At 43.4% G+C, this 72,089-nt stretch overlaps 1 protein-coding gene across 1 annotated transcript; it reads right to left on the bottom strand.

Annotated features, from left to right (window-relative positions):
- Window positions 1-21,183: 21,183 nt before the first annotated feature.
- On the bottom strand, window positions 21,184-61,484 carry cdh6 (cadherin 6). Its single transcript, XM_070844350.1, has 11 exons — window positions 61,266-61,484; window positions 51,622-51,916; window positions 51,368-51,487; window positions 48,696-48,869; window positions 41,985-42,172; window positions 40,511-40,761; window positions 34,531-34,667; window positions 33,108-33,229; window positions 28,475-28,592; window positions 27,671-27,922; window positions 21,184-21,734 (listed from the first exon to the last, which is right to left on the bottom strand). Exons 1-11 carry the CDS (start codon window positions 61,482-61,484, stop codon window positions 21,187-21,189), a joined length of 2,424 nt encoding a protein of 807 aa, XP_070700451.1. The 3' UTR covers window positions 21,184-21,186.
- Between the last annotated feature and the right edge of the window lie 10,605 nt (window positions 61,485-72,089).

Genomic DNA, 72,089 nt, shown 5'->3' with positions numbered 1-72,089 from the left:
TTCCCGTTATGGACGAGCCACTAACTAAGCATTCACAACCAGGCACATTTGAATCAGACGGGTCAAAAAATCAGCATTCTGAGGGAATCAGTAATAGCTTACAGAAACACTGTGTGCAATAGTCCACCTTCTCCCCCCCTCTTCCTCGCTCTCTCTCTTTATCAAACACACACACACACACACACACACACACACACACACACACACACAAGCAGCTCTATTATCATTACAGGTTTTTCCCCGAAGTACTATTCATAGCTTTTGTTTATGCCACCAGCATAATGAATGAGTGGTTCTGGTCGGCTCTGGTGGTTGATTAATGCAGATTTTTGCAGGTCGGTGTTGTGGATCGGATCACAAAACAGGTCGGGTTGGTGTGGGTACCCATGACTACTAGCATTAGGCTAACAAAGACTATATTAGCTAAAGCTATTGCTAATATTAGCTTTGGGCACATTGGCAGGTGTATGTTAGAGGAATGTTGCTTTAATGTCATTTCAAAAACTCTACATTTCTTTAGTCGAGGCGCTTTGGTGTGACACTCAGGCAGCTGGCCATAGTGAGCCCAGGACAGGAAGTGCCTGCACAAAAAAAACACAACCTGGCTGTGTCTGTATTTCCCTTGAAGATAAGTTGGATAAAGACACGCCATAGGTTCCAATTGGAGCCAGATTAAACCTGCGTCCAGGTAAACTGGCTGCCATATAGTTGCATCCATGGCAAGTCATTACAACACCTCACATCTAGTGTTTTAGATCTGTGCTTAGAATTTCCTCCAATGTGTGGGTGGTCCATACAAATGACATACTTGGAGAACAGAATGTTTTTCATTATGTTTTCTCTAGTGGGTCCACCATCCAAGAATGTTGCTTGTAAGAAACAATTCCAGACTTAATCTCTTCTTTATGTAGCCTAGTAGTACTTCCATGGTAATTTAAGGCTATTTTCTCTTTTACAAGCCACTTAAAGGAAACTGGATAAATTCCACCCACTGCACATTAAAAAGACAGACAGCATATATCTGTTTTCTATTTGTACTATTTGTCAGTGATGATGCAAGGCTGTGATGGGACTGCTTTCCCGATCTAATTATAAAGGTAATGAGTTCACCAAGATTGGGCCAGGTGGGTTGTGGCAAGTGAAAAGGCCCAATCACTCTAAAGTCCACTCTTACTGGTTACTACATTGAAGTATTGTTCTGATTTGCTGTGACTGGTTGCTCTAAATGTTATCTATGTAGGTGTAGTTACTGGTTAGGTTACTGGTTGGGCAGCTTTTTTTAAAGACAGGTTTCAGTTTGTGTCTCAGTGGTGAGTGTTACTAGGTGAGGTACATGGCGGTCTTTGATTTCCATGCTGCATTATTACCACTTCAAGCTCAGCCAAGCCATGACGGAGTTAAACGTGAATCTGTGGCAGACAAGATTATTCATTTTCAGACTTCATTTTTGCTTTTTTTGTGATTATTAGAGTATTCATGGACGTTTCATTTTGGGTCGTAGTTGTGTAATAGTACTAGTCATCGAGTGCAGAGAGGTGATGTGTTGGTTATGCCTCTGGGCTCCAGTAGGGGGGATCATACTCCTCTCCCTCGCTCACAGTGAAGCTGTGTGTTAATCGTTTCATCCCTCTCCCTTTACTATTCCCCCACTTTAAGGGCTCAACAATTCCTTAAATTATAATCCATTCACTATGTCCTCCTAATCTTCCAGGACAGCAAATTTGCATGTATCCACACATACATTAATTTCCCAGTTTGTGGTACAACCTGATATCACAGTCCTGCAGTAAATCCTCCCTACAGTTATAATGTCTGGTTTTTCTCTGTATGTAGTTGCATGCAGAGGGGTGCTGGGCTGTTGCAGTTTGAGATATCAAAAGAAAACGTCAGTAAATATTTCATAAAGTTTTATAAATAAAATTAGGAGAAGCTTGCACCAGCCTCTAGTAAATGCCTCTGACGTGTCAAACAGACACACTAACAAAAACACAAGGTTATGAGTAAAAAAGATTTTACAGATCAGGGCACAGGTCTGAAATAGACAAGTTAAGGCAGTTATTTAATGCGGCTGTGTCGCTCTGAAATGCTGAGTTGTCATGTAGAGAGCCTTTAAGTCCAAAGGTGCAGCTTATGGACAGGTAGATGGATCATGACCAAGACCTTTCAGGCAAACAGCAGTCTGAGATTCATAATGAAAGAGTGCTGAATATAATTCTGATTTTAGAAGAGAACATACAGGTTAATTTAAAATCACTGTGAACAGATGGTGTAATTAAGAGTTGATCAGGGTTCCAAGTCTCTAGTCAGTTTGCTTTTATTTCAAAATCAGTGCACTATTGTTCAAGATAACGCCACCAGAGAATCAAGGGGATTATTGTAGCCTGATAACAGCGTGGTAGGGTGAACTTGTATTTGAAGTACAGGGCCCTGTCTTGAAAGAGACAAACAGCAGAGCACACACAAGAAACAGTGCTGCTGCACAGAAACATGATGGTACACAAGGCATCAAGCAAACGTCTACAAAAGGGCTACAGCAGAGGATGGACTGATTGTCCTGGGCAGCAGAATGTTTCTTCGACTGCTTTGTATGAAGAAGAGTTAAATATATCTTAATTACGCAGAAATGTTCTGAAAATCCCCAAATGAAAAAAATTCCCCTGGCATTTTTTACATGTGCATTATATAAAAAAAATCTCCTACTTGTTGTGTCCTTTGGTGGTTTGAGTTATCGGCGTTTTGAACCGATGCAGCAGAAGGAAAGGCTGAGGTTTGGACTGAGGAGCCTGAAGAGGCACAAACTGCTTCAGGCTGCACAGCCCACACAGGGCTGGAAAAACGGCTTCTGAAAAGTGTGAGTGGGTGGGTTGATGTGCATATTTGGGTGTGCACATGTGTGTCTGTGAGTGTTTGAGTGCGTGTGGACATATGTGTTCTGCTATGCCAATAAGAGTAAGGACTTTGCATCATGTAGTGACTAACAGGGGAGAGAGAGAGAGACACAGAGATAGAGAGAGGGAGGGAGAGGGCAGCATCCTAATCTAGTGTGTTGCTTCTTTTAGAAGCATGAAGAGAGAGTCTTTAAGTGTTAGCGTACTTGTGTGTGTCTGAATCTGTCAGTTTTAGTTTTTGTGTTTTATACTTGGACATGCCCCACAAATGTCAAGTGAGCCATGAAAGATAATGCCACAAATCAATAAAAGCTCAGCTTGGATGGTGACAGACAGCCTCAAGGAGACCTGTGTTTTTGGACACATCTCAACTTCTGAACCTTTTCAGGCCTGGCTGATCAGAGCCAATTTTCTATGTGGCTACACCAGAGCAGCTGTGAACACAGCACATTGGATGTGTGAACGTGTTTAGCCAGTGGATCAGAGAGCAGCAGTCCCAGCCAGACAACAGGCTGTCACAGATCTTAGGGGACCAAGGGCTTGAGGAAAACCTATTCAGTGCCTGCAAACACAAAACAAGCACTTGGGACAAAGACAATTCTCATTTGCCTGTAATGAGCTCAATGCTGACAGACTTTTCTCTTGAAAATGTGCTGCAACAACCATGGCCACAACAAACCTTCAGTGTTCCCTTATTTTGTCCTTGCGTGGCCTAACAAGGCACTGTGTGGTCCTCCTCTTCTGGTATCTTTTAAGATGCAAACAAAGATGGGTAGAATTTGCTCACGTTTGACAGAGCCTCATCACGGAAACCTTTCTTTAGTCACCCAGTGTTAAATATAGGTGATGATACAGAGATACGACAATAACACATTGGGAACACATTGCTCACTTTGCTGATAGTTCTGTTCATTTCAGCTTAAAGATTTTATTTATCATTTACTATGTTTGGTTTGTGTGAACCTTTATATTCAGGTGGGTGGCCCATAAAAGCAATGCGCTCTGTCACTCCTCTGTCTCAGTTGTGTGCGTAACATGGTCTGGTCTTGTGCGAGGCCGGTTCCCTGCTGGAGGCTCTGGAAGCGGTTCTGGATCCGCTCCAACAGCGTTATCTGCCTGTTTTTCTGTTCTGTCACTTAGGCCTTTGAGACTCTCACCCTCCAGTGCTCAGTGATGCTGGGCATGGACAGAGTGGCTTTTATATTACCCCTAAACTGTACTGTGTACATTTACCATAACTTAATAATAGGACATTGTCTCCTTAGAGGCTGTGTATAATTGCCTGGGCAATCATCAGAGCTCCTCGTGGCTCCATGCCACCGATTCTTTTTCTAGGTATTTTGACGTTGAGTAGCAACGCCATAAGCCTGATCTTTTTTATTTGCATCAGTGGGGTTTGTGGGTTTGTTGTTTTGTATTTCAGCTTTGATAACTGGTTTTGTCTGCTCCAACATTGCACAGCACGTCATGGCATGTTTTCATTAACCCCTTTTCTCTGTTGGGACAGGTGCTGTGGGCCTAGAGCAGCAGTCCAGTTCCCCGATGGTGGTGTCCCTTCATAATTCCCTTTTTGTATTGGTGTGCAGTGTCATGGGTGGTTAGTTTATGCTCCAGCCCTGTCCTCGTGTCTGTCCCTGCCCTTAGCTCATTATCCCAAGAAATTAGCAAACAAACTGACAAAATATATACTAATGTACTATAATGCAGACTTTGCCTTCATATTATACATCTGTTTTACATTCACAAAGATCAATTCTACTACTGAACATCATTGAGTGAAGATTTCTATGAAGACAGGGTAAGGTCAGATAAAAGAAAGTGTTAGTTGTTAATCAAAAGAAGTTAGAGGAAATGAGAAACTTGATTGTCAGAGCATCCTTCCATGGCTTTAATGGAACTCAAATTGAATGCAATGCAGATAATGGTTTTATTTTATGCTCCCTTCAGATATAGTTATTTCCAACTGTGTTGTGATGAAATATACAGATTTCAAGGTCACAATTTCCTCTTCTATGAAAAAAGAAACCCTGTGCACATTTCCTCTCCCCATGCCGCAGTACCACTTCTCTCCTCAGCAAATAGCATCACTAGTGTTGATGAGCAAATGTCACTTTACCTCTGTGAGGGCCTGAAATGAACTAGTCAGCCACTCAAATATTTAATCTGCCACTCTGAAATCTATGCAGAAAAATGAATAACATTTAGACCATCAATCTATGTAAGTCTGTGTTTGCTATAATTTACACCAAAAACCTTACATTGTAAAACTAGGAATTTGGTGTGCATAATGTGACATACGAATAATTAGATGTGCTCCTCTGAACCTCAGCTCAGCCGAGCTCTCTGCCAGACAGACAGATGCTTTCCATAAAGAGCTGGTCTAGACCAATCTCTTTACTTAAGAGAAAGACCCAACGATTCAGTAATTCAAGATTAAGGATCCAAGAATCCCTGCATGAGCAGCATCAGGTATTATATTAGGCAACAGTGGCAGGAAGAACTCCCCTTTAACGGGAAGAAACCTTGAACAGAAGCAAGAGATGAACTTGACAAGTGAAGTTGTTGTGGCCGTTTCACCACCCCCTGTTACAGACTGAGATATCTCAACAACTACTGGTTCGATTGCCTTGAAATGTGCTTCAGGTATTCATGTCCCCGCAGGATGAATTGTAATCACTTTGGTGGTCCTCTGACGTCTCTAACACCATCAGCACGTTTTAATTCATCTGATACTTTGGTTTACCAGAACTAATGACTTTACCAATAGCCTCAGCTTTACTTTTTCTTTGGTACTAATTAGCACGACACTAAACTAAGATGGTGAACACAGTGGAGGCCAGATCATTCTGAAAAAAATGGTTTGTACGTTGTGTTGCACAATCATGATGGGAATCTGGTTACCACTCGTAGGTGGACTGAACAGCTTGTCTAGAGGTGGGAAAGATGAGACATTGTTTCAAGATGGGAGGACATTCATAGTGTCGCGCTTGTTTGTTCAGCTGACAGAAATAAATAAAGTTCAGACCCTGTCATGATGTGAAGTGATTAACCTGATCACCACCAGGTACATTTCTATATTTCACAGTGTACTGGAGTTTCTGGCGTCAGTGTTATGCCAAGCAGAACTGGCTGAACCTACAATGCAGACAATGACACTGGCGGGGTAGGTTGGGAGACAGGTAGGTTTATTGCAACAGCGAGCAAAAGGGGAAGGCAGAACCGGAGTGGGGACCAGGGGAAGTAGGCTGGTGGAGCAGGGGAACAGGGAAAAACACAAGGATCCTAACAGTCAGTGGCAACAGTCCACACAGGTACTGATGTGTTTTATATCAACCAGCAATGATTGGTTTACCAGAACTGAAGGGATGAACAAGTGTAGTGAAGGAGTAGGCTACAGCAGCTCAGTGAATGGTGGACAAACCTAAGGGGTGTCCAAGCAAAGTTTCTGATGCTCCAGATAAAAAAGAAACTTGCCGTACGGAGGAAGGATAACGGTCACAAAAAGAAAGCAATCAGCAGTCAGGACCTCTAGATATACCTCTGAGGTATGCATCGACAGTGTTTGTATAATTACCCTCACTTCCAGAAAGGGGAGACAGAACTTCCAGATTGCAGGTTTAAGATACAGACATGAAATACTGTGACACTTCTTATACAACTAACAGCAGGATAAACTATCATCAAGGCAGACAAGAGGGAAGGTCAAAACAAGCAGAAAGCTCATTCACTCACTCACTGAAGAGAGAAATTCTTGAGTGAACGTAAAAGTCAGTGCTGGAGGGTCCAATGTTTAGTCAGACATGCTTAATTTGGGTCACTGAGTGTGATTCGTGCCTCCAAAAGCCACCTCCAAGCAGCCTGTGGCCAGAAGTTTGTCCACTGACTCAAAGAAAACCATGTGGAGTGGCACACATGACTTTACTCAGCCATATGTTTTGGTAAAACTGCTGACACATGGGACGCAGGTCATGAAGAGTAAAGGTGTCAAAGCTCTGTGCTTTATATGCCTAACCATTCTGCCAATGTACTCCACATCTGTGGAAGGAGCTGAAACATGCGGTCTGGAGAAGGCACCCTTCAAACCTGAGACAGCTGGAGCAGTTTGCTCATGAGGAGTGGGCCAAAATACCTGTCGACAGGTGCAGAAGTCTCATTGAGAGTTACAGAAATCGCTTGATTGCAGTGATTGCCTCAAAAGGTTGTGCAACAAAATATTAAGTTAAGGGTACCATCATTTTTGGCCTTCATGGTCGAACTACTGCAAAGAAGAAACTACTGAGGAAGAACAACTAGAAGAGGAGCACTGCTTGGGCCAAGAAACAAAAGGAATTAGACCATATATACAGTTGCACATCATTATTCAACCCCCATTGCAAATTATGTGTATTGGCAAAATGTACAAACTTTCAGCTCTGTTCTCAACTCAACTCAAACACACTCAACTCAACACAACAGGTGGTTTCTTCGAATACAACACAATATGCCACGTCACTGCAGTCTCAAAATTATTCAACCCCTTCTTGACAAGCATCTTGACAGAGCACCCTTTGCTGTTATGACCTGCTGCAAACGTGATGCAGAACCAGATACCAGGTTCTGACAGCCTGAGGAATCCGAGCCCATTCCTCATGAACAATATCCTCCAGCTCTCTCTTGGGTTTGCATGCTGGAACTGCATTCTTCAAATCCCACCAGAGGTTTTCTGTGGGATTCAAATCAGGTGACTGTGACGGCCACTCTAGTATCTTCCAGGACTTTTTCTGAAGTCCTGGTGGACTTTGAGGTATGTTTGGAATCACTGTCTCATTAGAAGGTCCAGTGACAGCCGAGCTTCAGCTTCCTCACAGACAGCATGAGGTTTTCTCCTGGATTTCCTGACACTTCATTGAATCCATCTTGTCCTCCAAATGCTGCAGGTTTCCAGAGCCAGAAGAAGCAAAGCAGCCAGAGAACATCACAGACCCACCACCATGCTTCACTGTAGGCAGGGGGTTCTTTTCAGCATCTGCCTCATTCTTCCTCCTCCAGACATACTGCTGATCCACAGACCTGAAAAGTTCCAGTTTTGTTTCATCGCTCCTCAGAACAGAATCTCAAAACTTCTGTGGCTTACTTACATGGTTTCAAGCATATTGGAGCCGTCATGTCTCCTGCTTTTGGGTCAGTGGTGGTGTACCTCTTGGAGTTCAGTCATGGAGGCCTTCAGTGTTTAGTATGTGTCTTACTGTAGAAACTGAAACCTCAGTGTCTGCTGCCACCAAGTCTTACTGCAGGTCTCTTGAGGGTTTTTGTCCACCTGCCTCCTCAGAAATCTGGTGGCAGCCGTTGATAGCTTCCTCTTTCCGCCATGTGTGTAGCCAGGGTTCCTCATGCTTCCAACAGCATCTCTAGGAACATTTAGTGCCTTTTCTATCAGCAAATAGGAGCCACATTTGGTGCGTATTGGAACCTAATCAAGCTTGAGGTAGACTGACCTATAAGGTGGGCCAGCTAACATAGGCTTTGGTTCATTTAACACTGGCATGAAACTACTGACAAAGATATATCATATGGAGAGCAAAGGGATATTACAGATGTACATAATCAGGCAACAAGCTGTTCATGTTTTATTCTGTACTCTGCCAGTTACACGTAACATACAGCTTTATGTCAAGACACATCCTCTGCTGTCAGGACGCCCAGGCTCCGCCGGAGTCAACGGATAAAGGTGGTATTGATGCACAGATGTGGAGGGAGCTGGAACAGTCAGTGCAGCAGCTCTTATCTATAATTTAACAGTGGCATAGGGAGAGTAAGGAGGTACGAAGTACTCAGAAGTGCAGGAGAAGGGGAAGCCACTTGCCTCAGAGGCCATCTCTGTCTAACTCTCTCTCTCTCTCTCTCACACTCACACACACATCCATGTACAGCAGAGAACAGTGTGTCCTCCGCTGGGGAATCTAAAAGCAGAGACCATTAGTTGTCTCTCAAGTCCAGACGTGGCAGAATCAGTGATTTGTGTTTCTGCTTTAACTTCATGCTTGTAGATTTTGGTCTCTTAAACACCAGTATTTCCCCTCAAAGGTTTTGCACATAAATGCCCCTGTTCTTTAAACACAATGTAAATTTATAGAAAATCTTTACTTTATGTTTTGTTTAAAAGTTTGGCTTTTTAAGGCCAAAATAATAAATATCATTTGATTTTTTTTTACCCTTTTTACTGAGAACGAGTGAGCACAAGGTCAAAGAGCCCCAGTTGTATTGATTTCTCTGATGTACATGGGTTGAATCAAGTCCAGACTGCTCCATAGAGGATGATGGAGTCCAGAAAAATCACCATCATTATTCAAATATTTTTTACAAGTGAAAAAAGGGAGACTTGTACAGGAACATGGAATCAATATATAGAAACACATTTTCTTCAAAGCTTCATTAGTAGTATTATGCTTATTTTTCATAGACACATCACTGAATATATATAGTGGATGTGCTTAGGAGGCATCATGTCTGATATGTAGTAAAAATGCAACACCTTGACAGGCCTCCAAATACAGACTAAGACAAACCGGTGGGGCTGCACTTCAGTCTTACTCCACAGTCATCTGATTTCATGTGTGCCAGCAATCAAATTAAACCCAACAGGTTTAAACGCAACTGTAGTGAAGTTTGAAGGAGCTGCATTGATAAGTCTGTTATTTTGATCAACTTCATTGCTGAAAAACGTTTTATTCCGTCAGAAACACTCTCACAGGCTCTGGAAAATGAAGCACGGGGTGTGGAATAAGAACAGTGGACCTCGAGATCGTTTAACACGTTAAATATTTCAAATTAGTTAGAAAATTAATGTGTTAATTCTGACAGCACTCAAATAAGACCAACATAAATCTGTGATTTCAATTTTGATCATGATGTCAATACATCTAAATTGTGTGTTATTGAGCAACAGAAAGAGCTTTTATTCTCAGCTCTAATGTGTCTGTGTTGTATGTCTGTTTGTCATTATGTACTTGATTATGTTGACAGATGTGCTTTTGATTTTGAATTGAAAGAGAATTGTCAGCGTGGATTCGTGTCAATGTACCTCTGGTGTATCTGGGTTTTAGTCAGATGTGACAAATGCAGGAAATTCACTGTACATCTCAAATCCAGTTTAGCAGCAGTGTGTGAAACATGGAGAGTGTTGTGCTAAATAAAGCAGCACATGTGTTTCAGTGGCTCTTAGGCATAAATAGATCTGATGTCTTATTCCGTTACAAAGCTCAGATCTTGTTTTGCCGTATCAGAATTGGATTGTTGGCTTATGTGTGTGCACAGAAAACAAAGACGATGGATCTGCCTTGCATCATTGGCAGGTCTACATATGCTTTGCATGCACTGTATGTATTTATCTTTCATTTGAACAAAGAGGGCACAGAAACAATCTCATTTAGTAGTCTGCCCTACAGTGGAAAAATCTTTGATGTTGCATGGCTGAAAAGAGAATTACGTCGGTGGACTTGCATCTTACTTTAAGTGGTGTATTGATCAAGTTAGAGTGGCGCCTTTTGGCCAGAAAAAAACAACCTATTTTTAGGTGCAGCAATGCTGTGCCTTTGATGGCCACATGCATTTAGACCACAGACCTGGATCACAGGCTTTGGCTTTTGACCTCTCCTCACAGATTTCTAGTCACTGATTTTGCACTTGATTAATTTTCTCTAAGCAAAGCGACATCACCAGCCATCACTGTCATCACCTCAGTGGCTCTGTTCACTCTGTCACTCCTTTACAAAAGCTCTGTCCTTCTTAGTCTTCAGCTGAGAGTGTGGAACACAAGCCTGACAGAGGAAGACCTGTTAATAAAAATAGTGATCGGTCGCGTCAACGGAGTCACCTTTGCAAAGGACCTTGTGCCCAGAGCATTGGCAGGCAGCGGGAGGTGTAGTGAGGTTTTTGCCAGGCTGCCCCACCTTGTTGGGGCTGAAAGGGGTAAAAAGTACTGAAACATACCACCACTTCCTTTCAATCAATCAATCAATCTTTATTTATAGAGCGCCAATTCACAACAGCATTATCTCCAGACTCTTTCCATAAAGAGCAGGTCTAGACCAAACTCTTTAATTAGAGAGAGACCCAACGATTCAGGAATTCAACATTAAGGATTCAAGAATCCCCACATGAGCAGCATCAGATATTATATTAGGAAACAGTGGAGGAAGAACTCCCCTTTATCAGGAAGAACTCCCCTTTAACAGGAAGAAACCTGAAACAGACCCAGGCTCAATGTGGACGGCTTCTGTCAGGATCCGTGTGGGATGGAGGTTGGACAGAGAGAGAGAGAGAGAACACAAACAGCAACCAACATACTACCAGTGACTATAGCACTAACAATAGGAGTGTGACTAAAAGATTAGCAGTATGATATTATTGAAAAACATGACGAGTGGACGACGATCCGCAGCAGTGATTCATGAAGCAGAGAACCACATCAGCAGGACCAGGACCAGGACCAGGACCAGGATCCACAGGAACCAGAGAGATGAGAAAAGCACAGAAAGGCTCCAGGAAGATACCAAGTTAGTAACAGACATTAAAGAGACATGAAGCATCAGGTTGGAGAGGAAGAGGAGGAGAGAGGAGCCCAGTGCATCATGGGAGTCCCCCGGTAGCCTAATCCTATAGCAGCATAACTAGGGGCTGGTCCAAAGCCTGATCCAGCCCTAAACTATAGGCTTTATCACTAAGGAAGGTTTTTAGTCTACTCTTAAATGTAGAGAGGGTGTCTGCCCCCCAAACCCAAACTGGAAGGAGATTCCACAGGAGAGGAGCCTGATAGCTGAAAGCTCTGGCTCCATCACTACTTTAGAGGACTTTAGGAACCACCAGTAGACCTGCAGTCTGGGAGCACAGTGCTCTAGTGGGGTAGTACGGTACTATGAGTTCTTTAAGATATGATGGAGCCTGAACATTAAGAACCTTGTAGGTGAGGAGAAGGATTTTAAACTCTATTCTAGATTTTACTGGAAGCCAGTGAAGAGAAGCCAGTACAGGAGAAAGATGGTCTCTTCTCTTAGTTCTGGTCAGAACAGGAGCAGCAGCGTTCTGGACCAGCTGGAGAGTCTTTAAGGACTTATTGGGGCAGCCTGATAATAAGGAGTTACAATAGTCCAACCTAGAAGTGACAAATGCATGGACTAATTTTTCTGCATCATCAGTGGATATGATGGACCTGAGTTGGAAGCTAGAGTTGTCTAATTACTTTGCAAAACAGGGACCTGCCTGCCACATCTCCAATGTATCTCCGCTCATATGGGCTTCACAACTTTGATGAGATACGAGAGAGATTCCCTCTTCATCCATTGTCTTCATGAGCACTGGTGCTGCCAGTCATCACAACAGTCTCTGTCGCTGCTGAGGGGTTTAGATGTACTGGGCTTTTCTTTCAGCCCATCTGTGGTGTATCTGATTCAAGGGGAATCTCACCAAAGAGAGGAAGATCCTCTGAGTCTGCTCTGAAGTAAATGTTCAAATCATCTGCTTTATGTATTTATGTCAACAGCCAGACAGATTATGCCATTTTGAAGTCAGGCTTATCCAAATCCTGCCAAATACAAGTGCAATTCTTCAACACACAAACTGCATTATCTCACCAAGAAGACACAAACAACAAACAAAGCATGCAATACATCTGGCATATTACTATGTATAGCTAGATGTTATTCTTACAGTGTAATTCCAGACATTGATAATGTACAAAATATCTGTATAGTGCATATTACATTAGCACAAGTCCATGGAGATCACTTTTACTACTACTAATACTAGTAGTAAATAGGTATAAATATCCTTTTCTGTGTTACTAAATGTTATTCTAACATGCATTTCTAATAACTGATGCATTTCAGGGGCATTAATTATGATTGTATATTAAACAGTGCAGTTGAACACCCATCTAACAGCAGGATGTAAAGTCTGATCTTATCTGGCAAAGTTTCCTCAAAGTGAATCTAGTTTCTGCGGTAACAGATGCTCCTCATGCTGTTGCTCTAACACTCTCTCAGTTTTACACTCAGCTTCACAATTTCACACACAAAAAGAAACACTTAAATCTGCGTCCCTTCAACTCTTTTGGCATGCTTACTGGAATCCATTAAGTCCATTATACCCCCCCTCCACACACACACACACACCTGAAAACACCACTTGTCCATCTTCCAAAAAGCACTCAAGAGCACCTGACCCTGCCCTCCATTCATCCTTTCCTCTTTTCTCTCCCCTTCCTGCAGAGTTCAGATGGGTGGGCTGCATGGATGAAGAGTAAAAAGTCCACTGTTTGATTATGCAGATGATTGGGGGATAATCTGTGTGCTTATGAGCCTTAGTATTAATGCCCTGCACAAACTGAGTTCACCCACTGTATTTGCACAATTGTTAACCTATAACGAGTGCATGGCAGCAAAAACTAAAGCCACATCTACGTTAAGATGTAAATTATAAAATTATATATATATTAAACCAAAATCCCCTTCTGTACCCCCCACCCCCACCCACACCTTTACTCCCCACATCTTTCTCTTTCAGCCCATGGTATTTTCTTCCTAATGTTGCTGCCTTCTTCTCTTGCCATCACCACTTTGTCGGTCTGGATCTGGTTGGGCTCGGTCATTGTCAACCACTTTGGGAGGTGTCTTCCATTCGGACCGTGGGACTTCCAGCCCACACAGATGTTTAATGTTTAATGATGTCATTAAAGTCAAAGGTGGCTACTTTGAAGAATCTAAAACATGAAACATATCCTGGTTTGTTAATAATCGCATATGTGTTCCTTCATAGTTCTGATGTCTTCAACATGAATCTACAATGTATAATATAATAATTATACATTATAATAACATAATTAAGATAAAGTAAATAATAATAATAAACCAGTGAATGAGAAGGTGTGTCCAAGCTCTAAACTGGTGGCTGTGGCTCAGAGGTAGAGTGGCTCGTCCATCAATCGGAAAGTCGCTGGTCCGATCCCCGGCTCCTTTGAGTCAGCGTGACACTGATCTCCAACCTGCTCCTGAAGCAGCTTCAGTGTGTGAATGTGTGTGAAAGAATAGTCTCCTCCAACTTAGATTCCTCCTGAGTGAATGATGTGTGAATGTGAAAAGTGATTTGAGTAGTTGAAATGACTAGAAAGGTGCTACACAGATACAGAGCACTTATCCAGTATGTCAGAACAGTCCTGTACAAGACATGCACACACAGAGATATATACCTGATCACAGGCAGAAAGAATGGCTACATCATAGAAACCACCACCTCTCCAAGAGAAACCACGTTTTCCTGCTTGAATTCAAATGTGTGACCTCAGTACGCTGTTAAATGTGTTGAATCTAAAAGATCGAGGCGTCTGACTGGTAGCTCTTTGTTGGAGGTTGGAAGTGAAGCAGTGGATATGACAAGTTTAGAAGAGCTCCAATTGACGTTAATGATTCAAAGCGCATCTTTAAGCATGCTTCCCATTAAGATAAAGGAGGAAGGGGTTTGATTAGAAAATCATGTATATGTTTGGTGGTTATTATAATCAAAGCAGAGGATAATCTTTTAATCATTGAGAAATATTATTAAACCATTTGTAATTAATTAAAAGATATTTGATTAAATATTGAGTATTAAGCCTTCAGATTAAGGATGTCTCTCCCTCTGCCTCATCTAATTTGACTTTTTATATTTCTACCCCTTTGTCATCTTTTGCTTCTTTCCTCGTCATCGATTTTCTCTGGATTGAATATGATAATATTTCTTATCTATTTGATGCGGTCCAGCAAACATTTAGCAGTTACTTGGTAAAGCTCGGCTGATTCAATCGACTGAAAAATAAGCTCATAGCTAAAAATATTTGTACTATGACCAGAAACGGAACAACCAGATTAGATAAATGTGTTATCTGAAGGATCCCTACCACTGGCTTGTGTTGTTTAGCCCTGTCAGCAGGGCGAGAGAGAGGCTCAACAGGATGAACAACAAGGGTGGCAAGGGTTGAAAAGTGGCTCACAGTTGGGGGGGTAACTACAGCAGCTGCCACTAGCCCCAACAACATTTCCAGGAACTTTTATTACCAGGAATTTATTTACCTAGTAAAAGACGTATAGTACGGCGGTCGGACCCACTGCGACTGTTGTGGTCCTTCAGCTTCTTATAATCTTTCACAAGTTTCTTCAACTTTTCACAAATTTGTTTCGGCGTGTGTCCTACATTTAGCTCCGCCAGCTTGTCGGATATTCTTCCATAGACTTGGTCATTTCGAGTTGCCAACTCGAAGTCCCACTGAATTTCTTCCTCGGCAAATACGCTCAAAAGAACCTGGACGTCGCCGTCCGAGGGAACATATGTTCCCCGGGTAATTTTGGTGGAAACACCCCGACGTTTTTCAAAATCCTGGGTAAATGAGAAAAGTTCCTGCAGTGGAAAAGCTAATTATCACACCCTGGGGCCAACAAGACAGGAAAACCCACACGCACAACAAGAAAGTTACAAATTAAAGCAATTTATTAATCAAGGCAGGAAAAACAAGAACAATGGCAACAGACTAAGACTACTATAAACATAGAGCGACTCCTTAAAAAAACTGGAGCGATAAAGACAAAACCAATACTAAGAACTAGAAACAGAACACACTCAGGCCAAAAGGGCAGACTATTAACAAGAAGGGGTTGTGGAGGTGTGGGCTGGTTTCGAGCTCATGCAAGAGACAAAGTGATCAACAGAAAAGCAAACCTTCAGCTCTGAACTCTGACAATGAAACACAAGGGAACTAAACAGCTGGTTTGACACTGGTACATGATGAACTGGCTCAGGACAAAGGAAGACACAGAATATATATACACAAGGTAATGGGGGACAGGTGGAAACAATCAGGGAGGGGCTGGACAATCACAGACAGCTGGACACATGAGTACAGGAAGTAAATACATCTGGAACGAGAGGGAGACAGGGTTACTTCAAAATAAAACCGGAAATGACAGGACAACATGAGACGAGACAAAAACTGTTAAGTTAACCAAACTCAGAGGATCATGACACTAATGTGAGTATACAGGTGCTAATCTAGTGTTGGATTAAAGTTAATTCAACTTATACTTATTTGAAAACTGGCATGAAATGTTACATTTCGTGTTGCGCTATGAGACAGGAAACACCTGAGAGGTAATCTACACACAATTAAAAGCAAAACTCTTAGTTAGCCCTCACTAATGGGAACATGGGCATTTACATTCAGATACAGATTCATTCTTTAATGAATTGAAAAAAATAAAACAAATGAGTAGGCACACATCTCCACTCTGCTTGTGCAAAGTTGTTGTTACAGCAGCTCTAATTGTTGAGCCCTGCTGTCAAGTGTGCTAAAAGTCCAGCCAGCACACGAAGGTTCACACTCCTCTGCCTCCTCCTGCCAGCTCAAGCTACAATTCAAAAACTACCGTCTTTCTCTTTTCTTCAGTGCAAGATGTTTTCCAATGAAGCATGTTTGCTGAAAGAACTGATTCTTGTCTCGCTCTCTGTCCCCCTCCCTCCTTGTGTTGGCCCCGAGGGGGAGGGACAAGCCGCAGGAGAGCATCTCAGCCAGCACCTTCCTCAGACCATGCCTGGAAGAATGAATGGTCATGTATTTTTGAATGAATCTGTGTGCATTTTTTAACATGCAGCGCCTGTGTGTGTGTGTGTGTGTGTGTGTGTGTGTGTGTGTGTGTGTGTGTGTGTGTGGGGTACTTGTTCTGTGGGGGTGGGGTTAGTGAGTTTGACAGTCATTTTTTGTCTCCTTACATGACAGCCCCATCAAAGATTAACAGTAAGAGAAAATATGAAGCACTGATGTAGGCACGCAGTGTACTTGTAGCATGGTTAAGTTACAGCTGTCATCACTAATGCTGCCATCGGGTAACCACACACACACACACACACACACACACACACACACACACTGAAACTTGGACTGAAGTGACTGATGTGCTCTACCTCTGTTTGTGGTTCATCAGCTGCTGACAGATGGTGAGAAGGAAAAAAAGAGGAGGGATGGTAGATAGAGAGTAGACCAGGGTTAAAGGTTTCAAATCAGCAGTTTTACCACTTTTCCAGCTTTTTTGTGAAAATAAGTAATGTCCAAAGGCACACAGACATGGATGTGTACTGTGTTCTGCCAAATAATGATTAAAAAAGAGTAAATACAAAGCACTGTGATAACTAGCTATGACTGACAGGGCCAGATGAACCCACCCATGTCGTTTTAGTTCATAATTTATTTTCTTAATTTGACCTTATTCTCTGTATACTCGCATACATACAGTACATTACAAACATGTAATGTATGTGCTTAAATGTGTTTGTGTGTTCGAGTGTGTGTGTGTGTGTGTGTGGCGGGGGGTTATGGGAATCAGGGAGGAGGTGGAGATCAGGGTGCACAACCACCTCCTGTGGAACAGCCACAGGAGAAACAGGAAGTGAAAACTGGATTCTTTGTGGGCTACAACCAAGGAGAAGGGCTGTCAGGGACAGGATCCCTCAGGACAGACAGGGATCCTTAAGTTCTGGGTCAGACTCTGGCTGCCAAGCAGACAGAGTCAGCTGGGAGACAGGCAGGCGAGCTGGAGGTGACAGGGAACCAGGCGATTTGAACAGCTCTATCTGAAAAAGAAATGGGGATCGCAGCAGCTCTGCAGGAGGAGGACACGACCCCATTTGAAGGCACCATTACATCTGGTATTTTCCTACCGTCACTTTCAAAACATCATACCTGAAAGAATCAGTAGTGGTAGAGGGTGAGTGGGCGGCAGGGGCACATGCAGGGTCAGGGCACCCCTGGGTGATGAATGAACTGTGGTTGATCAGCATGCTGAACCTAAAGCCGACGGGCCACTTGAGGGTCGGGGTCCCAGCCAGTTGCCTACTTTGCCTAGTTGGGAAACCAGTGACTTGTCATATTTCTGGGGGATTAAATGAACTGAACTGTGAAGCTGTGAAATGGTGCATGATGAAATACATCTTACTGAGGTTCACAGCCACGTTTGTTTCAGCTGTCGGAGGAAACGTGTGGAGAAGAGTGACTAAAGATCGACGTGGTTTACCGAGGCTGAGTCCTCCAGTTCAAAAACACAACAACACTTTGACTGTAAAAGTTTATTTTGATAAAATTAAACAACTCGATAATACATCATATACGGACGGTAGACTGCCCACAGTTTCACACCTCCAAAATTACATTAAAAAACAGTGAAGCTGGATGGTACTTTGTTTTTATTCCCCTCCAAGAATATTATTGTGTCCTAAATATTGGTACAAAAAGAATGAATTACAATATAAAGAAAAATATGTGAACGTTTTAGTTTGAAGCCTTCAGAGCGGACCACGGTCACAAAACACAACTGGAAACTGCTGCTTTCACTTGAACTGCCAAAACACACGATACAAACTCCCGCTATCGAATCAGTAGAACAAAACGTCTTCATGGTTTTATCTCTCGCTTATTTCGAACACAGCACTGAGGTGGACTGTTGTGATTTTGACCTTTTGCTTCAGTAACGACTGTGACATCATAGCAAACGATGAGTATGCTGCCGTCCAGTGCTGGTTCATTACAACATTTAACAACAAAACCTTGCATCTGTGAATGAGACACAAGGGCGGCTGAATAAAACTAAGTGAGTAAAGCAGTAAATAAGGAAAGCTGTTGTTTTTGTTCTTGTCTCGGAAAATCAGAGTGAAATCTGTGTCAGGATACCTTTGGGCAAAAACATTTGGATCGCATCCTCAAACTATGGGAGTACATGTGAGAAAAGAAGAGAAGGAAGTAATATGACGCTGAAAATGAGGTTACCAGTCATTGAAAGACATTCAAGCTGCAATGCTGGCTGTGAAGTAGGGCTGTCTGCTTTTTCAAAAGGTTAAATTTGAGCGAATGTGCCCTGACAAACTATTCAAATACATCCCACAGAGTCAAATCCTTAACTAATGTTGTGTAGTAAATTTGACATGGATTTCTTGATCCGTGGTGCTCTCTCTTTGACTGACAAGCAAACATGTGACTTTGGATTTGTTGTCATGTAAAACTTACTGTAAAAGACCTGCCATTAACAGAGTTACGTCTCAGGTAATTGTTACCTCGGTCACACATTAAACCTGCATTTACTGTTTTGGCCACTTGGAAACTTGCTGATGAGGAATAAGGAGAATCTCTTGGAAGTGACTGCACCCAGCAAAGAAATGGAAATACAAAAGAAAAAAGACCTTTTCACACTTTGGTTTTTCTGTGAAATTAGAACATAACATCATGTTAGTGAGCACAAGAGGTGCTGGTAGGGGGATTTTATGACCTTTGGACAGAAGCAGACGTGCTGTTTCCTTAAACTGAACTAAGTAGCCACGTGTGGCAGCTTCATATTTACAGAACCGACCTGAGAGCAGTATGAATCTTCTCATCTATCTCTCTGCAACAAAGCCAATGAGCCCAATTCCCAAAATGTTACACAAGCAAAACTCTGACCATATCACATTATGTCTTCACGCGCATCTTGTTTTGGCTAACGTGTTGCCTGCGTTGAGCAGATAGGGACCAATATTAGCATCCATTTGAACTCATGTTTGTGTACACGTGATTCATTCATTTAGGTCTGTTTTGGTCTCCACCACCTCCTGAGAAAAATATCTGGCTCTTCTTCAGCTGCTAAATGCTCCACTATGTTGACCAGCTGCTCTCTGAAATGGACCAGTCTGCTGTTTGGAGCTGAAAACAGACCCCGCTGCTGGAAACCAGTCGATGTGAGTGGTGAGACTGAAAGCAGTGAAATTGTGGGACCAGAAACCAAAACAATGAGCTGAAGGATGCTAAAACGCTCTGCAGAACTGAGAAGAGTTGGTGATACTTTTCTGGAGATTCATTACTACAATTGAAACCTTTCACATTGCATTTAGTCATTTGATCCATTGTTGTTATAAAATATTCAGAAGAGCAGCTTTAATATAATAATTAATAACCAAAGCACAATATTTGCCTTACAAATGGCTTTATGCAGTTTGGTGCCTTCATTCACACTCAGGCAGTAGTCGGAACTTTTGAATAAAAAGTGACAGCTCTACTGTGAAGGCAGGGACTCCCTGTGTCCCTCGTGTAAATATGAAGATATTCTCAATGAAAATGCTTAATTTAACATTGTTCAACAACTGTCTGATGTATTTGGTTATAGGAAAATTAAAGATTTATAGAACTTCCAATATAACTCAGTTCAATCACATATCTGACACAATATACACTTAATCAAGAGTTAAAAAGCTAGAAATGATGCAATGAACATAGATCTTCTTTTTGTGTACAGGACAAAAGAAACAACAACAACAACAAAAAAAAAACAGCATAACCAGGGAAATCAGTGCATTTTGTCACATGTGTTGTTCTCTTTTTACTCTGTGTCCCGAAGAAGGCGATTTTCAAGTGAGGATCCTCTGGAATGGTCCATTTGTACAAGACAGCAAAGAAAGACAAAAAGCAATCATGTAAGAGTCTTTAGCCCCCCCCAGTCTTAGCCAGCCGACAAGAGTCCACAGTTCGAAGGGAGGCAGAAGGGCACTTAGTAAAAAACAACATCATAAAGAAAAACCTGTGTTCCCCACACTCTTCACTTCCTGTCTGCAGAGGTAAATGTGAAGGTTCCTGTCCTGAAATAACAACACTGGGGTTTTGTTGTTTGACCTGGTTCCCAAAGCTTTCCTCCTTTCAGTCTGCCTTGAATGGCACGTGTAAAGCCGCAAGAAACACTCTGCAAAGTGGTTATTTGGTAACCAAGGAGAGATTAAAGCAAAGCCTCAAAGTATTAAAAGTCCAATTGTCAATACAAAATACAGCCCAGTTTTGATTTAAAACTCCACTCAGGCCTGAAATGAGTCTTTGAAGAGGTTCACGCTGCTGGGACTAAAGAATTTTGGGCTCCACCGTTGTGCTGGTTAATTTACATTTCTACATCCATTAGTTCCTCAAATCAGATATTTCTCCTTTTGAAAATGACTTGGTAAGCATTTTTGGATCCATGTGCAGTGAAGGCAGGTCAGGGATCAGGTGGCAATCTTAAATATCCCATTAAATGGAATTCACATCTGCCAGCACATCTGTTTGTCCAGCATGTGGATTGTGTGTCATTTGTATTTTAACTGCTCACATTTTCTCATAGCTTGTCAGCAATGTTCACCTCCTCTGATACTGAGCTGCTGCTGTCTTCACCTCTGCACTGCTAAAATGTTTTGACGTGGGAGTGTGTGTGTGTGTGTGTGTGTGTGTGTGTGTGTGTGTGTGTGTGTGGTGTCTTTGTTAGGAGAAGTCACTGTCCTCAGCCCCGTACATGTCAGCTAGTTTCCTGAATCGGGGGCCCCAGTCACTCAGGTAGTGGTAGTCCTGCTCGGCCTCAGACGACGCTGAGCCCAGTGAGCTCAGAGACTCGGCCACTGAGCCCGCGCCCTCGTAGGCGTAGGTGGCCAGCGAGTCGTACGGCGGTGCTGTCGGGTTACAGTCATTCTCCAGCACTCTCTGATTGATGAACTCGCGTACGTCCCCGTTATCCCGCGACGCCACGCTGACCGGTGGCATGATGAGGCCGGGGCCGACGGGGGCGGGGCGGCGGTGTGGCGGGTATAGCAGGGTGTCAGAGGGGATGATGTCGCGTCTCTGCTTGGCCGACTCCTCCAAGGCAACGGCGGCGTCCGGGTGTCGCAGTGCTCCGATGTCGAAAGCCTGGGTGTCTTCCTCGCCTCCGCCCTCGTCATTGTAGCTCACTACGTTGTCCCGGACATCCTCCTTGGAGATGATGAGAGGCTCCTGCTTCCTCTGCCGCTTCAACGCTGTGAACAGAACCACGATCACTGCAGGAGACAAAGGAGAATAAATGTGAGGTTAGAACATTTAACAGTGAACGACCGATCAGCACATACAGCCAAAACAGAAATAAGTATTTTTGTTTTAACGGTCTCTCATCAAAGTTAATACCACCACTGTCAAAGTCCAACAGGACAGGAGAGTTTTAAACATCAGATCTCTGTTTTAGTAAATGATCTGATATCTGACCATCGTATTGATTTATTGTGTCTGACTGAAACCTGGCTGCACCATGAAGAATATGTTAGCCTTAATGAAGCCACTCCCCCAGTCATATTAATACTCACATTCCTCCAGACTCTGGACGAGGAGGTGGAGCTGCATCCATTTACAACTATAGTTTATCAATCAAGCCCAGACCTAAACTTAACTATAATTCATTTGAAAGCCTTGTTCTTAGTTTCTCTCATCCAACCTGGAAAACACTAAAGCCAGTCTTAGTTACAGGGTACCGCCCTCCTGGTCCAGACTCTGAATTCAGTTCAATATAGCTACGCTGGATGTCATTACTCTGGCCTCCACCTCCACTGTGAGGAATCTGAATCTGTTATCTTTGATCAGGATTTGTCCTTTAACTCCCACAGAAGACAGATTTTCAGCCTTTTCCATCTACATATTATTACTAAAACCAGGTCCATCCTGTCCATGAATGATGCAGAAAAACTAGTTCACACATTTGTCACTTCCAGGTTGGATTATTTCTGTTCCTTATTATCAGGCTGCCCCAATAAGTCCTTAAAGACTCTCCAGCTGGTCCAGAACGCTGCTGCTTGTGTTCTGACCAGAACTAAAAGAAGAGACCACATTTCTCCTGTACTGGCTTCTCTTCACTGGCTTCCAGTAAAATCTAGAATAGAGTTTAAAATCCTTCTCCTCACCTACAAGGCTCTTAATGTTCAGGTTCCATCATATCTTAAAGAGCTCATAGTACCGTACTACCCCACTAGAGCACTGCGCTCCCAGACTGCAGGTCTACTGGTGGTTCCTAAAGTCCTCTAAAGTAGTGATGGGGGCAGAGCTGATTGATTGGTTAATTGATTTTGATAGCTTTGTTCTTATTGGTTATGACAACGCTGTACTTAAGTTAACTGCTCATGTAGGGGATCATGTTGGCATCACTACAATGAAATTAATAACTAGTCATGTGACTGCAGAAAATGCACAGCACTATATTTGCCGTCACCCCCCCACAGAGCAGCACCAGGGCCTGGGGAGTGACCAGAATAACTTCCTCCTTCAGGAGCACAGATTTAGAGCCTACAGGTGGACGCCTGGTTGGGCAGAGGGCTTTTGAAATGCCACAGCAGGAAGCGGCAGCACAGCATTCGGGTGGCAGCCGACATGGCAGCAAAAGAAAGAGCGGTGACGGCTTCGGTCCGTCTACAGGGAGCACTGCATGTGTGGGAGTGTAGCAGACTGGAGCTGGCTTCACTGCCTGTCTTTTTGTAACAAACCCGAACGATCTCTTAGCCTCCCAATAGCATTCCACAATGCAAAGTCAAACAGGGTACGACTCGGGATGAAGATTTGCATCGTACCTCATCCTCGGACCAACACGTGGAACTCGCTGTAGACGCATTATATCCCAAAATGAGTGTGAAAACAGGAGGACTGCACAGGCTGGCTACGGGCAGACAGAAAGGACAGCAGCCTCTGATTTCACAGAGAGCTCAGCCATAAGTAATCGTGCAGAACATTTGATTGGTTAAGCTCACGCAGGCCAGTTTGAATTTAAATCAAGTAAGAGCGCAGCAACAGCATGAAAGAGCAGAGGCGGAGCTAAGGTCAGGGAACTGAAATAACTGATAATGCGTACACAGAGGCGCCGCAAATCACAGCATGAAATAAGCCCCTGCAAAGGAGCCAGGGAGAATGTGAATGAGAGAACATCAGATGCTGAGAGAATAATTCAAGTTAAATATAGCTCTAGATTTGGAAATCCAGAATGAGGCTTCTAGAGGCAGAGTGGGCAGTTATGGAGGTCAGACAAACAAAAGGACACCGGTGATGCAATGATGAACACATTCATATAATACTACAGCTTCACCATGTTCACTATAATTCAGCTCCCTGTGAGCAACCAGACTAAGCTCCTCTTTCTGCTGTGGAGGCTTGTAGATGTGTAATTACTCAGAGTGGACTTTCACTGGTGAGAAAACTAGTGGCTCTGTTTTGTATTTGTTCAACAGTTCTTAGTAATCAGATGTGTTGTAGATGAGTATGATGGACCTGTCTGCGCTCTCCGCTTTCACTTCTCCTCTCTGCTGTTCATTCCAGCTGAGAGCACTTGAAGAACCGGCGTTGGTGAATATGAGCAGCGGCCTCCACTGCAGCTCGCCCTCAGTTCATGTTTAGAGCTGCAGGCTATTATCTATCCATACCTTCGTCCTTCCATCAACAGTTCCTTTTTGTCGGGGGACTGACGCTGATACTGATAAAGGTGGGTTCTCTGGGCCGACTGACGCTCAAGGGAAGAACTCGTCCTCTCTGTGTTTGGAGGGGGGGGGGGGGACTCATGTAGTGTACAGTGAGTGTGGACACATGACATCACAGCACTGTTTTCCTCCTGGAGTGAGTTAGTGTAGCTACTGCTCACTGTGACTCACTATCAGACAGATTCCACAGAAAAAGAGATCTGGTAATTAGAGGTTTCTTTAAGATCCGGAGGTTTGGCAGATCATTTAATCATTATTATTGTTGTTTTTGAACTGTTTTCTTGATTGAATGAATTCTACCTATTTCCTTTTTTCTATGTACAACAGTCTCTGATGACTCGTGCTGCTATTCACATTTTTCTGTTGATTCATTCATTGACATCGTCTTTCTTTGCGTTTGGGCCTCAGAGCCAACAAATGTTAAAGGTCATGTCAATAAAGAATGTTGAACTGAAAAAGATGAAATTAAGAGAGAGAGAGAGAGAGAGAGACAGCTGATGTTAAAGAGTGGGAGAATGTGGACAGGAGTGGAGACACCAAACATGCAGCCTAACGTACGAGCCCCTCATGTCCTGTGTGGATCCTCACTGCTCCGCTCTGTTCTACAGTGCTGTATGACGTACTGCTCACGGCTCACGAGCACGTGTTGCCTCACTCCGTCCTCGTTTCCTGAAACCTTCAATGCCTGTCTTCAGTGTTCAGAGACTGTGGGAACTCTCACGTACAGTTTGCTGTCTGTAAAATGTTCTAAAATGATGTAATGATGATATAAAATGTTGTCGATGATATAAATGATCCAGGCCGTTCAGATGAAACAAACCACACACATCATGTAGCGTTTAGTTTGACGCCATCATACATTCCCTCGGCAGCCCCAAGTCTGATTGACTTCCAGCATCCCTGGTGTGTGTCCACTAAGTCTGCAATGACTGCACTTTCAGAGGCATAAATATGTATTCATTTTCCCAGCAGCCCACTGGACTGAGACCACTGCATGAATAAGAGGATAAGTGGGGATGTGGTGGCAGATGAGATGCACTCATTTCCATACAAGGTTTGATTCTGACGAGCAGCAGCAGACTGGAGCTGTGAACCAACACTGTCTCCCATCACAGCCGATGAGAAACACAGCGGCTGCGTGTGTTTACGATGCTGCACCAATGGAAGTGATGCACTGGACAGACGGACATTTGATCATACATGTTACATAGTGTGTGCACCTACAGTTAAGCCCCAAATTATTCAGAATATTAAGGAGTTTTTGCTTTTTTCCAATTTATACAGTAGCTCTCCACCCGACAAATCAAATAGGTAGATAATATAAGAAGGTCTACAGCCACACACCTTTTAGAGTGTGATAACAAAAAATCACTACGTCCAAATGTACTCATACCCTCATGTAATCATGACAACTAACCATGAAATGTTACAACAAAATTATGTTTTCTGAGGCAGAAATGTGTTAAACAGCATTGTGAATGTTTCTTGAATGTTCAAGACCAGTTTCCTGCCCTCTATAAGTTGAGTAGCTCGTTAAACGTCGACCATTGTGGAATCAACACAGCAGCTGTCATGCCAAAGACCAAAGAGCACAGTGAGGACTTGCGAGGAAGGAGTATTGATGCCCCAAAGGAAGGAAAAGGATACAAAAAAATTGCCAAGCAATTGAAAGTGCCAGTTTCAACAGTGCAAAGTATTGTCAAGAAATACAACACTGTGAAAACTCTCCAAGGACGGGGTCGGAAGGCAACAGTGTCAACTCGGCTCAGATTCAGCGACAAATCCAGATTAATCCAAGAATTACTACAAAGGCTCTTCTGGCAAAACTGAGCTCAACTGGTGTGAATATATGAAGGCAGACACTCCAGCGTTACATTACATCAAGATCGCCTCCATGGACGTCGACCAAGAAAGACTCCTCTCCTTCAACCGAGGCAGGTGAAAGCGGGCCTAGCCTTTGCAAAGGCTCACATAGATAAAGATGAAAGCTTCTGGTCATCTGTTCTTTGGTCAGATGAGACAAAGATTGAGCTATATCGGCACAGAGATGTGGCTTTTGTGTGGCGCAAGAAACATGAGGCCTACAAACCACCCAAAGCATACGGCCAAAGTGGTACAGAAATGGTTTCAAGACAATGATGTGAACGTTTTGGAACGGCCTAGTCAAAGTCCTGATCGCAACCCCACTGAGAACTTATGGGTGCTACTCAACAAAAGGGTCGCAGCAAGGAAGCCTTCCATCCTCAAGGATCTTGAAGCTTCTGCCAAGGAAGAGTGGTTAAAACTTCCTCAGGACTTTTGTAGTAAACTTGTGAGCAATTACAGGAATCGTTTGGAGGCTGATATTACAAATAGAGGCTTTGCAATTGATTACTGAAACATGGTACGAATCACTTTGAACACAATGAGTTTTTGTTTTTGCGTTGTTAAAAATGTTTGTTTGAGTTGTAATTCCAAAATAAATTGTGTCTGGCTGAAGGCTTTCCAACATTTTCTGTCAATGTTGTTTTTGGGGTGGAGAGCTACTGTATAAATGAGAAAAATCAAAAACTCCTTAACATTAACAGGGGTATGAATAATTTGGGGCTTAACTGTATATTTCATGTCATTTCATTCTGCTATGTTAATCTTAACAGCAACATTCTTTTTTAGATATACTTTGATTTAGAATTTCAGAACGTTGTCCCTTTAATATCTTTAAAAAGGCAGATCTTCCTCATATCACTGTATTCTTTCTATTAAAAATGGCACCTAAAAAGAATGGTGGACACTGGGTGTGTTTAGTACAAGCCATGGGGAAGCATTGCTTGTCTAGAGGGGAACCAGGACTTTCATGGTTACAGAGGAGAAAAAGTTACTTTTGTTTGTATGATTTATGGGACTGAGTAGAAATAAAGTACCAGAGTTCTAGACTGCAGCTCAACAGAGGCTCAGCTGGCCTCAGACGGGAACAAAATCCAAATTTCTCACCAAGCTTTACAATTTGAAAGGACTCACCTGCTAACTTGCACTGTGGCTGCAACTATTGCTCTCATTGTCATTATTATTATCAGTTCAAACACTTCTTTTTTCCAGTTAATTGATAAAAAAAATAGAGAGAAAACATCCTTGACAGCTTCCCAGTGGCCATGGTGACGTCTTCGAAATAACAAAAAAGTCTCTCAGCAAATGAAATTCACTTTAGAATGTAAATCCTCTGATTCTGCACAGAATGTTTCGCCGTTTCTTTTTAGTAAAAGCACTAAATAAATGCCGTCCGTTTACTATTTTACTATTTCTGCTTGATAAATGACTGAGACGTATGTATGAAAGTATGTAAATAGCTGCCGTTCTGTTCACGTCCACTGACTAATAGATTCATTGTTTCCGCTCTGATAATGCACATTTTTCCGTTTAGATTCTGAACAGTGTTCTGCTCGCTCTTTCATCTCGTACTGAATTCGAGCTGAACCCTGAGTTGTGATCCTGACAGAGACAAACAGACTCACTCAGCAGTATGACGGCACACAGGAGGATGGCGATGAGCGCTCCGGTGCTGAGGCCAGGAGAGCTGCTCAGAGCCTCTGCATTGCACAGCTCCATGTTGCCGTCACGGTCGCAGGTGCACACCCTCACAGTGAGGGTGCCGGTGCTGCTCTGCATGGGGTAGTCCCCGTCGGTGATCACCACGGGAACCAGGTAGACACTCTGGAGGAGGCGGCTGTAGCTAGCTCGACGCGTCAGGATGCCTGCAGTGTTGTCTGAGGAGGAGAAAGCACAGTCAGAATACCGTCGCAGCACGCCTGCAGTCTGACACTTTGTCACACAGCAGAGGTGTGAGTAAAAATCACTTTCTTCACATATTAGCAGGTTGGAAAGAAACATGTGGATCCAGCAAGGCAGAAGTCACTTGTTCTGTCTCACTGAGCAGACAAAGCAGCTTTAACAACTTACGGAAAAGCAGCTATCCAACAGGACTGGATGACTAGAATATAAAGAATTTATCTCAAAATAACCTTTTACAACATCCAAATAGGGCACACTGCTTGACAACACACACACAGACAATCACATGGCAGAAGAAACTCTTTCTTACCAATAGTGTCACTTTCAAGTCTTCTAATCTCAGAGAAAATAATTTCAAATTACAGGCCCAATCAAGAGCTGTGTGTCAGACTATGGTGGTATGAATACTCTCGTGTAATACTTGATGTCCAGTGTCTGTCAGGGAATTTGAAACAGATGTCTGCACCCCCCCGAAGACTGACTCCCGTTTTTATACAAGCCCGCTAGCAACACGGCTTGTTGCCTACCTCCATTGTCTCGGACGGTGAAATTACTGCGGTGGGTCCCATCAGGAGCCAGGCTGAAGAAAAACTTGTGTCCTGTCGAGGGCTCATCAGCATCGACTGCACTCACTGTCTGGATCCGCTGTCGGAGACACCAACACCCATTAGCATGAACGTCCCGATGGAGTTAAGTGAATTAAGAGCAGTCAATGAGTGGAAAAGGACTGGCAGGCTGGGAGGTTGTATTCACAGTGACAGTCTGTGCTGTGCTGTAGAGCTGCCAACACAACAGCTTGGATATTATCAGGATCGCTGGCGTCTGTGCTCGGTAAACTATCAATACCTCTGTCAACAGCACAGCTCATCACATAATCAAATCATATGTTCCACTGACACAGGACAGTGGTGGACGCTGCAGCTGAAATCATACAAAACACAATATATGCTGCACTTTATTTATATATACAAGCATTATACGTGAGGTTTACATTATGCATTCATTTGATCCTTTTATCCGAGTCCAGGTGCTGCTGCACTATATTCAGCACTTTCTACTTTCCCGTCTTTATATTTAACATGTTATTGTTTTGCACGTTTCAGCTGGAAATGGTTCTAACTCAACAGATTCTAACATGTTTAAAAAAGAAACACGACAAAACAGGCTTCACCGGAGCTTTGTGGACACGAAAGCAGTGTGTTTGGATCATATTGAGCTCATGGATTTGCAGTGGCGAGGTAGATAATGCTCCAGCAGCAGCAGTTGGGGAAGTTTCTTTTGGGTGTTTTCACTTTGTTTCCCACAGTGTAAACTTGTACCCTCTGGAATCACTTGTAGCTGACTGACTCCACGCTGTGCACAGCTCCCGTCCTCTGTGGAAAGGCATTCCACAAACTTTTTACAGCCAGCGTTCAAACGACTTTAGTGGGAAATCCAATGAAACCTGACAAAAGATCTTAGTAGAACATCATTGGGTTTCCATGTGAAACAAGTTTAGTGTGGAATATGGCTAGTGATACATATGTCAGGTAGCCACGAGCAACACTCTGTGTTTGCTAGATGAGTAAATAGACAAGACGTTTAAAATGCCATCGTAATGACTTTAAGAGGTCAAATGTTCGTGCTGCTGGGGCTCTGGGTGATGGCTGTATATTCCTGTCACTTCTATATGCATTCTTTTAATTTAGAACTACATTCTTATTTAATTGAAAGGACACTAGCAGAGAGATTAAAGGCTTTAACAAAGATTTGTGCCAATATCACGCTCGTGCACATACACACATACACTGAAACAAATCTGGAGCCTGAGGGAAGCAGCGGAGGGAAACAAGCCGATGATATCCAGTGACCAAACACTGATGCTTAACACTGATGGACAGATGAAAGGGCAGGGGAATTAAAGGATGAAAGGACGGCAGGATGACATGGACGTGAGGAGACCAATGGCAGCCAGCCACCGTACTGAAGAACGTCACCGTGATGCTGCGTGTGCACCTGTTTGTTGGGTCGTATTTGACTTGTTGTGCTTGTGTGTGTGTGAATGAATGAAAATACAGATTTGTGTTTTTATTTTAGTAACTGTAGCACGATATTAGATGCAAGATGTGTGTGTGTGTGTGTGTGTGTGTGTGTGCCAAACCCTACTCCATGTGTGAAAGCTCCTGTCAGCGTCCATGACAGATTAGCTCATCAGCTAACACAAAAGAAAAAACTGAGTGGTCTCCAGTGTGTGTGTGTGTGTGTGTGTGTGTGTGTGTGTGTGTGTGTGTATAAGCTCGTGAGCCTTAATCACATTAGTTGCAGTCCATACACTATGTGATGAATCATATCAAGTGGTGTTCCAAAAGAGTACAATTACACCGAGTGCTGTTAAAAGCATTCAAATCCAGACGTTTGACTGATTAAATATTGAATATTACAGAGATCTAACAAAGTCAGAGCTGTTTCCCATTGGACAGTGAAGTCAGGCAAATAGGAAGTTTGAGGGGAAGCTGATTAAAAATGATCTCTGTCAATACTTTCACTGGTTCGTTGGCTGTGTAAAACAAAGAGACTGGGAATAAAAGTCAGTTCTCCGTTCAAAAAAGGCTGAAAACTCTACAAAACCACGAAAAACAATTCCTGATTAATTTAGCAGTTTACTTAAGTAAAAAAATAAATGTTTTGGATTATAGTCACGCACTTCAAATAAAGACAGGGGACATGTGGCCTACATTCATCAAACCCAGTACAAGGGTTAGTGTGGGAGTAATGGCAGGTTCCATGTAAATGCTGTGTTTCTAGTCATAAAAGGGGATTAGCAGCTCACTTTAGCCTCTTGCACTTGGCACGTCCCATAAGTGATTCATGAAAGCACATCACTGCACAATAGCTACAGCAGCACCTGCCCTGAGCGGCTGCACCGCGGCTTTAAGTTCTTTATTTAAGTTCGCCGCTGCACGCTAGCAGAACCTTTGTGAGTCAGTGGCAGTCGTGTTAGTAACTGTGTATAACTGTGTGTGGTTCAGGCGGGCGGGTCGTGGGTTCGGCCATTCTACCTAAGCTATGAATGACTTACAGGAACGCTGCATGCAATATTTTACCCCCCGACACACACGGGCTGAGCGGTGCCCATGTGTCAGTCCTGACAACTGACTCATCATTCAGAGTTTATGCTGTTTAGGAGTTATCAGGACAAATGGTAGCATGAGCCTTCTAAATAATGTTAACATTAGAAGAAAGAGAGGGAGAGAGAGAGGGGGGGGGAGAGAGGGAGAGAGGGAGGGAGAGAGAATTAATGTTAACATTATCTAGAAGGCTAATTAGCTCTCACTGATTCATCACTGATAGGACTTTACACTGTGGAGCAGTGTTTCCCTCATGATGAGCTCATCATGTGAATCAGGTGTGTTGGTGCAGCTAAAGATGCAGAGCGAGAGAGAAAGAAAGAGAGAGGGGGGGGGGGGTGAAGTTGCACTTCACAGAGTTACTGAACAACAGCAAGAGGGTAATGTGTGCATGATACAGCATTGGACATGGTGCTGACTGCTGGGACTGAAGCCTTGAACGGTAAATCAGTGTGTTTCTAATCCATCCCTCCAACAGCAGCCACATGCTCTCTACAGCTAGCTCCTGTTCTTAGCGTCCTTAAGATTAGTATGCTAATTTAAAAATGTGCTACACTTTTATCCCGACAGTGCAGACCTGTCCTGTTCCACTCTGTGGTCTGTCTGTCCTTTCCCTGCACAGAGCCCCCCCCCGGCTGAGGTGAAGTAATGATCAGTAGCTTCTCCACGTACCCACGGCTGCTACAGGAACACTAACCAGGGGACGGCTGAGTTTAAAACACAGCAAGCCAGTGTCAGCGTTAAACACCTCTCAGCACTCCATTCGTTTCTTCTCTGGTCGAGCGATCGCTCTGATTTCTTCATGCCGTTCTCAGGAGCTGGAGTCGTGCATATCACATTATCAGTGTCAGCTCCAGGCTCCTGAGGTCCTGTGGAGCACCACAGGACCTCAGCAGAGCACCGGTGTGGGCCATCAGCTCACATCCTGGATCCTGGACTAGCTCGCCAACCGTCCACAGTGTGTGAGGACACGGGACTGTGTGTCTGACATGGCTGTCTGCAGGGCGGGGGGCCCCACAGGGAACGGTCCTGGCTCTGTTCCTCTTCACCCTCCACACTGCTGACTTCCACTACAACTGCACACCTGTCAGCTCTGTCCTGGGCGGTCTCCCCCCATGACGGACACACTGAGAGCACTGGAGAGCTCCTTCAGCGACAGACTCCTCCACCCTCAGTGTGTGAAGGAGTGATAACAATCAAATATCCCCCCCCCCCCGTGTACATTGTCCCTATTTTTATACTTCACCTTGTTTAAATTGTCCATATTTTTTATGTGTGTATCTCCGTCCACTACTTTATTATTTACTGTTTCACCGAAGCTCTTTTTCTGCAGATCTTTTACTTTTGCTTACTTGCTGCTGCCACACTGTGAATTAATAATCCAATAATCTATCTAATCTATTATTATTAGGAGCTTATCAGTGTCATAGTTCTGAACGAGGGCTGCCACTGCTGACAGACGAGAGATGAGATGTTCTAGAGTTAGTGGGCTCCAGCTGTTCATTCAATATTTCAGAAACATTTCAGATGAACACTTTCATCATCTGCTCGTCAACTCATTTCCAGGTCGTGGCTGGGTGTGAACAGTAACTAGGAAAAGGAACTATGTCCACCTTTTCAGCGAGCAGAACCCAGATGAAACTTGGATTACTTACAAATTTTAAAAGGATCTTATAACGGACTGGACACATGGGTCGGATACTGGACTCACAAGTACTGGACTATGGTAATGGTAATGGTCTGTATTTGTAGAGCTCCTTTCTAGTTATTTCAACTACTCAAAGCTCTTTACATGACATCCTCATTCACCCATTCACACATCATTCATACAGGAGGAATGTAAGTTGGAGGAGACTATTCTTTCATACTCATTCACACACTGAAGGCTTCAGGAGCAAGTTGGGGTTCAGTGTCTTGCCCAAGGACACTTCAACCTGGGGATCGAACCCCCGACCTTCTGATTGAGGGACGACCCACTCTACCACTGAACCACAGCCGTATGCAGTACATTCTGTCTCCATTACAAAAGTGTGAAGTGATAAAGCTGTAATACCTGGCCAGCCTTAGTCCTCTCACACACAAAGGTTTCATACACAGTGGCAAAGGTGGGAGCGTTGTCATTGATGTCCAGCAGGCGGATGTAGACCGGAACATGGCTGCTCTGACGGGGATTATCTGCAAGGACAACGCACAAAGTTATTCATCAGTCGTCTCACTTTTTCTACTTGTGACTCGAACTTATGAAATGAGAACGCGACAGAAAACAAAATATGTTTCCAAGACGGAATGCAAAAAAATGGTCATGTTTTTTATGTCCATGTAGCTGGTTTATCCGGCAATTTTCCCAGCATGCCTCAGTTCAAGATAGAAAACCAATCAGTCCTCCATTTCACACTTGTTGAAACCAGAAAAAGAGTTCTGATTTTATCTTTTCACATTTTTCTCTGTGTTAGAGGCTTCAGTGTTTTCTCAGTGACAGGCAGGAAAGCATCAGTGTCCGACAGAGCACTTAGCTGCACAGTGTGACCTCTTCTGTTTCTACACATCCATACATGTGACGCGGTCCTGATGATTCACTCTGCTTCGTACTGATAGCCACAGTCGGTTCATGACACATTTATGCTTCCTTTTCAGGGAGCTGCATGATGAGCAGAATGAGTCCATATCAAATAAAGTGTCTCAGGGGTGTCTATGGTTCGGGTTCTTCCTCTTCATCTCAGTGACGGGGCACATCCATTTTATGTACTTCTTTGGACAGATCATCATTTGAAACAGGTCAAACAGACTGTTTCAGTTTGTGCATGAATCATCACTAAGTGGACTTTTTCAGCTTAGCTTCTTTTCAAACTTTTCAGAATCATAGTAGATATTACCCACTGTCATGAATGAGAAGCAGTAGAAATATTACTGCTAATGGTGTTTAGCCAAGTATGTACTTTCATTTTTATGTATTTTCATTTTTCAGACATCCAGTTTTGAAACATGGGCCTCCCGAACACAGTGGAGCTGACTGGGTTTTTGTTTGTGCTCCTCACATGATTGAAAGTGAGACTTCTGAGAAAATCTGCAGGCCTTACAGAGGACACATTTAACAGGAATGATCTCTTCTGTAAAACAGCAATTAAAGGCAAAACTGTTTCCCCAGATTCGTGACCAGTTGCTCTTTTTGGGTGCTCCGAGGAGGACAAAGGAAATCCCATAACCTGAACTGAAAGTATCAAGATGGCAAAAATGTCTTTTTGTAATCTGGGGTGAACTGACCCTTTGCTTCACTCAGTCCTGGGTACTATATTAATGTTAAACCACTTGTCAGTGAAGACTTTGATAAGAGAGTGAAACACTGTGCAGCAGACGTAGCGTCTGGCTCCATCCAGTCCGCTCGGCATCAATACATCATGTCAGCTCTGCGGTGGCCCCGCCCCCGCCGCCGCCCCCGCCCCCGCCCCCGCCCCCGCCCCCGCCCCCGCTGAACTTACTGAACTCAGTGGCGATGACTGAAATATTATGCCATGCAGTCTCCTCTCTGTCCAGGCTTTTGAGCAGGAACACTGATCCATTCCCTGGGTGGACATTGAAAAGGCGGTCCATGTCAGTGCGACGGTCGATGGAGTACCTGGAGCGGGTGAGAAAGGGTGAGAAAGGGTGAGAAAGGGTGAGAAAGTTCAGACAGTGGGTGGGATGAAGTGCAGTGCCCCTTGTACCTGTGCACTATCCTCACCAATAGAGGGAATAATTCATTTTTGTTACTGTAGATATGTTCCACTGTGGGCTTAGTGTGATATAAAGTGTGCCACTAGCCCTCGGGTCGGCTCGGACAAACCGACGGCAGCGTTTTACATATTAAATGTTATATAATATAACAAGCCATGGCAACAAGACATTTAAACAAGCGTCTGAATGAATCCATCCATATCCTTAGTTAGTCTATCAGTGCCATGATTGCGACTTCAGAAGTTGAAATGCATCCACTTCAACAAACAATCTGCACATTTGCTGAGGAAAAGGAGGGAGAGGAAATTAACTGGAGCTCCAGCAAAAAGCTGAGCCCAGCTAAAGTCAGCTGAGGCTGACTGACAGGAAGAGAGCGGTTCTACTGTTACCGCGTCACGACGTGAGCGAGACGGCCAACACCTGCACACCTGCACACCTGCACACCTGTCCGTCAGCTGTCTGCGGCGATTAAACACAGAACCTTCAAAAACACTCCGGCTGTGAAACGTTCACAAATGATCTGAAGCCAGAACTCACTCCTCCTTCAACCCGAGCGCTCCTAGAACTCACACGTTGGTTTTTTTTTAAAACTCTGAGGTGAGTTTTGAAACTAAACCTTGATGTACAAACTTTGTACATCAAGGTTGGATGAAAAAAAAAAAACTGCATACAACAGCTAACCTTGATATTCTAACAACTGGAATCACATAGTTGTGGTGCACTGGAAGCTGCCGCGCTCTGCCCTCTCCTCCCATCCTGTCTTACTGTAGCCTGTTGAAAACATCACAGCCACTTGAACATCTCCTCCCACTGTCTGCGGACTGCTCACAGAGCGTTCTCCATTTTTGAACTAGTTGCTGAATGCAGCTATTCACAGCTTCACAGCATTCCACAGATAATAGAAGTGAGAAGCCTTTGATAATGTCTTTTTCGGCTGCCTGTCAAAGCGGAGGCAAACTGCTCTGTGAACAGGAACTGCATATTGTACCGTCGATATACAGCTCCAGTGTCGAGATCAAGGCTGGTTTCATTTTCCACTCCAAAATATAACATCAAACGGCTATCAGCTGGTAATTATGTACCATTCAGTCTTAATTATTGTTTTTTTTTATAAAGAGATACATGGATCTAAAAGAAAACGCCGCCTGAGTACATCCAGACTCGATCATAATTAGAAAGCACTCAACAGTAAAATAGCAGTTCACACACACAATGTGAATGAAAGATGCAGTCACATTCACAAAGGCACAAGCGCAGGAATAATTGGAATTGTGTCTGAGTGTGTGTGTGTGTGTGTGTGTGTGTGTGTGTGTGCCCCCTTGTGACACATCATTTTAAGAGCACTCCATGGTTCCATGCTTGTTTTAATTGGAATATGTTCCTCATCAGTTTGCCTGCTTTAAATGTAGAGAAATAAGGGCTCGGTTCCAGTCTCCAACTGTGCTGCAGTTCATCTGCTGCCAGTTTAACTCTCTCACACTGCTGTCATCCCTTCATCCATCCATACATCATGATTATTCCTTTTTAGTTTATCCTACGTCTCTCTGTGTTTACACTGCACCATTCTCTATAATTCATATCAAATCCCTTTGCTGCGTCCTATTCCTGTGTTTTTTTTTTTTGGCAGTGACTCAAATGTGCGCTCCAAGTTGAGGAAAGTTTCAACTTATTTTAGCGGTCTTGTACCTCCTGATCAATACCCGCTGCAGCAGAGCAAATTACAGATGGCTTTAGGCAATCTATTTTATAAACATCAGGAGAGAAAATTCCCACGATGTATTGATGCCGTTTAAGTAATGGACAATTACAATAACAGGAGAGCAACAGAGCTCAAACTAAACGAAACGCCAAGCATCAATAACGAGCAGCGCTGCAGTGAGGCGCTGGAGCTCTAACATCGCCCGTGGGTGCAGGTTTCTGTTGCCTGTCTTCCACACACAGCTGCATCGTCCACATAAAACGCCATCGTTTTAACCTACTTCATATTTCTGATTCGTGTCTCATTTTCAGACCATTACCACAATCCCTCACGAGACTTTAGAGAACTGAGAGCCATTTGAAGTCGAGCTTCATCCGACTTCGATGTAGTTTCGCTGAGATTTCTAAAATAGCAGAGCAGGAAGTGAAGATATGCCAACTTTCAAATATAGCAGCCTGTCACAGCTCCAGCTAGCTCCAGCTATTCATTCTGCTGCCTGCTCTGTTTACTCTCTGAGCCTCTCTGACTCCCCATGTCCCCCCTGTAATTTCCACCCATGCTCTACATACTCACCTGCTTCCCAGTTCCCTTATCAGCCTAACAGTACTTATATTAGTCCATCTCCACACATAAGTGTAAGCCTTGTCCTCAAGTATACAGATATTTTTCTAAATGGATATTTTGCCATTCGTTAAAGAAAAAAAAAAAATCACTCCACATTATCTTCGTTCTACTAAACAAAGAACAAGCATTCTGGGCCTGCAGGAGGGTTTTTGTTTCCTGTTTGTTTGTTTTGGGTCCTTTATTTTATTTGAACTGTTGTAAAATATATGGAAAAAGAATATTTCCCAACCACCATGACTCAAGGGTTGACTACTTTAATTTCCAAACCCTACAAAGACATATTATTCACAACTGCCATCCAATTTGTTTGCTCATTAATGATTACAAGATCTTTGCTACTGGCTAAACTACTGAAGAAACACAGACAGCTTTTATAACGAAGTAACCATAAGAGATGGTCCTGGACACTCTGGGTTTCTCAGAACTGACTGATGATTATGGTTTCATTCCACTTTTAGACTTTTATAAAGCTTTCCATACAGTGCAGCATCAGTTCATTTTACAATCTTTAAAGAAACGTGGCTTCTCTCGGGCCATTACAGCTCTCCATAAGAGTGGTAATAGTTCTGTTAATCTAATGGGTGGTACATCCTCTAGATTTAATCTGTCTGGAGGCATTAGGCCGCCTTGCCCCACCTGCTCGTACCTCTCCTTGTTAATGACTCGGCTCTTGGCAGACCGTATTGAATCTAGCGTCGTGAAAGGTGCCCCTCTCGGTGGGGAATTAATCATAAGTCAGTTTGCAGATGACACCACAGTATTCCTGCAGAATGCAAACCAAACCTGTGTCACCACAGAAGTAATCAAGGAGTTTTCAAAGGCTTCTGCTCTGTACCTGAATATAAATAAGTGTGAACTGACTCCAGGCAGGAGTCCAAAATCTGTTCTTTCTAATACTCCAATAAAAAATGTACTATATTTAGGAATATTAATTCCTTCAGATCAACAGTGAAGAATCTCCTCACATTTTACTGCTGTTTTATAAAAAAACTGAAAGAAAATGAAAAAAGTGGCTCTTTAGGGATCAGAGGCAGAGTATTAATCACTAAGGCAAAGGGAAGCTTTGGCTTTGACACTTGATAACAAACTGCTTGGGAGATTTACAAAATGCTCTTGAATTTCATGTGGAAAAAAGAGCACATCACCTGGAGAAAGCCGTTCTTGTGAATTCTTATGAAAATGTCGGGCCTCTTCCTTTGGATTTTTGTACAACTGAGTCATTTGTTTTAGATCATTTGATCAAAGCAATTCGATCTATTATCTGGCAAGGGCTTTGTAACTATGATATAGATAAAATCCCACTGAAAATGTTTCCCTTTAATGGCCAGGCCTGCTGTCATCATCTACTAACACATTTCTCACCTCATAGTTATAATATTTAAATAACAAGGACACTTATATAACCAAAAAGCTCTTTTCAAGGAACATTTATTTCACAATAGTGTTGTGTTGGTAGGTCAGTTATTCTGTAGGGATGGTCTTCTCTTTACAAATGAACACTTTCTGTCATATTTAACATCACTGGAAAACATGCAGATAATGGAGTTTACCCTCAGGAGTCTGCATGCCAATTAAATCTCAGCCAAGGGTCCATGCCTGGCTTTTACCCAAAGTTATGGACTGTTTTAAACTCAGCCATGAATTATACCCTGGGAAACTTATGTTGAACAAGATTTAATATGGACATTGATGTGAATTGAAGTTTCTGGCTTTTCTGAATGCCCCCAAAAAACTGCATTTATGGCAACAATCCCACTATCTCACTTTGGAAGGATGGGAAATAATACAGAAAAAAGCACTTACTGTATATGTACATGATTAATGCTATCATTATAAATTCCGCATCCATGAATGGAACTTTACAGGGAACACACCCTGCTTTACTGCTTTCAGCAAAGAATTCAGTCAGTACACTTATTCAGTTCGACACAACTAAAAGTTGAGCAGCATGTGCTGTGTTAAACATTTCGATATAGATCTTCATCTACCCTAGCGTTAAACTATAGCATTAAGAAATGTACTTTTCTTTCTTTTTATAATTTTTGCCATGTCATGTCCTTGTAAGATGTTACTCTTTAAAGATGAGAGGTCTAAACACAGAGGAAAATGTCCTCTTTTACAAAAGATACCCATTTGAACGAGGCCTTCCTCTGTCAGCAGCAGTCCTGCCTTTCCAGCCTTTGTGCTCTTCCTGCCTGACCATTTAGGAATAAGTTTGCCTGTTTTTGCCTTTCATCTTACTCTAGCTGTTCTTCTGTTTCTGAGCCCTTACATGGCGCTGTGCTGCAGAAACAGGCTTCCTGCTCTCAGTCTGATATGAGAAGTCTCAAGTAATGTCAGAGTGTAAGTAAGTGTAGTGTTCAGATGTACTTTAATTGATCTGCCGTAAATCTGAGTGGGTATAAACATCAGTGTCTGTTTGGCTGGCAGCGGTGAGCAGCGGTGAATGAACAATACTTTTCGACCTCTTAAAGCACTTAAACACTACATTCCCATTCACACAGCGATGGCAGGCTGCCATCAGAAGGAAACTAATCTTTCACACACACACTCACACATCAAAGCTTTGGGAGCAATTTGGTGTTCAATGTCTTGCCCAAGGACACTTCAACATGCTGACTGGAGGAGCCAGGGATGGAACAGCTGATTGGACGAGCCACTCTACCTCTGCGCCATAACCGCCACCAGCAGCCAGCGGAGGAGCAGGCTGAGCCCTGATAGGGGCAGGACGGACACCACATACAAGTATGTGCAGCTAACTGTGGCTTACAAGCCACGGGCAGATAACATGTTCTTAGCAATGGTACTGACGTATAAGGACCATGTAGCATCTAAACTGACCACTGCTGACATTTGCTCCTGAGTCTTTATGCTATCTAATGTGCTACATCTCACTAGCTTAGCTGCCTGGCCTGCAAACTGATGCTAGCAGTGCATTTTAGAGCAGAAGATTTGGTTTACTGAAAAATACATAATTCATCGGGATGGCAAAGTGGGGCTGCAACAGAAAAGACTGCCCCATATCCACACCATGGACTCATCCAGACTGGGCTAAATCAGTAGTAATCAGTAAGATACTTTGAGGGTCTCACCCTACTGTTAATCTTATTTCTCCATAATATCAATAATATTTCTAAATAATAAATGGGCTGTGTCAATCCACCAGAAAAAGCACAGCACAAAATAATGGTTCACAGTCTGTAAATAGAAACTAAAACTGTATTTTACACAATCTGCTAGATCTGCAGATATTTCATAGGGATAAAAACACTGTAAATCCACCATCAAGAGAGTGTTTGAAATCGACCAGTGCCTCCCAAAAGGACCTTGGCCTTGTAAAAGTAGTTTGGTCATCTTATTAGTTCAAAACTTCTGTTTAGAAATGTAAAAATCAAACCCGTTAGACGGAGGTTTAGCCTTACTTGACCATGCTGCGGGCTCTATCGGGGTCCATGGCGCTGACCGAGCCCACGGCCGCCCCGACCACAGCATCTTCCTTCACCTCCATCAGGTAGCTGGCTTTGTCAAACAGCGGTGGCTCATCCACATCGTCTACTCCAATCCTAACCGTGGCCATATGTTTGGAGCCTGCAGACATGAAGCGGGGGTCCACCTCAGTGTTCTGGACCTGGATCTCCACGGTGTAAGACGGCTTCTTCTCAAAATCCAAAGGCTGCAGAGAAGAAAACGTGAAAAAAAACAGGAAACGTAACAGGGATTTAGGAGGACTGTCTCTGTTGGTACAGTAACGGCATCAGTGATGGAGCCTTGGTAAAGATAAAGCTGACGTTAACACCGCTTGTCAAACCATTTCCACCAAGGCCATCAATTATGAATGCAAAAAAAAACAGTTTAGCAGAAAGTGTTTGTGGTGGACGGCTAGTCGGGATAAAAACATGAATTGTTATTTAAAGCTGCTGGATGGAACTGCCAGGGAATTATTTCACACACAACTTCATGTCACTGCCGAGGAGTCGAGCATTATAGGCAGGATTTATGAAATGTAAGAACGCAGCTCTTATTGTATCAGATTGTATAGAGGACAATCCAACATTAACAAAACTGGGACATAAAGCAGCCGACAGATTCAATCGGACAGCAAAATATAATCGTTTTTTGAAAACTGCAAATATAGTTGATGACATCTGTTTCCTGACGATCCTGCACGGTTGTTTCAAACCAGAACAAAGGCTCAGATTTACGTGAACAGCTCTACATGTGCTGCCTTTGCTTCCTTGAAGGAATCCTGCACATTGTCCCCATCTCTTTCCTGCTGACAAAACCATCATTACTTCTTTGTTGAAGCTCGCAGACTTGTCTTAGGTTGTGTCAGCACGAGGAACAAAAGAAGTTTGAAGAATCAGTTGTGATTGTACATCAGTAAACACACGCTGCGCGAGGACACTGGGATTCATTTGTACAACGCAGCGGCGGAAACAGCTCCAGTCCTGTGTATCGGTGCCTGCTGCAAAGGCTAAGGCTGGGGGTTGTGAAGGTAAAGATGAATAAGTTTAATTATGTTTCTTTCATCTGTCAAGCATGCCCAGGCTTTGCATATTTAACAGTACGTGTAAAACAGACTACGTGGGCAGGGTCCTTATGAGTGGAAAGTGTGGGATCTGCTGAATCACTGCTTTAGAATTAATTTGATTTCACGAATGCTGTGAGAAAAATATCAAGATAATTTAAGCCAACCTCGTTTGAACGTGCACATCAGGAGAGCAACAGATTTCACATTGTTTACAACAGATCCAGTCTGACTGCTGCATTTCATTCTGTACTGTTCACTGTGCAGCTACTGGACTTCACTACTTATCTACTTATATACTTCTACCTAGAACACTTATATTATTCTAAATGTGATCAGTACTCTGAGCCCACACTTCTCCCTCCCACCTTGCTGACGGTGATAACTCCCTCCTGGGTGACTCTGTCCGTGGAGATGTCGAACACGTCCATGCCGTCTCCACTGACGATGGTGAAATACATCTCGGCGTTCTTCCCGATGTCTCTGTCGGTGGCTTTAATTCTCCCAACAGGAGTCCCAGCCTTGGCAGACTCGGGGACTCTGAACTGGTAAATACCTGAAAACACAGAAAATCTGACAGTCAGCCGCCTGATGTACAACGAGCTGCTTTTCTGCGAGTAATGCTGAGATCAAGAGTTTTGTGAACCTTGTTGTGACATTGCAGCGAACTAGAGATGGAGGACTGCACAATTCAGCAGCGCCCAGTGGTAGCTTCAAAAGTGACGGTGCTCGGCTGCATTGTGTACCAACGACTCCCCCAATTTGATTGGAAATTGGGGGAAAATTGGCCAAAAACTTCACAAGAGTACCTTAAAAATCCAAACTGTATATCAGGCATTTTGTGCCGATAAAACGTTGACCTTCTGACATGAAATTTAAAAAAGCAACCATTGGACTCCAAGCATACATTAAGATCCCGTCTGCGTTCTGATGACTGAATACATTTGAAGGTAATAATCCATCCGTGGCTGAAGCTTTACATCATCTTTGAGGTTTTCATCCTGAAGGCTGTTGTGCTGCCGCTTCATCCCCCTTTCTCCCTTTGAGAGTAATATTCTTGCCTTTTTGTTTTAGATTTGTGCTTAATTACAACGTCTGCTCATTGCTGCCTTTTGGCCCTGGAGCGGGGTGGGGGGATGGGGTGTTTGTCTCATGTAATCCCTCTCAAGGTTTCTTAGATTTCTTTCCTTCAGGGGTTTGGGGCAGATTTGTTTGTTGTCCACTCAGACAGCTGTTTCCCGTCTAATATGGCTTCTTGTCACCTGAATGAAAAGCTCCGGAGATGAATCAGACTTAACATAAAGCCAGAAGATCACCACCTGAGTCCGTCGGCACAGACTGACAGACTGCTATTGATCAAGGAGCCTATTAACGCCCTCTTTATATGGAATGCGTCAGGCTGGCTCCTCTAATGTGATCACTGTGGGTCACACTAAATGGGTGCGTCACATAAACTCAAACAAAGAGAGAGAAAGTTTGCCTCTCTAAACCATATGACGGCATAAATGCCGAATGCAGAAACAACATCTTTCTGTTGTCTTAGAACTTCATAAAGACAGTTAGACAGGTAGACGGCGAGAACAAAAAGGCATTCTCAGTCCAAATAAAGTAGTGTAAATGCTGATGGAAGCCAGGCGCCCGAACAATGTCTCTCCGCCAGACTGCTGACTATCATTAAAAAAAAAGGCATTGCAATGTATTTTTTGTGAGTGTGATGTATCCTTTTGTTCTCTGGAATAAGTGCCAACGCTGTGTTTTGCTATCAGTTTTGCTGCAGAGATGAGATGGCCGCTGCTGAGAGTTTTCCTCCACATTGTGAAACAAACACACCCTCGGCCTGCGTGGAGAAAGCAGCTCGTTTGAATCACTGAATGGAGTCCAAGCACACAAACTAATGCAAATGAGATGTCACTCTGCTATATTAACCGCAGGCAGTTTCACATCAGGACGCTTTCCTTTACTCCTGTTTGTGTGTCTGCGTGTGTGTGTGTGTGTGTGTGCATACGCTCCATCTTAGAAATCTAGTGGTGTGTATAAACCACTTGAGTGAGTAATTATATGCTGCTGTGGCACAGCAGGTGTCGTGCTCTCTGGCGGCTAGACAGTACTCAACCTGCCACTCTCTTGGTACATTTCTGTGTGTTAGTGTGTGAGCGTAGCCACACAGAGCTCACAGTATACAGTGTACACAGAACATGAGTGCTATGTGGAGCAGGAGAAACACACCCACTGTCCTTTTTAAGGCTGAGGCGGCTCAGTTCACCACCTGCATAACACACACAAACACATACATGTAAGGTAGATAAAGCATGCATCAGGCCTGTTGTCCAGCAGCGCATCCGCAATAAACAACTGGAATAGTGAACCACTGACAGACCAACCAGGCCGAGCTAAACCAAGCCGCTCTAAACCAAGCAAAAACAAATACAGCCACAGAAATCAATCAATCAGTCTTTATTTATAGAGCGCCAATCCATAACAGTGTTATCTCCAGACTCTTTCCATAAAGAGCAGGTCGAGACCAAACTCTTTAATTAGAGAGAGACCCAACGATTCAGGAATTCAACATTACATGAGCAGCATCAGATATTATGTTATATTATATAGAAATACGCTGACAGCTGTGAGCAGAAGATCGAACAAATCAAATAAAAATGTACCACGCAAACACACACTATACTAAATACAATATAACCATAAGAAGCTATTTGAATGTACTATTCCGATACTCTTGGTAGTCCATGCATGTGCCCGCATCCAAGCAAAAATACCAAAACAAGCAAGTGGTGAAATCGTGAGGAGCCCAGAGGTAAAGAGAGGAGAAGCAGATTTAATCTCCACTCAGTTTTCTTTCTGGCTCGGTGGAGATTGTGTTGGCTCTCGGCTCTGACACTGGCAGCACTGATTGGAGTACTGCTGTGAAGTGAAATGAATTGACATGTGCAGACTGAGGTGTGTGTGTGAATGTGTGTTCTGTTTTCAAGAGAACCAGTTTCTGACCTTCAGAGAGATGAATTGCCTTCATGCTGGAAGAAATACGAGCGTGTGCGTTTTGTTGCGTGCCAAGTGTGGAGACTTAAACAGGATGATAAGGCCGCACCTAATCTGTTGAGCAGATCCTAGGGTGAGCTTGTTTTACACCCTGCACTGCAGGAGCAAACAGTGGGTGAACGGGTGCTAATGCTTGGCGGAGAGGAGGAGGAGGGAGAAAGTGACACTCTGATACAGTGACTGTGATTGAAAGAGGCAGAGATGGAGAGGGAGAGGGAAAAAACAATTAGAATGAAGAGAGGGATACAGATGCCAGAGAGATGGTGAACCACGGGGACGAAGTTCTGCCTTCATGTCAATTCAGGGGGATTAGACGGGAGAATGAGTGATGCGATCGAGGCCAACGGAGCAGTAATTTACTTTCTTCTGTTCCACTGCTACAGGCGCCGAAGCGCTGCTGATGGACACACACACCAATGCTACCACGTGCCGTTCCAGCTTTGTGATGAGAAGCTGCCACATTGCACCAGCTGTCGCTACGTCCAAACCTCCACTGCTGTAAAGCATCTTGTAAATTAAGACTAGCACTGAATTACACCGAGCTGTGCCACACAAACTAGTTCTGACGGACTGTGCTGCTGAGTCACGGCAATAATTCATTAAACTGACAACTAATGACAACGCAGCATAGTGTGCAAATGACTTTTCTTTTTTCTCAGCTCTTTTAAGACTCCTCAGCCGTGATGGATTAAAAAAAAAACTGGGGTTCAAAATTCAATCCTGATCCATGAAAACAGCAGCTAAGCTAAACACTGTCCAACTGGTAGCTGCTGCTGAAGCTTCTGATCACATCACATGAGCCTCGTCAGCACATTTTCAGAATGAACTGTGAACCTACAAATAAGTGCACAACCACTTAAAGGGTGAGTTCAACCAAAAAACAAAAAAACCCTCCTGTTAGTGACGTCTAAGCACACATTGTTAAGCTTCTGTTTGTGAGAGAATCTGGCTCGGAGAGCTCTGTCCCCATCTCGATACAATGAAGATGCATGGAATTGTCTCTGATCACAGCAGCACACCAGGCTAACCTGCTGTGGGGCCTCAGGGCAAACGTAAAATTGAAAATTTTCTCGTCACTCCCTTTGCATTGTGTGTATTAAGGACCCGTGTGATACAGAGCAGACCAAACAGCACTCCTTCTGAGATCATAACCTGCCCCATGTTTAGCAATTCTGACTGCAAACAAACATGGGAGTCACAGGTGAGCGGCTGCAAGAACCGCAAGCCAGCATTATCAGCGGCCACCCGTGGTCATCTGATCAACGAATAATCACCGCACAACACTGAGCGAAGTCACACCAGCATTTCAGAGATGAGTTTGAACGTGTTTAAGAGGTGACCTTCAGGTCCTTGTCACTTCACGTTATGCTGTGTATCAGCAGACCCACAGTCCCAAAAAGAACTTCAGTTCATGAAATGACCACAAACTAATTGCCACACAGAGAGCCTTCGGAGCCCCACAGGGTCCGTGGCCTCGGGGTGGTTGCCTGCTTTGCCCTGATCCTGTCTCGCTCACAGTGACATTTAAAAAAATTCAGCTGCATCTTTTTCCAGACACAGAGACAGACCTCTTGTTACTCTGCAAAAGCCAAAGAGCACACCGTCCGTTTTCACTGGAACTATTCAGCTAAAAGCTGCTTCACTGGAAGTGTCGTGAATATGTTGTTTGTTGGTGAATTGGTCTTTGAAGACTGTTTGGCTCTGTGATATGTGACATATCACACTGTACTTACTTGATATTTCGGATTCTGTTAACATTATATTCACAACTTACCCTCCTGCTGAGCAGCATTATAGCAGTGGGAACATGAGATTTGGATCTGGACACAGCAACCTGCTCTCACTCTGAACCCTTTTGAGTTGTTTTGGATCCTTAAATGTATGTATCCGTGGATTAGTGCTGACCACTGTGGATGTGTTGCCATGGGGACCAGGGCCAGTATTAGCAGCTCTTTCTGTTCTTCAAAGGAGAAGTCAGTGTCGCACAGGTGAGGGCTCGATCCTAAATGAACGCTTTCAAGCAGGCTGCTGGAGGAAAGCACATGTTTACCAGCCAAATTAATACATCTGTTTGCTAATTTGATTCAACAAATGTCACTGAGATATGAGGCGCCTCTATGTAAACACTACGTGCCCGAGCTTCATCGACAAATGCGTTTTTGTCTTTGGCAGCCTGGTGAGAATCAGAACAACTCGTCAGCACAGCCTCAACATCACAGCGTGGTCAGACTCTTACAACTCCTTCATCCCCTGAACTCTGCTTCTCACACATCTCTTTCCCATGACAGTCCTAGGAAGCAGAGAAGGTTTCAGTCCCTCTCGTCCTCAAGAACTTTTATTTGTTTGTGCTCCGTCCTCATTTTCATCAGTGGGTTTTCATTTGACAGGTTGGCTTACTGCTTCAATTTCGTCGTGCTTCTTTGCACAATGACAATAAAAGAATTCTGATTCTTCTTCTTCTGCTTGTAGACACAGCGACACAACAGCTGTTTCATCAGCTGTTTAGCAGTAGCTAACAGCAACGTGCTTCTGTCCTGTGTGACAAACAGGAGGTCGGTCTCACAGCCACATGGTAGTGTGTTAGTGAGAGAGAGAGACAGAGAGAGAGACAGACAGAGAGAGAGAAAGAGAGAGAGAGAGACAGACAGAGAGAGAGAGAGACAGAGAGAGAGACTGTACAAGTGACTTTAAAGGGACACTCCTCCAGTGGAGTCTCTCCAGTTCCAGTCACTGGGCCTAGAAGAATATTTCTAATTCATCCACTGAGGCCAAACATGTTCAAGCAGCACAGTGCTGTCCTTTGTGTATCAGTATAGACAGACAGACAGACAGACAGACAGACAGACAGACAGACAGACAGACAGACAGACAGTGGGACTGTTCCTGCTGTGATGAAGGATTTATGATGTTTAATTAATTAGGAGGGATTTCAGGAAGAATGAGTGTTACTTGGACACGTTCCCCTGGAAGGAGGCACACTGCTCAGTGCTTCACTCCTCCAGGAGACAGCAGACAGGGCTGGACTTCATTACACTTCATTAAGCCCACTGCTGTGGCTCTAGTGGAGCAATTTCTGATTCACTGATCTACAGCAGTGATGTGAGCAGGAACAGTGAGCTGACAGTTGTACCTCTGCTGCTCCGTAGCATATAGCAAAGGCTGCCTCCATCTCCCTACTATAATATAACACAGAAGACATGGTTGGAATATATTGTGTTTATATAGCTAACTTTTGCTGACTAGTATTAAAACAGTTTAGTTAGTTCATTTCTTTTCACTCATCTCTTTCCTCACTGCCATCGATGAGCTGTAGAATTCAGGTGAGTCAGATGCCAGTAACACCAGTGTGCTCTTGTGCTCTGTGTTTACCTTGAAAACAATGGAGGCAACTGCTCACCATCAGACAGCCCCCTCACCCCACCCCTCACCCCACCCCTCACCCCAGTCCAACATCCAGGTCCTGCCCGTGCTTAAACTGGACAACTTTACTCAGTCCTCAGTAACCACAGGAGAGACGATGGGCTTTCTGGGGGCGTTAAACGTTGCTTCCTGAACTTCTTCTTCCTCCAGTGACATTTGTGAGGGGCTGTTTTTCTGTTTATATTTAGGGGGAATTTGAAATGAGGGAAAATCAGCTGATTCCATTTCAGCTTGAACCAACATGACAGTTGGGAATCAATGAAATCAGCAAAGACACATTCCCTCTTTATGAGTGTGTTTGCTTCACTTAGGTAACTTACTTACTTACTGTACGGAATTAAAACCAGAAATCGCTCCTCACTCAATAACCAAGACGCCATTAGTGTTTAAAACCCATAAAATCATAATTAGTCTCATTAAACTGTGGTAACATCAGTGTTCTCATGAAGCTTCTAGTCTTCTGGTGCTCATTCTTAATATAATGTAACATGTGCTGCCATTTAAATGTAGCAGCTCAATGATTCCTGGGGGGGCTGTTGGTTTTAAAGTTAAGAGCAGACTTCACTTCTTCACCAGGCTACATGTCCATCATTCACACGTTGTCTTACTCTGCGTGAAGTGGGGGGGGTTGTCGTTGACGTCGGTGAGGCTGATGTTGACCACGGTGGTTCCGGTGAGCCCTCCTCTCTGCCCGGCCATGTCTTTGGCTTCGATCACAACCTGGTAGTGCTCCCTCTGCTCGCGGTCCATGTCACCAGGACCCAAGGCTGTCCGGATGACGCCTGAACAAAAATGACACCTTTTAGTTGGTTCAGACTCATTTTCTCTTTTCACATTGCTTTTTTCTTTATCGCCGAGCCCTTTCACCACAATCCTACATCATGCTGAACTTCAGCAACTCGTAGAACAATCAGACACCTTGCTCTTTCTAATCAGAACGTGTGCGTAGGGTGAGGCGAAGGGGAGCACAGCCAACCGTCTCTGCTACGACAGGTGCATTGTGTTTCTTTAGTGGGTGCCATCTGTTACGCCGACATTTAGTCTGTTACACGCTTTACACCTAAAATCAGGCATATCTGCAACAGGATTCCAAATCATCTGATAAGGAAGCCAAAGGCACTGTAAATCTTTCAAACTTTCATCTTAAACTAGCTGAGCTAAAAGACTGGAAACATGACCTTGATGTTAATAAATCAAAATCTGTAAAGCTCCGTGAATGACACTGAAATACATTGTGTGTGCCCACAGAATCAGAACAATGACTTTTTGTGGTTTCCATCATGGAACCATTCCTGGGCAACTAGCAGCAGCTCGTAACTAATACTTTTTATTGGGCATTTGAGAATGTTTTGGGTGACTTCTCCCCAGAGAGGTCTGATCCTTATTTAAAGCTAATAGAAGATTTTCATTACCTCAAAACCTATTTTGGTACTGTTTATGCTCTAAATATATTCATTCAATAATGACCTCTCTAAATAGTAGCTTTCATGGGTAGAGGGAGAGTGTGGATTCTGCTTGCCTTCACATCCACTATAATCCACCGTAATGCTATCTCATGTTATCTCAGACCCATATCAAGTTACTACTAATGAGAACACAACATCCTACTGATGCTGCTTCACATTAAAAGCATTCAGCTGTAAAATATTTTAAAGTAAATGCACAAACATGATATCGGTCTCAGTCTTCCATTTCTCTCTTGAAAAGAGAACAAAACTATTCCTTTCATTTCCATTAGTTCTTCAGCCCCAACTTTGCTTCAGTATTCCTGCTGTTCTTCACGTCCCACTTCCTGTCAGTATCAGTGCTGCTTAAAGCACGGAGTAATGAGGCCATGGCCCTGACTCCTCTGACTGTTAGAAACATGCTGATGCAAAGGGAGAGGGAGGTCGCTGTGCTGATTACATATCTGGATAGCTAACTTTTTTATTTACAGAGGAAGTATACAAGATCAGGAGCTGAGCAGAACAGATTTTACAACAAACCTTTTCAGTGTAGCAGGAACATGAATGTGCCCTGCCAAGGTGCACAAAGCCTGTGTTTGCTTTTCATTACTAGTTCTTTACAGATTTTTATGCAGAAGAAAAACCAATGTATTGGCTTAAAATGAGATATGGAGCGGCAACACAGAAGATTATCTTGTTCCTGCGACTTGAGACACTGTCAATTCACTGTTTACCCAGATGAAACACTGCCGGAAGATTTCCTCTACAGACAATGTGATGAAATGAATATGTGAGTATAGATATGTGAGTGAGATCCAAAAGTGGCACAAAGCAGAAGAAAGGTGCAAGTGAAACTGTAGATGAGGTGCAGTGTTTAGGTGATAGAAGTTTGACTTGTCTTTTGGATTTGCAGCCACTTGTAGCTTCGGCTTAATGTACATTGATGATGACTTTATATGCACATGCACTTAGTTGATGTCTGATTTCTGATGATGTTAGTTTTGATGACTGCTAACAGCTGATTGATAATCACCAGCAGGTCCCTGTCTTCTGTCTAATGAGGGTCACACCCACTAATGTCTCAGCGACGCTGAGGAAGGTGCAGGACTAGAACGCGTCTGTTGTCTCCTGCAGCTATGCATTAACAAAAGAAACAACAGACCTTGTTGTGAGTGCTGCCAACTTCATTTGCTAATGGTTGACAATAAAAAAGCAAAATGATGGCAACTGGAAAATGACCGAATGAAGATGGCATTTCTGGTAGAGCAGAGAATGTGAGCGCAGCAGAGTGCTGTGCTGATGGTGCTGATGGTGAGTTAGTGCTGTGGGTATGAGCATTATACTGATCCAGGAACAGGGATGCCTCTTGTAAGGTATATACTTAATTTCCAATGTCCTCTCATTTACGTAATATGAGCCTGTTTCAAATGCAGGTCTGTCTAAAGTGGAGGTGAATTAAACAGGAGTTTCTGGCATATTTATCGAAAATGACTCATACGTTTCAGGGGAGGAATGAAAGAAAAAGTTTAATTCTCTGGTTACTGGAACTTCTCTGGAAGTGGTTGGAACTTAAATTAACAACACTGCAGTCTTGACAGGGCATCTTATTTGTTCGCGGTTTGCAATAAAGTCTAAATAAAAACTAAAGGATTGTCCCTGTCAGTCAGTTTGTAGACGTTCTTTGATTTACAAGACCTCTGATGTCTTTGTCTGTGTGCATCATTATGTGGTGCTGCAGGCCTTTTACCGTCTTACTGTGCTTTACTGGAAGTGATAACTTCCAGTTAGCTACAACAGAGGGACGGGGTTTTAAAGGATGACTCAGTCAAACATACCTGTGTTTGGGTCCACGGAGAAGTACGGGTGTCCCTGGCTGATGCTGTAGACGAGTTTGGCGCTGTTTCCATACATACTGTCGTCAGCATCTGTGGCAGTCACCTGGATCACTGATGTACCTGAGGGACACACGCTAACATGACCATCTCTGACAAACGGCTCTTCCCTATGATGCTTTGAGCCTTTAGGAAAATGATTAAAAAAATATAGAGGAAGAGCAATCAAACCGCCCTAACTAGTGAGCTGTCCTTACCGATATCTGACCTCTCGGGTACACTGCCAGTGTAAACCTCTTGGCTGAACTGGGGCTCGTTATCGTTGATGTCGTGGAGTTTGACGGTGAACTCGGTCTCTGGCTCCAGCTTTTGACCTGTCTGTTTGTTGACCACCGTGGCTTTAAGGATATAAAAAGCCTTCTCCTCCCGATCCAGGCGGCGAGTGGCATGCAGGTCGCCGTTATTCTCATCAATGACAAAGATAGCGCCAGCCCCCTCGCCAGACAGAACGTACTTGACCAAGCCGTTGCCGTGGTCCTGGTCCGACTGGAGCTGGAGATGGACACACACATATGAAGATGTCTTCAGAAACAAACCGTAGTTCAACAGCACTGTCACATCCAAAGACTTCTGTCCTCATCTTCAAACTCAATTTAAAGGCACTTATTCAGCTACAGTATATTGTTTAGGTAGGCCAGTGCAGGCAGTGCCTTTTATTATGGATATAGTGCTGTAGACATAGTGCTGTAGATATAGTGCTGTAGATATAGTGCTGTAGATATAGTGCTGTAGATATAGTGCTGTAGATATAGTGCTGTAGACATAGTGCTGTAGACATAGTGCTGTAGACATAGTGCTGTAGACATAGTGCTGTAGATATAGTGCTGTAGACATAGTGCTGTAGACATAGTGCTGTAGACATAGTGCTGTAGACATAGTGCTGTAGACATAGTGCTGTAGATATAGTGCTGTAGATATAGTGCTGTAGATATAGTGCTGTAGATATAGTGCTGTAGACATAGTGCTGTAGACATAGTGCTGTAGACATAGTGCTGTAGACATAGTGCTGTAGATATAGTGCTGTAGACATAGTGCTGTAGACATAGTGCTGTAGACATAGTGCTGTAGACATAGTGCTGTAGATATAGTGCTGTAGACATAGTGCTGTAGATATAGTGCTGTAGACATAGTGCTGTAGATATAGTGCTGTAGACATAGTGCTGTAGATATAGTGCTGTAGACATAGTGCTGTAGACATAGTGCTGTAGACATAGTGCTGTAGATATAGTGCTGTAGATATAGTGCTGTAGATATAGTGCTGTAGTTTCCCTTTACAGACCAAGACTGAAACACATTTGATGTTGCACAATTTCATGAGTCAATAATATATAAAAAATGTTCTACATGTTTTATAGCATTATGTTTTTTTTACCCATAACATTTATGTGGGGAACACAGCGCAGAGTTGACGCTCCAGAACAATGACAGTTCAGATTAGTGACTTTAAACCATAACCGCCACCTTTTCCTGAACGTCTACTGATATTCTATATTTTCATTATTTTGCGAACAATGAATGGGCAGATCAAGCAGCCATACACTCCATTGTTGTCCAGAAACACAGTGGGACACACTGTTGCACTGGGTGAAATGTTCCTTCACCACAAACACACACAATGTATTTCATTTGGACTCAAAGCCACACAGTCTAGTGCTGCTGCATACACTCACTACAGCAACACACTAGAAAATAGTCCTAGCTGATGGACTGTTTTCCTCCAGTTAAGTAACATTCTATGGAGAAAAAAAAAAAACAGTGACCAGCTTTAGGAAAATATGGAGGAATGTAAAAACAAGCAAAAAGAGACTGCGCCTTTGTTAGGCACTTTTAAAGGTTCAGGTTTGGTCTGGGAACCAGTGGACCTTGGGCCTGGGAGACACAGACAGGGAGGGAAGTCAGACTGAGACTAATACATTGTTACTTTTGGTCTCTTTTAATGGGATTGTGGCAATACCATTATGGAACATTACCAGCCTAATCCTCTCACTGACAGGGTTGTTGGTTCGAAAGCACCACACGAGTGGTGCGGTGTGGAAAGCAGTGACTAATGAAGTATGTAGTCATTTTAGGACTTGATGAATGTGTGAGAATGTTATACCTCAGTGTACCAGACACCTTACACAGGTACCACCACCCTTCTGATGAAGGAATGCAATGAGTTAATGACAGCATGTGCCTCTGGACATCTTTACTTTCCCGTGCCGATGAAGCGCATTCAGTTCTGCCTCTCCACTACGGTATAAGGACCAAATAGATACGGTGTCTCGGAGCCTTTTCAGTTCAGGTGAGTGGTTTAAATTTAAACTCTGTGATATAGGTCCTGTTGATGAGGATGGACAGGCCGGTGGATGATGGTGACAGGTTTATATAAGACAGATGCCGAGAAGAGCAAAGACAGAAAGGAACAAAAGAGAGGGCAAGAGTCATCTCGAGGCTGAGAAGTAAAACAAGAATCTTCTGACGGCAGCTGAGAACGAAGAGAAAGCAGCAGAGAGCCAGAGTTTGTGCTGCACCTGAAGGAGTGAACATCTATCAGCTTGTGCTGTGAGATCTGCTTGCTTTTACTCAGATACCTGCAGCAATAACCTGGCTCGCCCTCTCTCGCCTCCTGTCTTTGTCTGTATCTCTCGACCTCAAGTGGCTTGCTGTTCACCTTTCATCACTTCATCCCTGCTTTACTCTTTCAGGCCTGGTGTCAGGGTGAAGCCTTTGATGATATGGGCTTGTGTGTAAGCAAACTATTATAGATGCTACCCACCAAACTGTGGAAGGTGTGAGCTACCTCCAAGCATCGGCTTTGGATAGATTCGTTTTTATAAAACGTGTGATCCTTGAACCTCAACAGATCTCATCTGGATCAAAGTCACAAACCGTACTGTGTGTTTTTGTGAATCATGGCACAATGGTACAATAATGGTACAATAATGGTACAATAATGGTACAATAATGGTACAATGATGCACAGGGTGTTGCCACGGACTTATTTTGTTGCTCTTTGCTGGACATTCTTATCAGACACCCTGACCTCCATCAGCAACCTGCCAGACTGTAATGCAGAGAGGGCCGAGCCCACAATGTCTGGCATACTGTATGTACCCCTTAGCCTTCCTGCCTCCCTGTTCTGTATTTGTTTGGTACAGACAGAGTGGAAAACAGAGCAGAGAGCAGAGCAATAAAAATTAGAATGCTGCTGGAGCTGCTGAAATGATTTTATCAGTTTTAACTGGCAGACTTCCTACCCGCCTGTGGGGTTAGGGCTCGCTTCACAGAGGTAAAAATGGGAATGATTTTCAGCGGGTTCAATGACAAGCAATCTTATGTCTCATGTTTGGGGCGTTCCTTTAACACTTGATCATAACAGGGGGCTTCTTCAGCAGGGAAACAGAAGGAATCAGAGGACTCGTCTGAGCTACTAAAACCTCTGGAAACAGTGCGGCTCTGCAGGTCTGTTGGTGCACAGGACCTTGGCAAATTGCAGTGGCTCATCCAGGAACAGTTGTGGGTCGTATGTTGAATCACTTCACTCGTACACAAAGTCAGCCACCACGGGTCAAAAGATCCTCATTCAGTAACACAGCAAAAGCACCAGAATCATGTTTCATTCATTCAGTGACTTGACATTAGGGAACGTAAGGAAATGTGCGGCTTGTTCGTTCCTTAAATAGAAATGCGTGAGCTCTGCTCTGCCACCACAGCATCTTAACCAAGAAGTCAATGACTGGGTCGGCTTTTGAGCTTTCTGGCCTTCAAAACTCACTTTCCTCCATAACAATGAGCCTGGGTGGGAAACAAGAGTGCTGACTTGCAGCCTCTTCTTCTTCCTCTTCAAAAAGTCCAAATCTGCAGATTTGGCCTGTTGGAGTTTTGCTGGGTTGTCAATGAGAGGATTTTCCTTTCAACTTAATATCTGTGCACCCACAGAAGTCCTGTTCCTCTGAACTAAAATAAAGCAAAGTCCAAGGTCTGCTTAAGCTATTGATGTTGTTACAATGCAGAAACTGCCGGTTCCACATACTTCACATGTGATCTGACCGAACATACTAAAGGCTGTGCCCATCTTCATCTTTCCTTGCTGACCTTTATGGCCATTGATTTGTACTTATTTTGGTGCCCTGCAACACCGCTGATCTGTTTAGGTTCACAGTGATTTCAATCAGTTTATGCCCAAGTGCCCAACAGATGGACAAGAAATGAAAAGGAAATCAATAGAACTGTTGAGGTATTGGGCCCCCACACACTGCCACAACAGCCTCAATACCCCCTGGCACCCACTCTACACAGGGCTTTGACAGTCAATCAATCTATCAATCTTTATTTAAAGCGCCAAATCACAACAGTGTTACATGAAGAGCAGGTCTAGACCAAACCCTTTAATTAGAGAGAGACCCAACGATTCAGGAATTCAGGCATGACAGGCAGAGACGTAGACTCGTATCTTCGTATCTGCACCAATCCTTCCAACTACTGCCATCAGGTCGCCGCTATAAATTCCCACTTTCCCGGAAAACATATATATAAAAAATCTTTTATTCCCACACGTCTTGTGTGTTTTTATCTATTTATATCGGAGCCTGCCAAAGATGAATTATCTGTTACTTGTGACAGACAACAAAGGTTATCTTATCTTATCTTATCTTATAATGATACACTTCACAATATATCACATTTTCTGTCTATTCAGTGAATAAATCATTTAGCAGCTGATCATCATCACTGGAGGTATGAACACCATTCTTTGTACATGTCTCCATGTCTCCGAGCCCAGGGCTGATATAATCCTGATGAGTGACTGTGATTTGTAAAATTGGTGTAGTTCCCCTTTAAATGTAGCAAGACGGTAGCAACAAACCAACATTAAATTGGTTGCTGTATTTGTATGCATGAACCTGATAGTGTATTGCCAGTGATTTTAATAAAGCTCTGGTCTGTGGTAAAGCTGAACGTGCCATCGCGATGGACGATGGATCATTCTGGGAACAACTGAACCAATCCAAGCAAAATTTTGCCCAACTCTGAGGAAACTGATGGAATAATTAAACTATTCCACACTTGCACCATTTTCAAAGGAGCAAAAAGCAACTTTTTTCCTCAGGGTCTTCCTGGCTCACTGCTGATAACCCCCAACTAAACCACACACACACACACACACACACACACACACACACACACACACACACACACACACACACACACACACACACACACACACACACACACACACACACACAGACACACACAAAAGACAACATTGCAAATCGGCAGTGTGGAGGAATGGGTCACACTTCATCTGCCCGGTTCTGATGTGCAAACAGGAAGGATTGTGTCAGTGCAGCCACATGGCGACAGGCACAGATGCTGTTGCCGTGTGCTCTGCTCGTGTCACTCAGCCAAACATATAGATAGATGGTCTTTAGTGGCTTCAGGGACCAGTGATGTGCCACAGAAACATTTTGAGCCACTATCATTCTTCCTTTCCTAATGCTGCTTTTTTCCCTCCACATGTGAGTGGATTATTTTGGAAGTACACAGAATACCTCAGTGGGCTTCCTCTCTTCCTCTCTTCTTCTTTCTCTTCATTTCTTTATTCTTTTAGGTCTTCACTACATTTTTTCCTCTTTGCTAAGAGCTTCAGTTTTTCAATGTTTTATGCTCCTCTGGAACTTCCACTGCCAGCTCAATATAATCAACAACGCTTATTAATAATCTGTACTCATGATTCTAACAATATTCTCTGATTGTCTGCGGTGCTGCAGGCGTGTCTCAGACCTCAGGTCATCGAAAGATTTTGGGTGGACAGGCCCTTTAGTGTCATGTAAATCATGGAGATAAAACAGTTTGACAGTCTAATTTGACAGAACAGAAGCAGTCTGACTGCACCAGCCCTTCTCAACGTCCTCTTACTGGCTTTTTCCCCACAGTTTCAACCACATCACACCCTTGGTGGGCTGTTTTGTCAGACTATTACATATTAACTAAGCGAACTTGATGCAATGATGGAGATTGTGTGAAAGGCTCTGAAAAAGCTAGCAAGTGGACCTTTAGCTGGGACTCTTCTGTCAAACATCTTGATGAACCGAATATGGTCGGACAACTATTATGAGAACTGCACATTCAATTAAATCAGCGCGAACAGCTGACAGCTACAAAATCATGACTCACAACAGCAGCGTGAACACCCAGGACGTCTGTAGTCGTGCATCAGCCCGTCCTCTCTCAACAGGTCGCTGCTGGGCGGCATCACATCTGTCCCTTTTCTCTGGTATCTTTGGGTGAATAAATCCACTGTTGGCTAAACTGATTGATGGCAACATTTAATTTCTGAAGTCATTTTAGCATCCGAGCAGACACACGGACATCCTGACATTACATCCACACAGCTTTCCCTCTCTTTAAGATTCTGATATCTTCCACACATCACGCCAAGCCTGTTTGGTTTGTATCTGAGAGCTGAAACATGATATAACATCACTCCTTACTGTAATGTCACTCCTCTGTATCAAACAGGTGTCCAGCAGTGAGGAAACTGTGCTAAACGCTGCTGCTTCTGTTCAGCTTCCTTATCATCCCACTGTTCTTCTTTCTCCCTCTTCCTGTCAGTGCACTTTCTCTTTCTGCTGCCCCTCACGTCTTTGTCTTTGTATGGCCGACTTCTTCTTCTCTTCTTTCTTGTTCTTTTATTCTCAAGTTCTCATTTTTTCTGTGTATTTCTTCTAATTACAAAACCTTACATTTCCTTTGCCTCCCTCCCTCCCTCCCTCCCTCTTCCCCTTTCTCTATCCCTCTCTTCTTTTGATCCTTGCTGCCTTTTCTCTCCAGCAGTGTTCAGTCTGATTTGATCTGTCAGTCTGCAGGGCTGCAACACCTCCATGCTTTCACCTAACACAAGCTGACAAAGCCTGCGGACATTTCGCCACAGTGGATTTCCAGAGCAGAGTGTGCCTTCTGGAGTCCTTCTGTGTCCAAGATCGCTGTCTCTGCCACCATATCTCCACCATGCTGCTGTCTCTTACAGCTTTTCACAATCACTTTCCCGCTGACACTCCTACCACATTTATTAAATACCACAGACATCTGCTCATTGCTATTTCTAACTTAGATTGCACACACACACATAGATATATATCTATGTGTGTGTGTGTGTGTGTGTGTGTACCAGGCCTCTACAGTATGATATTATATTATATTATATTTATAGTATTCATTACATTATAACTCCCATGTTTTAGCTGCTGTACTATGTTATGTCTTACATTCTAGCTAGATGTTGCCCCATTCAGGTGCTTTTTCACTGAAGCCAGTGGTTGAATATTTAGTACCAGACCATCCTTAAATGTCTGCCGTCCACGGCATCAAGAGTAAAAACATGGTATTAACGTCTGTCTAACCGTATCATTGCCACGACTAAACACATTTCCGTCCCTGCTAATCTGTCTCTAAACCACATTGTTGTCACTGAAGCACATGTGAAGACGCCAGCACGCCTCCTGCAGTGACAGCAGCACCCCAGTACGGAGGAAAACTCTGCTGACTCTCTGCATTTACCTCAATCACGGCAAACTCGTATTTGTTTCAAAGCTTACTTACTGTTTTGTGCTGTCAGACAGCGAGCTTCATACGGAGCAGCACAACACCTCCCGGCATCTGGCTCCTGATCAAACAGCACAGCTCCGACTATCATCACGCTGCACTGTGTGCTAACTTCACTAATGGGCCAACAAGTGAGAAGCTCCTCCATTTTAAACAGAACAGCCAGTTAGATGGAAAACCCCTACAGCACTTTGCTATCACTGCAGAGGCTGAGGGGACATCAGACACCTTATTACGCCGTGAATGAATGAATGGATGAAACCTTCCCTGGCCATGAGGGCCTCGAACAAGATGGATTCTTTAAATATGTCTTTCTGAATCATTTCTATGAGGTACAGTGTGGAACCAGGTGACGCCGTTTATTCATTCATTCTTAAAGGTCCCATATTCTGCTCATTTTGAAGTTTAAACTTGTATTTGGAGGCTGATACTTTATGAATGATAAAGGATCATGTCATATCATATCATATAAAATGAATCTTTTAATGCCTGAATGACATTCGTGAAAGAGGCTTCCACTTTTGTGATTGTAGTCGGTGACGTCATATCCACTTCAAGAATACAAAGTGACATCTGCGGGGATACGACCTGCACCGCGACACCTGCTGGGACCGACACATGGTAGCTCATGGTAGCAGGACGGAGCTATTGCTGAAGCTTAGTTCTCCAGTGAATACTGCATTAGGTCGCAAATTGTTCCGTTCCTGCAGTGGAATAAGACTATTTGTACAAGCGCTGAACAATTATCACCAGTATTCTAACTGACATGGGGATGGATATAGAACGATGATGTCAAATCTTCTTCTTGAAAGATATACTTATGTATATATATATATGTGTATGTATGTATATGTATGTGTGCATTTCTTATGTATGTATTTCTCTACACATGTATACTTACTTCTGTGAAGTATGCTGCTGCTGCACTTTTATTTAATTTTAATTTTAGTTCTTTCTATTTTGTTGTTTTTCTATATTGTAAACTGCAGTCCAGGAAAAAGTTCCCCACAGGGAAAATACAGTATATCTTATCTTATCTTATCTTGTGTTATCTTATCCAGCATGGCTTTCTCAAATAGCAATGGAACACAGTAAGACAAAAACGATGTGTATGTGTAACATATAACATAGTGTGCGTATGTCACGGAGAGGACAGGTAAGGGATATTAACAGGCCATCAACACATCCTTACATCTACACAGGTCACTCTCATGGCAGGTGGGAAAAGTCTACACTTTCCCCCACACGTTCACTTCACAACACACATTCTGTCTTTGTGCCTTTCCTGCCATTTTTCTTTCTTGTCAGCCTCCGTGCCTCTCTGTGCGGTGGGTGTACAGCACAGCACCGTCTCTGGGCCACAAACACATCATCATCATATCTTTACAAAAATATCCCACTGCAACAATTTTAGATATTTCATTATTGTGGCAGTCTGGGGAAACACAGCTGCAGGAGTGGTGCGTCTGCCGCTCCACAGCAGCGACAGAACTCTGACACACATACAGAGGCGCTGAAAATACCCAGTCTGCAGTGTGCGGTGGGCTCGGCACTGCCGTGTGTGGCTATAACGTGTTTTCATCACTTTGGTGGAGACAATGAGGGTACCAGCAGGCCTTGCTGTTTTCTTTTTTTTTTTTTTTTGATATGACCAGTGGCAAGCTGAAGATCTTCAAATTCTACACAGTGGCTTTAAAGCTGTATTACTCTTTTTTTATTTACTTGAGGGCCGAACTTCCCAAACGGCTGACTGAAACGAACATGTTAGCAAGCAGGCTGTTAATACGAGCAGAGACAGACGCAGAGCGACACGAGCATCATTTTGAAGTTGTGTTTGTGGCCACATTATGAGTCTGAGTAATAACTCCAATAGTTCCTCTCTGTTTAGCTCTGGTCTGGTCTCTTGAGAAAACTATTCACCAACTAGTTGCTAATTTTGTGTTGTGCCAATTGGTGTTTTGCAGCTAGTGAACAGTGGATACGTTATAGGGAGTTCTTCTTTCAAGAGATACACAATCTCATGAATAGAAGTGTGAACACTCTTGTTTGGCAACGATCATCCGCAGTGATTTCATTCATCGTGCTAACGGGCACAGAAGAAGACACGGCAAAATGGGTAAAGCATTAATTCATATTAATGAAGCCTAAGAAAGAAGAACAAACATGACTGAGGAGTGTCAAAGGAATGTTATCTGATGCCATAAGGGACTATGCCAATGTTCAATGTTACCAGACAGTGGGGGGCAGCTCTTACCTTGCCAATGTACTGGTAGTCACTACCCGTGTACTCTTCCTGCAGGAAAAACTGGTTCCACATCCAGCCTCGTCTCACTCTTTTGAGCAGCTTCTCTCCTCTGATTGCTGCGTCAGGTTCCTCTCCATCTCTGGTTTCTGTCCTCCATCCATTCAAAGCTAGAGCATCCAGAGACAGGCCCAGACAGAACCACACAATGCCCAGTAAGATAGTCCTCATTTTTTCTGAAGGGGGTGTGTAGGATTCACAGGTCACAAATGTTTTATCTTCCCAGCTGGATCACCATGAAATGGGAGAAGAGTCTATCAGTCATAGTCCTTCAGGTTTTGACTGACAGTGTAGAGGAGCTGTGAAAGAAGCAGAGAAACAGAAATGAGTCCAGTGTGGGGGGGGAAACACTGCAAGGGCAGTTTATGGACGCTTGAAGCAGGAGCGCAGAATGTTCATCTTACTGATTTGGAAATGTATGCAAATCAGCAAGTGGGAAACAGAGAGAACAGTGAAGAAAACAAACCGCTTCTTAATTACAATTTACAGCGGCAGCACAGTGGTCTCACTGCCGGGTCACTGGATTAATTAGTCTGATGGATTTGGAGAAGATTTGTCCAAATAGCATCCAACAGGTGCACCAGCCTGAAATAGAGCATTCCTTTCATCTGAGAACAATTTGTGTGTTCAAAGATATCCATTATTTATGGGTTTTAATTTAATGGGGGACTCCACTGATAACAGGTGGAGACATGATAGATGTAGCTAATGGCACATTCCTCTAATTTATGAAGAGCCAAGTGACCACAGTTTGAGAAAGGCCCTGTCTCCATTGTATTTCCTAGTTTACGCTGGCTGTAAAGGCTTGGCATGCAGTGCCAGTGATCCTGTACTGAACTCTAACAAATTCAATATCTTTCTACTGAGGTTAATGGTAAATGGTCTGTATTTGTATAGAACCTTTCTAGTCATCTCGACTACTCTTTTACACCACATCCTCATTCACACATCATTCATTCAGGAGGAACCTAAGCTGGAGGAGACTGTTCTTTCACACACATTCACACACTGAAGCTGCTTCAGGAGCAAGTTGGGGTTCAGTGTTTTGCCCAAGGACACTTCAGCATGCTGACTCATAGCTGGGGGATCGAACCAGCGACCCTCCGACCTTCTACCTCTGAGCCACAGCCACAGGTATAAGACAGATCCATTGTGATTGCTTCTACTCTGTGTGTTTTAAAGTTACTTCTTAACTTAAGTCACTTCATGAATCTCAACATTTCCTGCAGATTTTTGATGCACTGAAATATTGCTTTGATTTATTGATTCGCTGTCTAGGTGTGTAAAATAAACTGCCAAATGAAAGCAACCAGACATAATTAGTGAATGCAAACAGCCTCTGATTGGTTGGTGGGTTGATTGATTGATTGGTTGGTTGATTGATTGGTTTGTTGGTTGATTGGTTGGTTGATATGCTCTTGTCCAACCAAATTCTCTGTGTTCAGACAACCGCTGATGTTACTTTGACAAGGAGAGATGCTGCAATACTGTGATTCCCCACTTGTAGAGGAGTGGTGATTATGTCATGACTCTGTTGTTGCACTGATGGAATTAGTGTTGCTGAAATGTTATTATGCCAAATATATAAAAGACAGCATGGAGGAAGGGTTGAATTTGCATCAACAGCAAAACAGGAGCAGATGAGAAGACAGTGAGGCTGATTATAAAATGACTATTAAACAGCCATATCTCTCATATAAGTCCGTTTGAAATAAAAGCCTGGTTCTCTCTGCAGTATTTGACAATGTATTAATGTTACAGATAGTTTCATTACTTCCTGTTCTGTAATGAAACTAAAGTGTTATCAGCTGAATCTTCTTTTTTCCCCCTGTCATTGTAGAATATTCCCATTTAGCGTGGATGTCTCTCCATAAACAAAGGCTCACTTGGCACTGGCATAAAGAGGATGACACATAAACGCACTCAACCCTCCCACTGCACAGTACAGCCATTAAGACACGGAGAAAGGTGTTTAACAAAAGCAGAGTCTAGAGACTATCAGTTCACATCCACACTGCAAAGGCAGAACGTGTTGAAAAGGACAGCAGAGACTCCGAAACTGAAACAAGCGGGAAATTACTGACAAGGTGAAGAAAAATGAGAGATGCGTGCCATGAAATCTTCACTATCTGTGAATGTAGCTACAGACAGCTGAGGCTTGAAACGGCCTTTATCAAGATGTGTGTTTACACGGTGAGAGGAGTGAATCATTCACAGATAAATGTTCTTTCACTGATGTTATGTGTAATGATGAAGGTGATACTGGATTCTGAATCCTTCCTCTTCTGTCTCAGGAACTGGACCTTACTATGGGCTTGAGGTCCAGGTTTTCTTTCATTTAACATCTTAAGCATCAGGTTAGAATTAATAAGTCCCACCAATAGTTTTTTTCTAATTATTGTGACTCGCAATGACTGAATTCGTGGAAACTTGTGACCTGTTACAGAATCGAGTCGGTACACTTAAGAGTATTAAGTTTTCAGTGTAAGATTAGTTTAACAGTAGCTTTCTGAAAATACAAGTTGTAGAGGAAAAAGGAGCATAGTTAGCAGGAATTTGGTTTTGGCTTGGATTTGAAGTGACTGTGGTTCTGTAAGTGCTTTGGTAAAACGCACTGATTGGAGGAATTTGCAAGAATTCTCTCTCTAACACTACAGGGGTTGGTTAATTTGCTTTCATTTTTGTGATCGCACCATTCCTGAGAGACCGACAGCGCAGAACTTTTCCTCCAACATTAACTATATTGATGCATTTCATTTGGGTTGGCTTCCTCCAGATTTCACAGTTAAATCAGATTTTTGTTAGTTGACCGTGCAGAGAGGTTGAAGCCTCGTTTGCGGAGCATTTTTCTCTTTTTCATCTCCCCTTCATGACGAAGCATTTCAATCTCCAAATTTGGGCTTCTTCTCATTCATGACTGAGGTGGATGTAAATGTAACACCAGGAGAATGGAAATGTAACAGTCTGTTCATGGGAAATAACATGCCATCTTAGAATGATCATGTCATCGCTCTGTAGTTAGAAGGATTTCATAGTGGCCTCACGCCGGTGATGGAAATACTCGACAGCACAGACTCTCTCTTGCTCCAGCATGCATCACTTAAGTTTGACAAATTGTCTTCGCTTTAAATAACCTTTTCCCTCAAACGTCTGATTGACCACTGACTTAGTGGTTGGGGGCTGTGAAAAAACACTTCCCAAAAACTGCCTTTGTGCACTTAAAACCTGCACCGGCTCAATAAATCCATACACATTCACGTTGAAGGATCTGGAAAGAACGCTTACACAGCAATTGCGACACTGAAAGGAAATGTGCTTTTATCTTCCCACTCAGAGCTCTGTCAGTGTCTTGCTGCAACAAGCAAATAGAACGTTTTTTCATGTGAACTACTTTCCATACAAATGTGACCCATTACATTATGTTGACACGCCAACACTCTGTTCACACCAGATCCATGTCACGGTTTTAGGACAACTGTAGGATCAACAGCAGAGAAAACAGAGATGGTCACGAAGCAGCTGATTAATATAACTAATCCACTAATAACTCTCACTGAGCACCGGCTTCATTTGAAGGACAATCACTTCACATTTTCAGCACTAGGGTGCAGCCCTGATGTGCAACAGTGCTTTTTACCCATCAGCCATCAACACACGACGGAGGCGATGTCTTCACCAGCATGGCTGAACCACTGCACTGCAACTCCTACATCACAATGACACCACCACACTCCCAGCCACTGAACTCTATATTCTAGAATCCTGCACTGCAAAGACATGAAATCTTGACATGATGTGATTGAACAAACACATGCTCAGTAGTTCACCTATTCAATGTTATGTCAGCAAGTTATCGATTGACGAATAACAAAGCATTGACTCTCATTCTTTCCCTGTCTCTATCTTGCTGTACACCTCTACCCTCTCCCTCTCTCTGCCCGTACATTCAGCTGGTGCTTTATGAAAAGACTTGAATTGATTCAGATGAAAAACACACGGGAGACTGATTGATTCTAGCTGGACGCCTTCACTTTAAGCGTTCCATTATTGCGTGGTCAGAGAGGCTAACGCCTTCAAGTCTTCTGGTTCAAAGGGATTTCTCCCATCGCCTGGTTACTCTGGTGTGTAGCTGAATGGAGGAAGCCAACACACCACAACCGCAGCAGCTTAACTCTGACGTCTGCTGGCAATTAATTTTAAATTCACTCCTGTTGTTTATCAGTGTAACTCACTGATGACAAAAACAGCCACCTATGATGTCTTTTGCTTTCCAGTATCTTGGTTGTGCATTAAACTTTCAGCACCCAGACAACAGATGTATGTGCTGTGCCTGAGAGGAAGGCTTTGACGTGCAGCTCTTGTGAGATGCATTTATTCTGATGTTTTTCCATCACAGCAACAGTTAAAGGTCTCGGAAAAGAAGAAATAAGAATGTCAAGATGTCAATGTCAACTGCTAGAAAGGACCTGACCACTGATTTTGCACATTTAGGCCAAGTTACTCACATATTTTTTTTTTTACACCGGGGCATACCATATTCAAAAGCTACCAGTGTTTTATAATTCTGAGTGGATTCAGGGCATCCTACGTATTCAAAATCATTTCAGTTTGGTATGAAACTCCACTTGAAAAGACCCTTTATGTAACAGTAGTAGTGAGTAATCTCACTGTTATTGCCTTTTCTTTTTACACCATTTTTGTTACATAGAATAACTAAGCTGACACGCCTGACCTTGACCTAAACCGTCTGTATTTGTATAGCTCCTTTGTAGTCATTTCAACCACTCAAAGCACTTTTACATCACGCTGAAGCTTCAGGAGCAAGTTGGCATGCTGACCCACAGGAGCCGGGGATCGACCACCGACCTTCTGATTGAGGGACGACCCGCTCTACCTCTGAGCCACAACCGCAAACAGAAAACCATCCAGTTCTGACAACAACGCTGCATGTGTGCTGGATACGCACGCAGCCACACCACAGGACGTGATTACATCCCGCATCACTTCCCCTTCTCCAGCAGGCTAATTGTGTGTGATAATCAGATGTGATACTAGACTGGAAATGTACTACTGGAATGCTCCGTTATGTTTCCTGCTCATGTTGCTGTACAAACATCAGTGGAACTCTTCATTTAGACAGCCATTGAAATCTATCAGCCACTGATGTTGAGCACCATTTGCTTCGCTGTACAAATGCAGCTATTGCATTAACTGAATGGAAACAGGGCAGAGTGATACAACCTTAGTTAGTCACACCAAGATCACAGGAGGAGAGGCCAGTGGAGGGGCGTTTAGGTCGTCCTTCTGGCCTTGGACAAGAGCTGACATACAAAGATAGTTTTTGATAAGTTCATTTAAATCAAGTTCATTATTAAATTGGTCTGTATGGAGCCTTTCTAGTCATCTCCAGCACTCAAAGCACTTTTACACATCCTCACATCCTCATTCACACATCATACATTCAGGAGGAATCTAAGCTGGAGGACATTCACACACTGAAGCTGCTTCAGGGGGGTCAGTGTCTTCCCCGAGGACACTTCAGCATGCTGACTCATAGGAGCCGGGGATCGAACCAGCGACCTTCCAAATGATGGACGACCCACTCTACCTCTGATCAAAAACTCAAACCTAACTTCCCTGAACTTCACGGTTTTCAGGTCTTCCATCAAAATGTTCTTCATTAAAATCCTCCCAGTGAATTCTACGCCGGCACAAGTCCCAACGGTTTGGAACGTACATGTACGAGTATCTGCACATACATATCTACATATCTGCATGAACTCTGTCTTACCTAAAGTATCAGTGTCATTTAGGAGTCAGGCTACCTGTTGTTGCACTACACTACATCACAGCAGTTTATGCGTGACGGGTTTAGGGAGAAATCTTAATCTTAATCTTAAGCGATGCATTTATTGAGTCTGTTGGAGGAAGCGTTCATGGAGATGTCGAAGTAAAAGTGTCAAACTGGCAATCATAATTCTACATTCTACTTTAAACGAAGTGTCCATATAAATGCCTAACGAGCCTTCCCACAACACAGAGATCTGACCTTTTCAATGACGTGGCGTCGAGACTCAAGCTGTGCACTTAACATGCAGGGCTCTACAGGCTGCAGCCATCACAACACAGCTCCAGCTCCGTGGCCCTCCCAGCTGAACAAGCTTCTAACTAGGTGGACTGTACTTTGATATGCCCACAGTCAGGATTCATACAACGCTCTTACCCAGTTTAGAAGCAGCAGCGCAGGCCAACGTGATATTTCCTCTCCAATCTCCCCTCCTTTGTCCTTACAAACACTGATAAATGTTCTTGACCTTCAGGTGACAATCATGGCGCCTCTCCTCCTCTGTCGCCTCAATCTCCTCCATGCTGATGCATGGCTGTGGATGGCTGTGTGTGTGGATATGTTGCTACCTTGCAGACAGCCACTGAGACCTCTGACAACTCCCAGAGGACCAATTAGAGGTGAAAAAAGGAGAATGTCAGCCTCTGAGCAGCTTGTGTGTGTGTGTGTGTGTGTGTGTGTGTGTGTGTGTGTGTGTGTGTGTGTGTGTGTGTGTGAGAGAGAGAGAAGCAGAAACCCAGCCACCCCTTTCCATCAGAATAGACCAGCCATCTGAAGGCAGCCAACAGCATCCACACCGCCTGTCCAGTTTTAACTCACACACGTGCTGTCTCTCCCTCACACACACACACACACACACACACACACACAAACTCACAGAGCCGTCACATTGTCCAGTGTCTGGTCCTTGGGAATGTGAAGTCTCATTATGAATAATCCATAAACGAGGTGCAGAAGTTGCACCTTGACTTTAGACACTTGACAGCAAGTTTTTAAAGAATGAAGTTTTTCTGTAACTTTTTGTGATCCACATGACACGGCTATGAATCATTCTCTTTAATACAGAGCGCACAAGTCGTTAGCTACCCACTCAGTCGGGTGGTCAACACATGCGCGTCCTCTCGTCCACTTACCGTCAGTCAGTCCTCCTGTCAGATATTCAGTCTGAGGGGGCATGCAGAGAGAACCCAGCCGAGCCGCTAACCCAGTTTTGGGACTGATGTATGTAAACATCATCAAGTGGGTTGTAATCCCCCCCCGCCTGCTTGTCCAAACTGGGGATGTGCAGCCGGCTGTTTACTGCAGGTAAAACACTAACTATGGAGAGGGAGAAATCCAAACTATCCCTTTAACACACACGCTTTATATCAGCATTAATCAGGTTATTAACACGGTAGCTAAATGCTAGTTAGCTAGCTCACAGTTTGTTCGGGTTGGCTGAGCTGACCCATTTTAAAGTGCAGCTCAGTAATAGGGCCCTAGTTAGTCATGGGGCCATTAAAGAAAGACAACATTGATTAGTATTGGCCGGTCGCTGTTTGAGCGGTGGCCTCCCACTGAAAACATTACATTTGCTTTTGGTTGTTTGGTTGAGACAGTAAAGTCAAATGTTGAAATGCTATCAGCTGTTGACATTTATCCTTGCACAGGGACTGATGACCTCCAATATAACTGCCAAAGGGCACATTACATCACATTAAAGCCCTATTAGAAGTGAGCCACTGCAGCCTGGCCAAGGTAACAGGGAGCCGCTCCATGCAGTTTACTGATTTGTCCATGGAAACACGGCTATAACACAGCTACAGCCACGCTGTTGTTGTTTACTGGCTGCCAATGGAGAGTCTGAGCATGTGCCTCTGGTGCACCCACTGACTCAAGAAAGGAAGGAGAGGAAAACACAATATGTCACGGTTTTCCAGAGGCATCACCCATGACTGGACTGGTCCATGGGTCCACATTAGGGTAGTGTGGTCTCATGTGGTCTCATGTGGTCTCATGTGGGTTTTTGAGAGAACACAGAGGTTTCAAATGAAAATAACAATGGGTCCACAAAACGGACAGAAACACATCTTCCAACCCAGAAGGTGTTGAGGCACAGCTAGAAGGTTCGAGGGAGGACATGTGGGCAGATACGTCGACCTTAACCGCTAAACGTGAAGCTCAGCTGACGGTACAGTGACGCTTCATCAGCCTCACCTACACTCAGCAAACAGGTCTGCTCCAGGGCTACTAGCAATGGAGCAGGTGGAGCAGCTGCACCCCCACTTTTAGACCTTTCAGCACACATTTTAACAAGTGTGGATCAAAATGAGTTCCATCATGTGTCATATGTCATATGGGAGTTCAAAATGTAAACTTGTAACCTCATGTAAACTCAACAACAGGAGACTGTCTGTAAAACTGTTATCACCCACTGAAACACTCCATGTGGTTTAGGCGAGGGCTGCAATGACCGAAAAGTGTCCAGGTGAGTTCATTAGCTTTGCAGTTTGTCTCTGCAAACTATCAAATATCTGCATTATGTCACTCAGACGGCAATTAATCATAATCTGTCACTCAGTGCTGAGAGTAGAACAGAAGACAATGAAAAACTAATATTTGATGGAGCTTTCTACTGAAAGAGCAGCTCCACTGGCCCTTATTGAAGGCTCTGCATTTTCAGGTGTTACTTAAACCCTCCCAGGCCCGTCACTAATCATGCACCCCCACTTTTAACTATAACCAGGAGCCCATGGCTACCACTGTGACATTTCCTCTTTGTGATTTCATGGACACTTTCAGTGCTGAGTTTTCCTGGTAGCTGTATGTATGTTTGTTGCCGGGCTAACCCAGACTGCTGAAGCCTCATATTAACTGAACTTATGACTTATGCTTCTTGTCATCCAAACTTCGATTGCCTTAATTGTGAACTGAAAAGTTGTTTCCAATGTCAACAATATTCTCTGTGGTTTAAAATTCATGGTCATTTCCCAGAGTTTCGATACTTTCGATCTGAAGGAAATGAACATAACATGAACGTGGCTAAATTAAAATGACCTCAGAGTTTCAAAATCAGAATACAAAAGTCAAGTTACATGGGAGGAGAACAAAATCCAAACTTTCACCTGCTTCCAGAGGCAATATAAATAACAGTAGGTGGGGTAAAGCTATGTGAAATCTGTTGTCATGTCTGGAAAACTACAAGGACAAGCCACAAAAAGATGATATTTATACTTCAGACTATATGTTTCCAAGCTTCACGTACTATGAGACTATGTGGTTGACATAACTTTCTCACCTCCTGCTCTCTGTTCTTAAAGGCTGTAATCACTTGTATGTACTGAATAAATGATGTTTAAGATCAAATGTTTTAATTTGAAATCTCTTTTCCTAAACCTTTTATAGACACATACAGACTCACGCTTCAGAGTATACAAAGAATCGCAATTGCATACCTCTAGGTAAGATCGAGAAGGTGTAGAAGTCACATTTATGTTGCACCGTCTCTCTTTTCCTGAAGGTATTTTCCACTAAGAAGCACATGAAACTGGCTTCATCTATCTGAGTAAAGAGAAAAGAGAAAAATGTTTTAGTGGTGAAGCTTCAAGCAGACCAGTGTGTCATTAAAGCATCAAAGCACACACAGAGCCAAAGACCGTCTTGGGTTGGACATACATTTCATCTTTTACTGCAATATTTATTTGAATAAACACGTTTTGTGGAAATATTCATCTGAATTCTGCGTATGTGTTCAAATCACAGATGGTAAATCTGCTGGAGACTGAGCACCAGTTTGTAGAACAAGATCAAGAAACTGCTTTGTTGTAATTCTACTGAACACGAGCTCACACACCTAATTGTTAAAGCACTTCTAAAACCACTGGGTTTCATGCTGTTTTCATAAAGGCTGTGAACTTCAGAGCTTCTTCCATTAAAAACACTCCCGCTACACGACTGCTCAGCCCGGCCAGGGGTGTCACACAAACCACCGGCAGCAGCTTTGCAAAGCTTCTGGACTAGTGAAGCAGTCAGCTGGAGAAGGGAACACCTCCACCTTTCTGCTGCAGACCACAACCAGTATGGTTCCAGACTCTGTTCCTGCCTCCACTTGTTTCACATCCTCCGAACAAAGCCTCTTTCTTTATTAAGTCCTGTCAAGATAATGAATCCTTTTTTGTCTCGTTACGGGTTCTCTTTAAAGGGCTATTTCAAGTTTTATGTGCGTGTCCAATTAGTGTTCATGGTAAATATAGTCAATTGAAGCAATAAATTCCTCAGTGCATGCAAACACTGGTGACGTACATTAACTAGCTACATGCTGATAATGTACAGGCTGGAATGATCATTTTCAAAAGTTCTCATGTCTTTGTCCACAAATTCAGCAAAGGCACTAGTGTGGGAGCCTTTAACCCCGATAGCGTTACTGAGAAACTGTTAACTGTAGCGTGAACTTTTTTTCTAAACATTCCTAATTGCCACTAGGAGGTTCATCTATGTGGTAGTTCATGTATCATATCTTAGAAATATGTCTGAGTAACTAAAACTAAAGCTGACAGATAAATGTAGTGGAAGAAAAATAAAAAGTACAACATTTCTTTGTGAAATGCAGTGAAGTCAAAGTACAAAATTAGCCTCAAGAGAATTCTCAGGTACAAATAAATCAGGTACTTCAGTAGCTTGAGGAAATGTAGCTGCCTCGTCACTTTCCACCGCTGTACCAACAAGTATCTGAAAACTCTGATCTGCAAGCCGAATAATCTCAGAGTCCTGTAAGGTTCAACTTAAACACCTGGCAGCTGACTTTAATCAACGTTTTGTCCATTTAGCTCATGCTAGCTGAAAGCACCGTGAGCCGCTTACTGTTGATCCAACAGAAGCACAAACCCATGAAGAGGTCAGTCGGTGTTTTAGAAATCAACGAGCCTGCTGACGGCGTCGCTCAGCGAGGCTGC

Source organism: Pempheris klunzingeri, chromosome 15 (genome assembly GCF_042242105.1).
Source record: "Pempheris klunzingeri isolate RE-2024b chromosome 15, fPemKlu1.hap1, whole genome shotgun sequence".
NCBI lineage: Eukaryota > Metazoa > Chordata > Actinopteri > Acropomatiformes > Pempheridae > Pempheris > Pempheris klunzingeri.
Note: the sequence above shows the minus strand (reverse complement) of the source record. Positions and strands in the feature narration are given on the sequence as shown.

What these genes read in the sequence shown, in the direction of transcription:
- cdh6 (XM_070844350.1), bottom strand. Translation starts at nt 61,484, where the DNA reads ATGAGGACTATCTTACTGGGCATTGTGTGGTTCTGTCTGGGCCTGTCT. An exon ending in ACCCGAGAGGTCAGATATCG is followed by an intron (nt 51,488 to 51,621) that starts GTAAGGACAGCT and finishes TGTGTCCCTCAG; the next exon opens with GTACATCAGTGATCCAGGTG. An exon ending in GTGTGCCGTCATACTGCTGA is followed by an intron (nt 21,735 to 27,670) that starts GTGAGTCTGTTT and finishes TGTCTCCTGCAG; the next exon opens with TGATCGTGGTTCTGTTCACA.